At 48.9% G+C, this 70,246-nt stretch overlaps 2 protein-coding genes and 1 long non-coding RNA gene across 3 annotated transcripts; 2 read left to right on the top strand and 1 right to left on the bottom strand.

The window, feature by feature from the left end:
• Positions 1-11,220: 11,220 nt before the first annotated feature.
• On the bottom strand, positions 11,221-17,559 carry LOC132331753 (uncharacterized). The gene is made up of 2 exons (XR_009487676.1): positions 11,586-17,559; positions 11,221-11,488 (listed from the first exon to the last, which is right to left on the bottom strand). It is a non-coding gene; the product is annotated as an uncharacterized LOC132331753 (long non-coding RNA).
• A 74-nt stretch (positions 17,560-17,633) lies between these two features.
• BCL6 (BCL6 transcription repressor) lies at positions 17,634-36,020 on the top strand. The gene is made up of 10 exons (XM_059855518.1): positions 17,634-17,746; positions 26,350-26,388; positions 27,392-27,559; positions 28,642-28,863; positions 29,014-29,997; positions 30,606-30,787; positions 31,862-32,029; positions 33,104-33,234; positions 33,659-33,796; positions 34,689-36,020. The coding sequence occupies exons 3-10, from the start codon at positions 27,399-27,401 to the stop codon at positions 34,830-34,832; spliced, it is 2,130 nt and encodes a 709-aa protein (XP_059711501.1). The 5' UTR covers positions 17,634-17,746; positions 26,350-26,388; positions 27,392-27,398; the 3' UTR covers positions 34,833-36,020.
• An 8,806-nt stretch (positions 36,021-44,826) lies between these two features.
• On the top strand, positions 44,827-46,390 carry SST (somatostatin). The gene is made up of 2 exons (XM_059854890.1): positions 44,827-45,028; positions 45,885-46,390. Exons 1-2 carry the CDS (start codon positions 44,891-44,893, stop codon positions 46,095-46,097), a joined length of 351 nt encoding a protein of 116 aa, XP_059710873.1. The 5' UTR covers positions 44,827-44,890; the 3' UTR covers positions 46,098-46,390.
• The last annotated feature ends 23,856 nt before the right edge of the window (positions 46,391-70,246 follow it).

Genomic DNA, 70,246 nt, shown 5'->3' on the forward strand with positions numbered 1-70,246 from the left:
TGTAAACGGGCCCTGCAAGAACCCAGCTCTCCTGGGCAACATTTCAGAGTGCATGGGCTGAAAAAGGCCTGAACTATGCAGGCAGCCCTGGGGAACAGGTCAGAGGTTAAGTGTTCAACTGTTGAGCAGCTCCAGCCCCAAAATTCAAGGCCGAGAGGAAGGGATGGAGCAAGGGAGCCTGGGCCCATCTTGGATCATCTTGCTCAGGACCTTTCTCACTCAGTCAAGGTGTCCAGCACAACCTGGCAAGACAAGACTGAACCTTCCCAAGAAAACAGGTGTTGATCTGGGCTCCAGATGACAACAACATGAGAGAAACTCCCCCAGCCTTCCTTCTTCCTTACTCCTCCTCCTCCTTCTTCTCTTCCTCTTCTCCAGCCCTGACAGCACATCTCTGCAACGGCCATGTAACAACAGCACCCTGGCTCTTGCCCAGCAGGGCTCCCACTGCATCTGGCATTTCTGGGCATGGCCCTCCCGAGTACACCCATCTTAACTGACCCACATCTTTGCACAGGCTGTTTCTGGGGCAGCGTGAGCGTGTTTTGCTACTGCAGCTTCTATTGCCCCTGCCCTGATAGGGCAGTTTTCCAGGCAGGGCAAACATTTCATCATCACCTCCTTCATGTTTCTTTTTCTTTCTCATTTCCCTTTTTTCCACCCCCATGTTTTTTTCCTTCAATATTGCCTAAGCTCCTCCTGGGTGCAGGCGGTGGGGTGAGCTCACTGTGCGGAGCCCTGCCAGCCCCAGGGCCATGCAGAGCCAGCCTCCTCCACCCTCTGGGAGACATAGGGACTCTGGTGGGAGGCACGAGGCCTGGGAAGTCCACATTGAGCCACTCCACCCAGGGACACAACCCTCAGCTGTCCTGCTGCACATCCCAGCATGGCATTGGCTGGAGGGAGCTTGGCTGTTTCCATCAGCATCCCTGACGAGGAGACACAGCTCAGCAGAGAGCAGAGAAAAGCATCAGCCCCACCACTGTCCTCCACTTTACTGTGGGAAACCAAACCTTGCACTTTCCTGGGGGTGTGGGAGGCACACAACTGCCAGGGTGAGCTGCTGCCTTCCTGCACCTTCTCAGCCCATACCTCCCAAGAGACACAGTGGGAGCTCTGGTGGCAGACCTCACCAGGAAACGGGGCTTTCTGCAGGAAAAGCTTCTTCTTTTTCATTATTTTCTGTTTCTGCTCTTCTTATTTTTGGAGGGGGGAGGGGAATTGAGCTGGGGGATTTCTCTAAAACTATATATTACAGGGGAAGAAATATCCATTTTCTGTCTAATCACAAGAATTTTCTTGATGCAGACAAATATCACTTCCCAGAGGGCTGAATTGCTGCGGCTTCCAGTTGCTGAGAACTACACTTTGTTAGATGGGAGTTTGATGAAAACCTTAAGTGGTGGCAAAAATGGAAATTTTGCAGAGATAGCTGCTGGAACCCTCTGAAAGGTCATGCTTTGGTGATGAAAAAGAATTTAAAACCTTTTTTTACACCAGCTCTTTCAGCAGCATGGCTTTGCAAGGGGAGACGTGAGTTAGGAAAACAGGATGACACCACTTTCCTAGGGACAGACAGAATGAGGAAAGGTGGGGAAGGAATGAATGTTGCCCAGTGCTAGACACAGACAGGAAGAGAGACCTGGGACTGGTGGCTAGGAGCATGACTGGGGTTTTGCTTGGGGACTTTTAGTCTTCTAATTCTAGATTCAGTACCAGTAAGTTGCATTTTTCCCAAAAAAATATTGGTAGAGTAATTCAGAGTGCTACAAAGGTGCTATGCAAATTTCTGGTGGGAAATACAGCTGTCTCAAAACATTGATAGCCTGTGGTTTCATTTATGTGGTGGATGTTAATGTGTCTAATGATTCTGAGGAGAGATGTCTGAAAAAATGAATTTGGAGTTGTTTTGTTTCATGAGTAGTTCTGAAAAGTCAGGAAGGAGGGAATTAGTTCAGATTGCAACTAGGACTATTAATTTAAATTACAGAAAATGTGAAAGGTGAGGAGAAAATGCTGTGCTTTGATTTGGAGCTATTTACAAGTAAAATGGAGGGGAATTTTAAACTGAAATAAACATTGCAAATGTACTTTCTTGGAATTTTTTTTTTCTCAGGACAAACAATTTAGTTCAACCAGCAATAATGCTCAAAACTATTTGTCACCAAATTTGCATTTTTCACACAAGGGAAGTTTCAGGTGAAATAATTGCACCCATCCCCAGCTCTGAGCCTGGGAATTGAGGATATCTCCCAGCCCTTTGCCATTGTGTGAACTAACTCAACTGGACATTCATACCAAACCTCTCACTGCTGAGGATATATCTCCAGACCAGGCTTTCCATATTGTGTTTGGGCAGATCTGTCCTTTTAACATTTTGGCAAGGTTTCCCCTCAGTGTGGTGTCACATAGAGAGAGCTCAAGGGGCAGCTGGAGATCTTCCAGCTCTTGGCTGAGTTCATGTGGGTCCCTCTCCTTTCCACAATGGCAGAAGGGACAAGGCCATTCCCTAGGAAGGTCAGGGAACCCACCCCAAGTCATGATCCCACACTGAGACAACCTGTTCCAACCCCACAGCAACCATGGATCCAGAGACAAAAATGTCACTCCCAAACCCTCAACAAGAGGTCCCCATCTCCCAGGCATGGCTGCAGAAAACCAGCACTTCAGGCTTTGCACCCTGGTGAAATTCCTTTTCCTAGTGGGGGACACAGAGGGCACTTCCCAGCACCCAGGGCTGGAGGGGATGAGCTTCCTCCCAGGGGATGAAGGCAGATGGTCACACACCCCAGCCTGGCTGGACCTTGGCCAATCCTGTCTTTCTGAGGTCCCACTGAAAACAGTGGTCAATAAAAGAAGGTAGCCAAAATTAGGAGCAACATTTTTTAAGAGGTAAGTTAAATAAGAGGAAATGGTTTTTCATCCAAAATGACCTGAAAATCTGGTTTGTAGCCATGTACATTAACTCTTTAGTGGCAGCAAGGTTTGGAGACACCTCTAATGATTTTCATGAGCCTTTCAGAAGGGAATGGAACAAAGCAGCTTGGGAAATGGTTCCTATTTTCTGAAATGTCTCAAAAACCACATTAGAGTACCTTGAATTTCCCATGTTCCAGAAGCTAGGCAATGGAACGTTATTAAACCAGACATTATTTAATCTAACCTGCCATTTTTTCCCATCACTTTAATCATTCCCTGTGACCTTCTGCCCAAACAATGAAGCAGTGTGCAGGGACCTGAAAATCATTCATTAATGTTTACAAGACACTCAGATAGTAGAGGGAGAGAGGAATAGAGATAGCAAGTATGAATGAATGATAGCAATAATATGTTCAGTCTCTGAGATTACTCATGCTATAAAATCTGAGCAAGTGCATAAGTTTTTACAGGTTTAGGCCTTAGCTTGGTCCAAAGATTCTTTCAGGTCAGCCTGTTAGGTCCATGAATGAAGCACTCCCTGGATCCACTTGGCTGCTGTGGGTAGGAAGAGGGAAGCTGTCAGATATCAGGAATTTGGCAATACCACCATGCTACTTAAGTCATGCTAGTTAACTGGAGGAAGATCATTCACTAAAACACTGTGTTGATAAATACCACAGAAGTGAGGAGCTGAGGAGGTCCAGAGGAACAAAGATTGTTTAGATTTTACAGTGCAAATCACTCTAGGAACAGAAAAATGCCTTTCCATTTTTCCCGATCCCAGACATTCCTTGGAGCATAGACCATGGCTGCTTTATTTTTAAAATCAACAAGTTCTTCTGAAGAAAAAGCATTTCTTGATCTTGTGACTGCCACAGCAGAAAGCACCGTCCCCTCTCAGTCAGGCAATGTGCTTCCTGCCAGCTGGACTCACTGGCTGCCTAAACCCTGCCCCAGCGAGGCACGAGCTGCCTCTTATCTGCCAGCCTGGGCTGGAGCAATAGGATTGAGACATTGCAAGATATCATCTGGGAAAGCAAGATAAATCCAGCCGAGTTGATTTGTCAGTCTCTGCCAAGCACATGGCCCCGGCAGCTCCGTCTGTACTGAGCCCACCCAACCCTGTGCAGCCTCACCTGGGCACAGGGGCTGCCCTGCAAGGTCTGGGGGAGCCTTCAGCCTCACCAGGCTCTCATACTGCACACACAGCACCATGCCTGGGAAGCAGCAAGGCCACTCTTCCTAACAGTGTCCTCATTGCATCCTATAAGTAACCCCAAGGGTCTTATACCAACTGGATTAACCATAACAAAACTGGATTGTGCAAGAAAAGCAATTTATTTCCCCTCATCATGAAGTTGGTTACAATGTGAAGGAAACACCAGTACTACACATTTAACAAGGAAGAGTGTTTCACTCCAGAAAAATGCAAAACTGATACTCCTTCCATTCTCTGGCTGTGTTCTTGTTGCCCCTTATCTCAGTAACACATCACAGCATGCTGTGCCTGAAGGCTGTGCCCCGTCACCAGCCTGCACCAACACCTCATAGTTTCAACTTTCTCTGCGTTTTCAGTCTAGTTCTGTACTGGCTACTTTGTACCAGTTGAAACACCTTATCTCCTTGGCCAGACCAAGGTCTCCTCTGCGTGTGTTGCAGTTTAGCAGTCTGGCATGTAGAAATGGCAAGTTTCAGCTATCTCCAGCTGCTCCCTGTCTCTGTCCTCGACACACCGCGCTTCTCTCCAACAGGATTTCTTTACAGACTGGCTTAAACCTCACCTACCTGCAGCAGGGTATAAGCCCTTGCTTCCTACTAAGGATGTGTTCAAGCTGTTCAAGCCTTTGTCTCCCTGAATAGGCAACCAAGTGGGGAAATTCATCCTGACACATGGGGCTGGCAGCAGTGATGCTCTGAAAGCCCAAGGAGGCAGGAATCGCCAGAAGAAACGCAAACAGGGGGTGTGTGTGAACACCTGCAAGGCTGGTGCTCACACTTGAGGCAGCATCTGGGGGGTCTATAAAGGTACCTGCAGGGCATAGCCAGCCTGCCATGGACTGCTCCTTTAGTTGAAGGCCTTCTTTGGAGCATCTCTTTTTCTGCACCCATTACAAACACAGCAGAGTTATCCAGGCCCTGTCTAGGTGTTCTCACAGGGGTACCTGCCCAGGTCCACACTGCAGCCCAGTGACAGGTCCAGAGGAGAAACACCCCACACCATCCACCTGCCCCCTTCTTTGCAGCCACTCATCCCCTCACCAGCTCTCAGATAGCAGAGGCTGTCCAAGTTTCCAGACTGAAATTCTCAGTATTATCATTACTGTTATAGCTTCTAAAGAGGACCCAACCAAGAACAAAGGACTTGTTTTGCTGGATCCTACACATCTCATGTGCTTGAAGGAAGTTTCTCTGTCTGTGAACACACTCATCGAGTTCCTGGTCTTGCAAACTCTTACAGGCATTACCATAAAACCTCTGAGAAATTACATGGAAAGGAAAATGACCAGGCCCTGCAGAAACTGCCTGTTCCTGTCCTCAAGTTTAATTAATCTGTCCATCAGCTTAAGCTGTTCAGAAACACCTCCTGGAAGATGAAGGCAGGACAAGGAGAGCTCAGGAGGTGTAATGACCCACGGAGAGCAGTACTTAGCAGGCACAGGAGCTCTGCTTGTTGTGGTCCTGTGGAGCTCATGCTGTTCTGGAGGGTGTCCTCACACTGGCTTGTGTTTTCTGTGTGTTTGACTGTTCTCAGTCAAGGAACGAGTCTAAATGTCTCTGCTGAGAGACTCCTATCAAGGCTGGAGTTTCCTTGTTTTGCATTTCTGCTCATTTCACAAACATATTTACATTTCTTGAGCACTGTTTTCCATGGATCTCCATGCCTGTGTGCAACAGTTGCAGTGCTGACCCCTGCAAAGCCACATCTGCAGAGGGACTTGGAAGTCTGTGCGCTGCCTCCCTCCCAGGCAGCGCTGGGCTCTGCAGTGAGCTGCTGTGAGGCACCACGTCAGTGGTGCTGTGCCAGCACCTCCATGCTCTGAGCACTCTCCAGCCAGTTCTCTCTGTCTCAGAGCTAGACCTGATCTGTGTATCAGACCTGCTCCCTCCCAAGGGAAAGCCCTGCACTGTTGTCTTTTAGCCTTACCCAGACAGGCAGACCGATGAACCCTTGAGATACTGGGAACGCCAGCTACCAACAAGGTTGGCCAATGCCTGGGATGTCTGGGGGCTTCAGGCATCTTAGCTGAGCTCCTCCTGCTCAAGAGAAGGCTAATTAATCAGCTCTGCTGTTCTGGCATCACCCAAAAGTGAAAATACTTTCTGGCAGGGCAGCAGGCACAAAATTAGCTGCTGCATTAAACTGCCAAATCTCCTTTACTCCTTTATTAGTTGCATTTGGTGATGATGAGGAGTGAGGCATTAACCGGTCCCTGATGGATAAAGAAACTATTACTCTGCTTTCTCTTTGCAGCTGGGAAGAGGAAATAGGTTTTATTACCGAGATTTCCTTGAAGACATTCACTTGACTTTGTGGCATCAGAGACGGAAGAGAAATGAAGAACACAGGAATCTTGGCACAGCAGGACAGATTGTGCACGGATAATAACAGAGAGAAGCACCAGGTCAATTGGGAGCTGAAAATATACTTAGGTGATTGAATCCTTGTGTCAGGTTCAAGCTTTGATGATCTGCTGGGCTCAACTAATCTCAGCATTACAGCCAGAATCTCTGTGCTGGCACTGAGGGCCTAAGCCAGGGAACTTGCTGGGAAGACACATTCAGGATGGATGAGAATGGAACAGAAGAGAAAAAAATAGAATAGAAATGATGGATTATTAATTCTTTGTTGTTTGGTTTTGTTTGTTTTTTTTTTTTTACTCAAGATTAGACTTAGAGCTTACCCATCCTTGTTTTAGGCGTAGATCCCGGCTAACAGGACATGACCCTACTGGAGGAAGGTGCAGACTGGAAGAGCCCATGCAAATCACAATCCATGCCTTGAAATCTCAGAGGGCTCATTTTGGAATGACATACTGACTTTCCTAAGGGATAATCGCAAATTCTTGAATTTGCTACTCATTTGTTACCAAGACAAACACAGATGTCCAAGAGATCTAGAGCAGAGCAGAGCAAAAGGGCAGAGCTGGTACAGAGCTGACCTAAGCATGGGGAGGGACCAATGGTCTGCAAACCAGCATTGGGAGGAAACTGGAACACCCTAACCATGTGGGGAAAGAGGTCTTGTGACAGGCAAGCAGAGGCAAAAAGCCAACCTGGCCAAAGAGGATGTGGTAACCCAGGCCTGTGGGGACCAGGCTCCAAAGCCCAGCAGGTCCCTCCTGTTCTTGGTTATTGAGGGACCCTCCTCATCTCATGGGCATGTGGAGCCCAGTCAGGAGGAGGGTTGGGAAGAGGAACTACATGAAACCCTCTTGTCCCATCACTTCTGACAGTGAGGGGAGATGACATGGGCAGGTGGGTCAGGTGGCCAAAGGATATCCTCCTGGACAGGGTGTATTTGAACCTCCTAGGAGGAAAAGTTCAGGCTTCTGGCTCAGGAGCTGGCCCAAATATCAGCACGGCATAGTGAGATGAGCTTGTCTCTCAGAACAGGTCAACCAAGAGGCTGGCACAGACCTGAGCTTTACTTCTGATAGCTCTTCCTGGCTGCTGCTCAGGGCACCGCCCCCTAACTCTGCCGTACCTCGAATCCTCTCACCTCCCTCTACCTCACTTTCCACATCTACAAAGTGGAGCTACAGCTAATTACAGCCCCTAGAATAGAGCTGCATCCATTGGCTTTTACCAGTGTTTCAAAAGCACCCAGACATGAAAGGTGCTTGAAAAAGCAGAGTATTGTTATTACTAATAATTACAAAAATTAACCAAATATTTGTCTAGCAGCATCCATCCCCACTGCTGCTTCTTACATAAAACACATACATGCTCTGACTGCCAAGCCAAAGCCCCAGAATCACTACATCAGCCCTACGGTATCGAGAAGGGGGGCAAAGTGCCTTGGGTCTAAAAAGGGTTGTCTGTTCCAGCAATTAATTTAATTGTCCTAAATATAACCCAGGTATAGTGCAGATCCAGATTGCTGGCTGACAACAAACCCAAACAGGGCCCAGAGGCTGTGAGGCAGCAGGTTAAACTCTGCCTCTGAAGCTGCTGGGCTGATCCTGGCACACAAGTATATTTTCTCTTGGTATTCGCCACCGCTTGCTGCTGTGGAGTTGAATTCTCGTAAAGTGTTTATCAATGCCTGGGCATCTTCCAAGCCAAGAAAGGGTGCGTGAGAAGTGTCCCCTTGCAGTCAGCAGAGACTGGATTTCATCACTTGTTTTAATTCCCGTCTTCATAATTTTATTGCTTTTTTTTCTCCTGTTTTCTAATAAGCTCTTCTAACACCTAATGAAATCAGTTCTTTTTTCCTTCTACTTACCTCCCCCTGCTGCCATCGCGATTACCTAGACTAGAAAAATACAGAGCACGGGGTCCTGCAGGCTGAGGTTTTAGTGACAGATTTCAACTGACGTGAGCAGAATCGGCAATGAACTTCAATGTCATGGAATTTTGATTCCTCCCTCTTCCGTATTGCATGAAATATCTGAAGGGGACAAATGCCAAGGAGTGAGAAGAATTCTTTTGGGTTGTACAACCAAAAATGAAACTAAGAAAGGAGCCATTTCCAGAGGGGGAGATGCAGTCAGCTGTGCAATCGTTATCTGTAATAGATGGCATCTCTCACTGACGTGATCTCTATTATCCTCCTATCTCAGCATCTCACAGGCTTTAATGGATTCTTCCCTCCAGCATTTCTTCAAGACTCTGCCATTGTCCCACACACATTTTACTAACCAGGACCAGAAGTACCAAAAGGCCAAGACCCCGCTTCCCTAACCTATGCTGGCACTCAAGTTCCTGTTGGTCACTGTCTAAAAACCCATCTGTAATCTGAGCACTACGTTATTTAACAGGAAATTCATTTGCAAAGGTAAAAAAAGTGCTCTGTGACCACAGAGAGGCAAACAAATCTCATAAAATCCAAGTTTGTTATTTCCTGCTCTGCTTTCAAAACAAAACACAATAATTTTAGCAGACAATTAAACTCTCTGATTTCCAAGGGAGGCGGGCACACAAATACTTTTGAGGATCTGAGCCCACATGATTATATAAGGAATTAGTAGGAGGGAATTAACCCAATCGCTGGAGCATCCTTGTGAAGAGAATATCATCCACACTCAGGGCTGCCATATGGGAACATGTCAGAGCAAAATGTAAAACTCAGAAATACTTAAAATTTAAATCTGCAGCAAAGTGCCAAAAAATGTCACAGCATTGCTCCATGTCAGGACAATATCTAGCCTGTCCCCTTTCTACCTCCTGCTTCACCACCGTGCTGTCTGTACTCCAAAAAGCCAGGAAAGAAAAGCCCAGCATTGCACGTACTGCTTCCAAGCACACGGGACTTCCATGCGGGGCAGTTGCCCGTGGACTGGTTGTCTGTGCATTACCCTCTGTGTGTGGACACAGGCTCTGTGTCAGCGCAAACAGTCCCTGGGCACCCATGAGACATTTGGCAGGAGGACTAGGGGTGCTCCATGCCGAGCAGATGTGGGGATATGGGGACAAGGCAGCAGCGGGGCAGGATTTCCACCACCCGGCAAGGATCTCGCATTTCTCCCTCCACCCTGGGGCTCTCATTAAATATACTGTGATATTAAACCAAAACTACTTTCTTAAAAACATAAAAATAAGTAGGAGCGAGCAGGATTTGGGGAAGGAATGGGGAAGGTTGTGGACTCTTCCTCAGGACATGGTAATGAGGAGCATTGGGTGAAGGCAGTTCCAAGGTGGGCTCCTTGATTCCAGCCTGAATGGGACATAAAGGAGATCTGGCTCCTTTCCCATATTTTAATGCTGTCACAGTCGAATTTATCACTCTGAAACCGGTGGAGTTGTTTCAGGAGTGAGGGCTGGGGCAGCAGCAGACCTGGGAATGCAGAACGCAGACACTGGGAACTGCACCCCCCTGCCCGGGATGGACACAGCTCCCAGCACGGCTCTGACGATAAAAGCAAACCTTCCCGGGCAGGCAAAGGCTGCTTCGACTGTCACTTTAATTGAAACCTTCTGCAGTCGTATACTTCACCTTACGTTTAATGATTCACCTCTTAAGCAGCCCACTTGTACCTTTGTAATCTTTGGGAAGGTTAACTTGTTGATCCTCGAAACTTGTCTGGAGGGAGAGAGGCAGTTCGCAGGGAGGCTCGGAAGGAAAAAAGTATCAAGTTTTCTGATGAAAAGTGTTTTTATTGAGGGAGAAGGAATGAGAAATTAACTGCAAAATTCAGAAGAGCCGATGAGACTTTGGAAAGAAAAAAGAAAAGAAGAAGGAAAAAAAAAAAAGATTTAAAAAGTCAATAAAAAAATAGGAGGGGTGGGGGAGAGCAGTTGGGTTTAGTTCCCAGTTCCTGGGAGATGGTTTATTTCTGCTTTATAGGAATCAAAAATATATTTGTCATTTACCAAATTAAATAAAAATAATCCTAGCATTAAATTATTTTTAGTACATTAAGAGTTACATTCTTATGGGCAATAATCTATTTGTAACACTGTAATGGAGTAACTGGCAATTTCATACAGCTTCAGGATCGATTTTTTCCTATTTGCCATGTACCTATGCAAATAAATATCCCATTTGATTCATGTCCATATCGTAGAATCTGCCTGCTTCTTTCTTACTCCTTTAATATTTAATTATTTAAAATAAGGAGAAATCTCATGGGAATTTTTGTCTCAAAAAATAGCTGACTTTTTCTTGTCATTCGAGAATAACAGAAAAAAGATGTGAAAATCTAATTCTTTTAAAGTCCTAGAACTGAAACTCAAATAAGGACGAGGAGAAAAAAAATCTTAAACCCCAGAAACCAAACTTCCTCCCCTCTCTTTTTACATGAATATTCTGAGTTTTTACTGTAGCTATTCATAGTCATACCTAAATGTAGCCTATAAATCTACTAATATATTATTTAACACTCTAACTACTGGTATAAAAATTATAAAATATTCTGTTGGCAATACATTTAATTGAATTCTTTTTAGAGACAGCTTGTTACTGCCAGACATGCTTTTAGAGATAGTACGGAGAAATAAAAGAATTCCAGAAGGCAGTAAAACAAATAATCACCATTTTCACCATTACTTCCAGATACCCTCCTTTCCAGTCACTAAATCCTTTAAGTCTAAATCAAAGAGTTTCCGTGAACAAAATTGCACAGATCATTTCAAAGAATATAAAAATTACGTTGATGTTTTATTTGAAGAGAGAAATTGAAATTCACACAGTTCTCTACTGGCTGAGAGTCCGGGGAGTTATTAAAGGAAAAAAAAAAAATAAACGAGGCTAGTTTAGCCTGAACTTTAGAGGCCTGTTTCAAAACGATCCGGGTCAATGCAAATCCCTCTCTTAATTACAATGTGCTTGTGTCTTTAAAAGTTTGAGACGTTGTCCTTCTTCTTAGTCTCTCTGCTGATTTTTAATATCAGGTATCTGCAAGATTCTCTGAGATGTAAGAGTAAAAAATAATATTATAAACCATTCAAAGCAAGCACTGCTTTTTATTCCTTTTATTAGTTTTTTCTCCAACAAAGCAACTTACACATTGGGTTTGAACCACCTCAGCACAACTCCTAATCAGAGAAGTATCTGTACGGGTTAGTGAGGTTTTTTCATTGTAACCTCTGAACGCAGACATATCTGCTGAAAAGAAAAGAGGTCAGTAGTGCTGCTCAGCCACAGGCCAGGGATTTTCAGCTTCCACTGGTCTCACACTTCAGTTTGGTGTGTGTGAAGATGACAAGATTTGAGGACAAGCAAGGGATAGAGCTGGGGATGCTGATCAGGTGAAGGCTCCCCCACCACATCCCCTGCCAGGAGGCTCCTTACCCAGCACAGCCCCACTGAGGCACGGACAGGCTTTGGTCCATAACTGGTTAAAAATCGACTGGGTCCAGGGTGGGGTGGGAGGTAATCTTTTTTTTAATCTGCAGCTTGAAAACTTTAGGATGAAGTTGCCCTTTTAAATCTAAGATGGGGCAGAACTGATGTGTGGCTGTGAGTGCTCCGTGGAACGGGGACAGTCCTTACCCACCTTCCGAGAAGTGCTGTTTATGCTCAGCCGGTTTGGGAGATCAGGCAGGAGACAGGAAGATATCTTGCTCCTATGTGGCAAGAAAGTAATTTTTGACAGGCAAGTCTACACTGTCTCCTGGCAGCAAGCAGATATGCCAGTTATTTGGGCAATTTTGCCAGAATATTATCCTGGGGGTTGATGTGCACACAGCGTGGATGTACACCCCTCCATCATCAGAGCAGCTCTTCTTGCAGAGTATTCATCCGAGAGTGATTCAGTACCCCAAACAGGACGTCTGGACATGGCACGGGGGTTAAAACGTTTTCCCAGGCCGTGTGGGGAGCCATGGCATGGCATGGAGGCACTGAGGGCCAGCCAGTCTCACACCCCTCCACAGCCCCTGGCTGTCCCTCCCTCCCTCCAGACCTCATCCCTCTGGTCCTGCCCTCCAGGGCACCCTGTGCTTCCCCTTCCCAGTACCCACACAGATGCCAGCAGATGCCAAGTGGTATCTGCAGCCACCTAAAGCTTCAGCAAAGGGAATAACACAGATTGGGCCGGGGGCTTGTGGCCGGTGGGCTCAGCGAAAGCCAGGCCAGGCGAGGGAGAGGTACAGTCAGGTGTGCCCAGGACGTGCTGGGACAGCCAGGTTTTACCACAACATTCAAGTTTTTCCACTTCCAGCCCTTTCCCTTGCAGTAAAGACCGAGTTCGAACACAAATGCTCAAATTTACAACAAGAAAAAAATAAAAAAGAAAGCAAGAGAAAGGAGCCCCGATGAGCATTGCAGCACCCCACTGCCTGCCATTCCCATAGGCCCAGCTCCTGCTCCCTCTTCTCCTCCCAGTCGGAGCCCATGCCTCTTCCGATACCCAGGAAAACATTTTGTTCTGCGTTAAAGGCTAAAGCTAACACATGACCAGCGAGAGGCAGCAGTTTGTTTAGCTCTTGGAGTTTATTTTAATTGCGGCCTTGTTTTGTAATGAGGACGGCTGCAGCAGGGGGAGCCTGCTGGGATCCGGGGGGCTGTTCCAGAGGAGTTTCCTTATCAATAAAAAGAAGTCTCAACTATTTAAATTAACAACAACTGCATGGCATGCATGCTCAGCTGCTTTGTTTTCTGGGAAGTTAAACTGTACATATTTGCTTATTAAGGATTTCAGTGGCTGGCTGGGATCACAAGTCCCTTCCAAGCACCACCTTTTACATCCCCAACCTCCACTGGGGAGGAATGAAGACGAGAGAAACGGGCCCCGTATTCATGCTGACAGATATAAAACAGCCTGGTAAGCCTTAGTAGTTTGTTATGATGATGCATGAAAAAAAAGGAGGAAAAAAAGTTAAATCATGTGATTTTTATGCAAATCAGATGAATTGGACGGTTTAAAAAAACCTTAAATGTCAGGTAGATAAGATCACATACACCTAGAGCAGTGTCATGATGTTCTCTGTACATTACATTCATACTGGAAACCAAAACGTGTTACAGAAATCAGACACCCACAAAAAGCTCTGAGATTGCACTGAGAACAGGTTCCTGCAAAGCACCGGCCTCTGACAAAAAAAAAAAAAAAAAAAAAAAAAGGCAAAAGAAAAAAAGTAGGTTAGATTAGAAAACAAGATAGCTGAATTCAGGCAGGGACTCGGCTGTCCCTGCGCAGCCTGGCCTCGCTGCATTCGCATTAATATGCACAAAACTCCTTTTAAGTAACGTTCATGCGGTGGCACCCAGCTCCAAAACAGGCAGGCTGTTCCTGAAACCCATCCTCATGCAGTGGCACCCAGCCTCAAAACGGGCAGGCTGTTCCTGAAACCCATCCTCGAGGGCTACGGGGAAGGAGAGAGGTTCACAGGCTCTCTCCTGTCAGGTTAAACTTTTCTCTCTTAGACACAGTTTTTTTTTTCCCCTTTAAAAGTCCTGGCAGTTATTTTTGTGTGAAGATGGGGAAGCCTTATGGCCTGAAGGAGTTAATTTCAAAAGAAAAAATTATAGTGGGGTACTGTTTATTTAAGCAGTGTTTTGTAGAAGACAAGGCATTTCTTTCCAAGGGTGTGGTTCACCTGGGAAAAATACGCACTGGCCTCAGTATACCATAAAAACCTTCTCTGTGTCCCCTGGAGGGAAACGACCCCAAGCCCAGGGACTCCCCTCACTGCCAACTAGCACCTCCAGCTCCGAGGCCCTTCAGCACCCAACTGCAGCTCCCAGGGATGGCTGAATAATTTCACACTGCTCTGTGCCCTGCACGCCAGCACACAGGCAGAGGGGTTGTTTTTCATCCCAGGAGCTTTGCCAGGGGAGGACATGAAGAAGCTGGAGAGGGACAGTCCGTGGGAGGGTGTGAGGCACCTGTGGCAATGCCCAGCACTGCTCCTGCCTCTGTTCCTGCTCCTGGGGGCTGCTCCAGCACCACCAGAAATACCCCTGCCAACTCCAAGAGGGACCATTTCCCAGCAGCATCACCCCTGTTCCGGCACTGCCACCACTTTGAGGGGTGGCACTCAGGGCTTCAAAGCCTTGCCTGGGTGAGGAGCTCTCTGCAGCATAGAGGGTGTTTTTGAGAGGAGGGTGCGTGGGGCTGACCCCCCCAGCAGGGTTGCCACAGCCTCCCACAGGCAGGGCCGAGCTGCTGCTCCTCCACGTGCCACACAGGCACCTCGTGGGTGTGCAGGAGCCACGTCGAGCCCGGGGCCGCTGAGAAATGTCCCACAGCCAACGTGGGGCTGCCGGTGGCTTTGCACACTTCCCACCGCGGGGCCGCCGTTGTCCCCCAAAGAAAAGACACTTGCTGCCGCTTGCAGAGGCAGGGGAAGCTGTCCCACCGAGACACTGCCACCCTGGCAGCCACCACCGCTGCCAGCAGCTGCCATGCAGGTCCCCAGAGCTGGGACAGGCAAAGGAAGAGGGTACCAAGGCCGCACTCAGCAAAGATCCCTCTGGGCAATTGTGGGAGAGGGTTCCCAGGAAAATTACTCCATCCTCAGCTCCCTGAAGTCCTCAGCAAGGCAGCACAGGGACCACTGCTGCTTTTGGGGCAGCAAGAAGCAGTGGGGAGCAGAGGTGGGTGGCAAGAGCCCGTGGGTAGCTGCAGCCGGGCCCTGAGTGACAGCGAGGGAGTAGAAGGTTGACACCAGAGCAGAAAGGCCAAAAACTCAGCAAAGGCACCCAGGCCGCTCAGCTCCCAGTTCGAAAGGGATGCTGCTGGCTGCTCCCTATGTCCCCGCAACGAGGCGGGTTAGGATGGAAACTCTGATGCAAGCCCGGCTTGGCTATGGCCAGGCAGAGTGAGAAATCTCCCCCGTAAGAGTGCTACTTGAACGGAAGCTGTGCTCGACCTCGGGTCTCCACCAAAAATCCCCCAAGCGGCAGCCCTCTCGCTGCTGCTCCGGAGCGTCCCGCGGGCGCCGGGCTCGCTGGGCTCCGGCTAAAGCGAAAGCGTCACACACTGCAGAGAAATGACAAACAGAACTGATCTGTCGCTCCCAACAACCCCCTTCCTTTGGGTTTCATTGCTGGGGAAGAAGGAAAAAAAAAAAATAAATCAGAACCCCGGAACAGAGTTGCTACTCTTGGGTCCGTCCCTCCTTCGGTCACTTGCAGAGCCGGGAGCCCCCTCCCTGCCCCGGGCCGGGATCGGAGTCGCACAAGTCACACGGCTCCAGCTGCACTCACTCCCTGGGAATCCCATATTGCATTTTAACTACAGGGAAGCCGTCTCTCCAGCATATCTGTACCACCCCAAGTGTCTCGGGAGTACCATCCCTGTCTTGCCACCGGGCTATTTTTAATGACGAGTCCTATTAGCAGAAGGGCTTTCTTCCTAATTTGTTACCCCCCCCCCCCCCCGCCCTCGCCGCCCAACCTCCTTGCTTTAAAATGTTTCGGTTCAAGAGCTCAGCTGAGAAATCAAAATAAAGGCAGCACCCGGGCACTTTGCGTCCAAGACGGCCGCTCCGTGGGCTCGCCAGTGCTGGAATCAGTAGCTCCGAGCAACTGCACCAGTGGACCGAGGGCACCGTGACCTGCGGTGGTTATTCTCGTAAACAAATTTCTATTAATCACCAGGGCCCGGGAATGCCTTCACAGCCCAGAGCGTGCCTTCCCCCGCTCCCCACCACCCCGACCGGCAGCTCGCAGCCCAAAAACCCGTCCGGGAAAGCAAAATGAGCGATCTGAACCACCCCTAAACCCAAGCCTTGCTGCAGGCCCCCAGGAAATAAAAACGGGAGGCTGGGGGACAGGAGCAGACATCTCCAGAGATTTACATCTGCAGAGGGGAGCGGGGAAGGTTGGGGTGAAAGGTCCCCTCCTCTGCACCCCCTGCGACACCCACCCGAGACACCGATTGCAAGGCTTTGCATCATTCCCCCCCTCCCACCTCCCAGCAAAGGCCTTTGCCCAGCAAGACGCAAAAAGTGCAGAAATAAAATCCCTTTCCAGAAAAGCCAAAGCGATTTTGCATCCCCAGCACAATACAACAATTCCATACAAGCAGAATATTTATAGACTTACAGGTTATTTTGCAACAATAACAAAACAGCTACACAGAATTAACCCACCACTTGAGTGTCCTGGAAAGGAAAAGAGAACACGGATGGAAAAAAAAAAAAATAAAACAAAAAATCATCAAAATGGTTTGTTTTTTTTTTTTTTTTCTGGAGAATTCTGGTAAAGAAATAAAAAAGAAAAAAATTTGAAATAAAACCAAAAGTGCATATTGGGAGTTCATGGGGAACTGTCTTTAAGGAAAAAGCTTCCTTCCCCAAGAGTGAATCCCACTCGAGGCCCTGAGCCGAATGTGGCTGTTTGCAAAAAAATTATTCTAAAAAAAAAGCTGAATGAGGGAAAAAAACAGTTAAAGAAAAAAAGTAAAAATCCAGAACAATGCAGCTGGCTCCTGGCTTTGCTCGCTGGGTTGTTTGGTTGGTTTGGGATATTTTTTTTGGGGGGAGGGTGTTTTAGAAACGCGAAAGTGGCCCCCCGCCCCAAAATAAATAAATTAAAAATAAACAAAGATAAATTACAATTAAAAATACATATATATATATACATATATATATGTATATAAAAAAATAAAAGGCGCATTTTTTTTCCAAGATCTCTTCGCTCGTTTTCGGAAAGGTTTGGGAGGAAAAAAAAAAAAAAAAAAAAACAACAAAAAACCAGAAGCGGAGGCTGGTGGTGGCAGGGGGGTGTAATGTGTGTTTGCACCGCCCGGAGCTGTGCCCGGGACCCCCGTTTTCCTCTCCCGCCGCCGTCGCCGCCGCCGCCGCTGCTCAGTCCGCGCCGCGCGCGTTGCTCCGCGCCCGCGCGCCCCCCACGTCACCGACAGCACCCGCCGCCACGTGACCCGCCGGCCGGGCGCGACCACTGCTGGAAGGGGAGAGCGGGGAGGGGGAAGAACGGGGGGCGACACCGTGAGACCCCCGCCGCCGCCGCGACCCCCCCGAGATACGCGCCCCCACCTCGCCCACCCTGTAGGCGGCGTCCCCGGTGGGGCGCGCACACCAGGAGGGGCGCGGCGCCGGGGAAGGCGCGGAGGGGGGAGGTCCGTGGCCCTCCCCATGCCGAGCGCGATGGTAGAGTCCGCAGCTCAAATTCCGAGAATTGGGCTCTGTTGATTCTTAGAACTGGGGTTCTTAGAAGTGGTGATGCAAGGAGTTTCTAGGAAAGCCCGGAGACCAGGTGATTGCTGCTTCTATTGCCGCGGCCGATTTTACCCTTTAATTCTCTCGCTCGCTTTTTTTTTTTTTTTTTTTCTCTCCATTTTTTTTCCCTCCTCTTTCCCTCCCTGCCCCGCTCCGACGCTTGGCGCGGAGCCGCCTCTATATATTTCTACCCATTTTTTTTTCCTCTCCCTCCTCATTCCTTCCCCCCCCCCCCTTTCCCGCTGCAGGTGCCCTTTATTTTTTTTTTTAATACTATTATTATTATCATCTCAATTTAATTTTTTTCCTGCTTTATTTATTTATTTATTTCACATACACATCCCTCCCTTTTCCCTTTCCCGCTGTCAGGCGAGAAAAAATAGGGAAATTGGGGTGCCTGCATGTCTTCAACGCTGGGAGCGTGTATAAGGGGAGGGGAGCGGGGTGGGTGGGAGTGTCTCCCCTCGCCGTCCTCTCCCGGGGATTATCGGTTATCTGGGATTATTGGCTTTCCCGCACGCGTGACGGCCGGGTGGGGACGGGGGGGACGGCGGCGGCTCCTCTCTGCACCTGCAGCCGCTCCGCGGGCGCAGGACGGCGGCGAGCGCAGGCGGCCGCCGGGCTTGTGGCGTGACTCGGGGTCCGCTCTCAATGGCTGAATCTTTCGGTCGGGGTGTGTTATTTTTCTTTGCCCTTTTTTTTATTATTTTTATTTTTTCTCTTTTTTTTCTTTTTTTTTTTTTCTTTTTTTTTTTTTTTTTTGGTGTGTGCGTGTTGTGTCGCTGTTGTCGTTTCGCCGCCGCACGAAGCCGCCGCGGAGCGGGGCTGGCGGCGGCGCGGGGGCTCGGCAGCACCGGGCACCGGCCTTTCCGCGCCAGCCCCCATTTCTCTCTGTTTCTGTTATTAAAGCATTTTTATTGTTATTCTATCCCCGGCGCAACCGCGAAAGGGCCGGTGCGTTTTGCAACCTGTGGCGGGGCTGCGCCGTGATCTGTCAAGCCCCGGGCTAAGAGCGGGCGGTGATGGAGAAGACTTGCGGCATTTCCCTGCCCGGGGAAGGGGGGAGCCCGCGGGGAGGCTCGGCCGCCGCCGGCCGCCGGCCCCGGAGCACTGCGGAGCGCCGGTCCGGCGCGGCGGGGACCGCGCTCGCTTCGACGGTGCGTGCGGGGCGGTTGCCGGCCGGGAACCCAACCGCGATGCAAAATTCGCGAAGGGGCAAAAGTGTATGAAGCGACTCTGCGTATCACACGCAGGGCTGAAAATAATAATAATAATAACAACAACAACACCCGTGGGGAGGAGCGGGCGTCCCTCGCCGGGGGAGGGAGGAAGGCGGCGGGCGGGGGGAAGCGGAGAGCAGCCGTGCGAGGGATGCGAGGGACGGGGTCCGGGGCGCGATGCGTGCGGAGCCCCCCGCTGCCCCCAGCGCAGCCCTTCCCCTGTGTTTACTACCGCGGCGGACTTGGCGCGGGGACAGGCGCTCGTAAATCTGCCGCCGGCAGCCGCGGGGCTGGCCCCCGGCCACACGCTATTCCTGGAGCGAACGGCCGCGGGGAGCCGCGCAACCCCAGCGCCGCTGCGGCCCCGAAACCGCCGAGAGCGGGCGGGGAAGACAGAGCGCTGTTTGTTTTGGTTTGTTGGGGTTTTTTAATGGTTTTTATTAGGTGCGTGATCTTGTGGGCGCATATTTTTTTTTTTTATTTTTTTTTAACCTCCCCCTCCCCCCCTTTAAAAATAAAAGGCAAAACAAAACCGAAAAAGCCCAACTTTGTTATGAAAACTTTCGTGGTCGGACGGCAGCGACCTCTCCCGGCCGCCCCCCCCCCCCCCCACCCCCCGCTGTTCCCCCCGCCTGTAGTTTGCAAAGTCACAATATGAAATGTTATGAAATCGCCTCTTGGGAAGGAGGGAAACAGAAAGCAAGGCATTTGCTTAGAAAAATCCGCGGCAGCCTCTCAGATGTGCCTAAAAAGCTGCCTTTAACCCCCCTGTTGCATTTCCAGGGAAAAGGCAAATCTGGGCTTAAAATCATGAGTCAAAATCAACAAAAACAAACCCATCCCAGGTTAGTTTTTTCCACTGACTTCAGAAGGCGCGGGATCAGTGCGAAGGGAGGCTGGGGACAGACGACTGAGGCTCAGTGAGAAGCTGCTACGTTGGTCCGACATCTCTGTCTTGGGCCAAATTGCTACTTGTGCCAATGGAAGTGTCAGCAGGGCCGGGTTTGGGATCTGACCCTTATTCGATCTGGGAATCTTATTGATTCCTCTCCCGAGCGTTTAAATGCTTTAAAAATTATTATTTGCCATACTGTTTCAAGAATTTAAAGGATAAGAGCTTTAGGAGCAAATGCAGGCTCCTTCCTCCGGTCCTTGAGTGGGTTACAGTTCAAAAATTGCTCTAAAAATATTTTAAGGGAATCCTCTCTTTATATATGTACAGAGAAGGAGAACCAAAGATTTTATTTTCTCTTAAGGGTAGGATTGCTGGTTTAAAAACTTGCATTATTGATGGCAAACGTTTTGCCCCATGAAACATATCATCAAGCCATTAAAATATTCAAAGGGTATCTAGAAATTTTCCAGAAGAATGGATTATTATTTTGTTCCAGTAAGAAAAGAGTTCATCTCTTGGTGTTCAATTTTGATTGGCAAAACAGATCAAAGATCTCTTGAGATGCATTTCAATTCCAATTTCCAATCCCCCTCAGTTCTGTCTGAGTCAATATTGGGAGAGGAAGTGGAGGTTAACTGGTTAGTTATTATTGCGAAGGAAGAAGTTGGAATGAGAAGTGATTCTTACTAATCCCACCCCAAAAACAAAGCAAAAAAAAAAAAATCTGTCAAAAGGCTTTGTGACACTTTTTAGACATCCCTGTTTGCAGTGCAGGGAGGATTCAGCCGGCTGTTGGATGGTACAAAAATAAACCTAACAGAAACATTAAGTTTTTCAAAACAAGGCTGGAAAAGCTCATAAAAATAATGTTGCTCAGATGCGTTTTAAGAGAAACAGAATTACATCGACAAAATTATATGTTTTCCAGGTTTGGTTGGGGTGTTTTATTTTCCAAGGGGAAAAATTGCTCCTGCAGCAAAGCGAACTGGTGCCATCTAGTGTCACCTCCCGCCGCTCCGCGCGGGGCTGGCGAGCCCGCCAGCCTCGGGAGAGTGGGAACATGTTTATTAACTGCTCGTTAAAAAAAGAAAAAAAAATGCTTGCCAGCTTGGAGGAAGGTGGCAGAGGAAACTCTGGATGCCACTGAACTTACTTAAGGAGCCTAATTGGAAACAACCGAGTGCTTATTAAAGTCACTGACATTTCCATATGGAGTTCTCTTTGGGTCTGGTCATGAAATCACATGTGAAAATCTTTCCGAGTTGTGGTGTTAATCTGCCCTTGAATTTTTGCCTAATTTAGGATATATTGTAAAGCCATGCTTTTTTTCTGTTTTCTTTTTTTTTTCCTTGGGCTGGGAAAACTCTCAGTGTCGAACTGCAGCAGGCCAATATGAATTTGTAGGAATAGTATTTGGATTTGGAGCACATTTTTTTTCTTAGTAAACAGTAATGTTATCCTCAAAACCCCATACAAATACAGGTGGTAGAACTTTGTGTGCCAGTCCTATGTGGTAGGACTGTCCTCTCACTTTATTTTTCCATGAAAAATAAAACCTTTTTTCAAAGTCTATAGATGAATAAAATTAAGCTCTAATCAGTAGATGCATTTCTCAGTGTGCAATTTATGTACCTTCATATATTTATGATGTTAAGGTTGAAGAACTGCTTCATGCCTGGTTTAGTCTGCATTCTGTAATACCTGGGCTGGGAACTTCACTCAGAGAGCTTTTACTGGTTCAGCTGGAGCCTGAAATGTTGTTTTCATTTTTCTGAGAAGTTGGTAAAATCTAAATTTGGTGGAAGGTTGCTTGTGTGCTCATAACCTCTTGCTCCATTTTATAGTAGCCTGGGAGTCTATAAACGGGAGCCTGTATGCCAAGTGCCTGTATTCTTCTCTAGATCTATTTTTAAACCATTCTTCTGTTTGGCAAAAAGTGACACTTGGTTTCCATGTTTACAGCAGGCATTGGCAAACCTCAGGAGTTCACAGTTTGCAGTTTGGTTAGATCAGTATCCAAAAGTCAGCATCTGACCAGTGAGCTCCTTCAGACTGCAAATTTAGACTGCAAATGTAGTCCTCCTTTTTCCTTTTTTTTCTTTTTTTCTTTTTAAAATCCAAGCTAGATTGTATGTGTTAGCATCACTGCAGGATGCTGGCAGCCAAAAGACACACACCCCTAAATTGGAGCAAGTGACTGGTCTTTAGAACTGCTTTAAAACCCCAGTAATCTCAGTGGAGCGTCCCATCTGAACCAGAGACAGAACTAGGGGCATTTGGGAGAGGGGCAGGAAGTTTTTGATCTATATTGTTTTCCTTTCCCCTTTCTCCTGGTCACTTGCTGCCTTTGGGCTGTATGCTGGGTACCCATGGGGAATGTGGGACCCCTTTTTATGGAGGAGAGAGCTTGAGACAAGCGCACTGCAAGACAGGGGGCTCTGAATGGCTCCTGAAGAAGGTGTCCTGTAGGACTAGATACTCTTTGAAATTCACCTCCTTAAATCTGTTTGGCTAAATATAGGGGCAAGGGGGTATCTCTCCCTGGCCAAGGCACCCCAAACTGTGCATGTGTCTCATCCCATCCAGGCGGGATGCCAGAGCAGTTCCTTGCTGCCAGGAGGAGCTGTGCCACCCTCAGCCCCAGGAGTACAGAGTCAGGGAGGATCAGGTGCCAGCTGATAATTTTCTGTCCCAGAGCAGGGTAGGAGCAGGGTAGGTCCTTGGAGCCCAGCAGGGCCAGGGACCCAGCTCAGCTGCTGGGGACACCCGGCTCCAGCTACATACTGGAGCTGTCGGGTCAGCATCTCAGTGCAGGGCACAGTGTTGGCAGGGTACGGAGTCCATCTTCTGTTCTCTGGAGTAGCTCCCTAGATTTCAGCCAGGACACATGGTTCCTGCCTTCCCTTGAAAAATTAATGTGCCAGATTGCTTGGGGTCGTTTGAAATGCTGAGGAAGGCTCGACTCCTTGCTTCCCAAGGGCACGCACTGCCTCTGCCTCACAGCCAGAGCTTGGCTCTGTAGAGGGCAGGGGAGTCCTCTTTAGCAGGAAAACATTGGAGGCAGTTTTAGTGTGCTTACCCCCTCCCTCCTCTGCATTTTCTTCTGCAAAGACCAAAACAATGTGAGACTTGAGCTGGGCCAGCTTTCAAGGGCAATCCTTTAAACCCTCTTTTGAAGTATGAACTATAAAGTTCCCTGCGGCGCTCGAGAAAATATGCAGTTTTCCTGGTTCCAAATGCTGATAATAAACCCGTCCAGATAATGCATTGCATTTCCTAGAAACATTTGTTTGCTGGCAGGAAATTGGATCAGATTGAGACCGCTCGATAGAGCGAGTGCGATCCGCTCACGGAAGGGTACAGTGGAAAATACGACAGGGCTTGCGCTGGTGATGCTGCTTTTGATCTGTGCTGACGCTGTGGACTTCTCTCAGTCTCTTCTTGGGTTATTATTAACCCAGCCACGTTTTGGCCTAGACACTAACCACAAGCTACTAAACTAATAAAACTGCTGTGACAACTAAAGGACACTTAGTACGCCTGGATTGCGTGGTATCAGAAAGCTGAGCTGGGCACTCACACACCCACAGCCAAAAGCATCTTCTTCACCGTGGCAGCCACCCGTGGCTTTGCTGGGGCAGTCACCCACACCCCACCTCATTTTCTTGGTTGTCCCCCTGATCCCTGTTCAGGAGAAACCAGGCATTCCTTGGCAGGGTGGAGAGGCAACTGGCAGCATGCCCTGGCAGGCAGCGGGGATGTTCCCATGGGGCTGGGACCCTGCAGGGTGCAGGGACTGGGGAGGAGGAGGGCAGGATGGAGCTTCCCCTGGGCGGGCAGTTTCAGAACACTGTGTGGGATGAGGCTGTGGGGAAGGAAGACTTCACCCAGTCACCCCTCTAAGGTGATGTGAGTGAGTCGGCGCTGCAGGCTCTGGAGGGGTAGGAGATTGGGGCCCAGGGAGGGGGAGTGTTTGATGCCCTCCTCCCCTGCCTATGCGATCGGGGGTGGGAGAAGGGCTAAGACCACGGGGTATCACCATGCAATGAAGGATAGGGGAGCAAGGAGTTCCCCCCTGTGCACAGAGTGGGAGGAGGATGAGTGAAGAGGGATTTCCTCTAACTGGGAGAGTAGATCAATAGAGAGGCATGGCAGAAAAATGGATTGGAAGTCCCTGGTTCTCCCCTCTGCCATAGGGTAATTGAGCAAAGAGGGTCTCCCCTTTGCCTGGGGTTGAGCTGAAAGAGGTTCCCCCACACGAAGGTACACCTTCCCTGTGCTCACAGAGCTGCAGGGAAGGCAGGGCCAGCTCTGGGCTCCTTTCCAGGAATGGGTTTTCTCGGGGAGGTGCCGGCAGGGAAGGGCTGTTCCCTGAACCGCTGGGGCAGACCCATTGCCTTCCTGGAAGGCAACAGCAGTGACTGTCCCGTGTGGCCACCCCCAAAATGGGCCCTGTGCCCATTCCAGACCTTCCTCTATGGGCACAGCCTGCCCTGGCACACAGCCTCGAGCACTGCCAGAGAGCCCACACCTGCAAGGTACTGGTCAGGAAAACTGGAGGGGGGTGTGGGGTGTGGGATGATGCTTTGGCCCCAGCTGAGCCTGGAGGACCCTCATGGGATTTGAGGGGGGGTTTAGATGGCGAAGACCATGCTTGGCTGCAGTGGTTTTTTCTGCTCCCCATCAATGGTCTCTGGTCCTTGTTTGCTATCCTGTTCTCTCTGGTCTGAGTATCCTCCCGTGCTGGGGTACAGTGCTGTGTGAGGACTGGAAGGGGCAGGGTTAACCCAGCTCAGCACAGCAAGAGGAAGGAAAGTCCCTTTCCCTTTGCATGCCCACATCATGCAGCCAGGAGCTGCTTGGGATGCACCTGCCCAGCTCTTGGGGCTGTGGACGTTGCAGCAGCACTGTGCTGGGAAGGATAATTTGGAAGGGTGGGGAGGGGGCTGTGCTGGGGTCCAGCTCTGGGAGAGAAGCTGGGTGTCTCCCTGGCAGTGCTGTGCTCTCACTGTGGATGAGGGGATTTGGCGACAGCAGCAGCTTCTCACATGATGCTCTGGGGTACAGAGTTCATCTGGCTGTTTGTAACTTCGCTGGTTTACAAGTGGGTCAGCTTCTCACCTCTGTGACACTGAGGTGACTCCCCAGAGCCTGGCAGAGTCTGTCTGCCACTGTGGCTGAGGTTGGGGTGCCAGCCAGCTGCCCCAAGCACACACATCTGCTCATGTGGGCACAGGGATGTGCGTTGGGCTCCTTGCAGAACACTGTGAGTCCCTTGGCTTGCAATTGCCAATAGAGAGTGGCTGGCAGTGAGCATGCACAGAAAGGTCAGAGTCTGCAGTATTTGGGAAATGAGTCACTTTTTGTATGTGCATAAAGTTTTAAGCTGGCCGGGCTCAGAGTGGCTCTGAAGATTTGTGTTTGATGGCTGGAATAAAGCTGTAAGACATCCTCTGGGTTTTGTGTGTGATACCTTGCCTTAAATCTCATCTCTTCATCCCAGCGGCTCTGGGGATGGGAGGGGAGCTTGGGCTCCAGTCCTGCACATCTTCTGCAAGGAAGAGGGGAGGCAGCACTTGACAATCCCTTGTCTCACAGGGATTATTGGGCTTCCTGCAGTCTTAACAGTCTAGGGCTTGGTCCTCAAAATGGTGTGATGAAGGTCTTGGGGTTTGTTAGCTCACTTATTTATTGTGCTTCTACCTGCTGAGGCAACTCTCTGAGGACATTCTTCCTGCATTGGTGCCAAGTCAATTTGGTTTGGTTTAAGTAAATTTTGGAGGATTAGTATGAGTTCTGCCAGGCAATTAACTCCTGGGTTTCCTTGCTGTTCTGTCCCAGCTACATTGCTCGGTGAAGCCAGTGCCTGGAGACAAAGCTTGTGGTTTAAGGGAAGGCTTTGGCAGCAGCAAGAGGAAGGGACATTTGTTCTGCATCCTTATTGTCTCCACCACTGGCTTCCTATGCAGTCCTTGCCAAGTCACATGTGTACTTGACACCTATATCCTCCCAAATCTGTTGAGCAATCCCATTCCAGGGCGTTTTCACCAATGGTTGGAACATGTGGGTTTCGTAGGAGAGTGGCAGCAGATGTTTGTGTGTCATACCTGTTAACAAGGTGCTGGGAGTATGGCATGGCTTGAATGTGGCACTGGACAGGAATTCAGTTTTGGCAGGGGAAGAGTTATCTCCCAAAGAAGTGGTGAGAAAATTCTCGCTTGACTTCCTTTCCCCACCTGCCTTTAAGTTCCTGAGTCATGGAAATGAAAATCTCCTTGGCATCCGCCCATGGTTTGGGCTGGAGGGTGTGGAAGAAGCTATGATTGGATTCTCAAAGCCTGTGATTGTGATAAGAACGTACTGTACCGGAAGAAACAAATGTTAACCTTACTGGAGAGTAGAAGGTTTGTTATCTCTAGCTTTTATCCAACTGATACTTGAGCGAAATAGCAGCCTTGTGACCTGCCATGCCAATTCATAATTACCAGCTAATGTGGTGTTTGTTTTCTTGTGATTTATTTGTAGGTTTGAAAGAAACTTTTGGACTGTGAATTGAGGCATTGGGTATGTAAATTTAAATTTTGTGTTTTCCCTCTTAATCTGTCTCCCTCTTTCCTTAATGCAATGTTTCATTAGACCCAGCTGGAATTTGTTTTTGGGAGAGCAGCTGCTCTGTAGAAACTACTATACCTTCATGTGCCACTGGGGAAGGAGGAGTCAGGATTATGGGAAGGGGTTGATCATCAAAGAATTTTAACACCAAAGATGCACATTCCAGCCCAAACTTCAGGGAGACACGGGCCATCCTGGGCGCTGCTTGGGAGGACACCTCCTAGATGTGTCAGCAGGTGTTGTGTTGGGAGAAGGCTTCATATTCCTCGACTAACCCAAAGCTTGCTCATGAGCCATGGTGTGGGTAGCAGCCCAGCAGGTTAGATGAGTTCTACTCCTCACCAGTTAATTGGGAAACTGTGGACAGGTCTTCTCCAGAGTGACCACCACCTGGGAGCAGGAAAGTAGTTTCCTGGGTGAGGGCTGGTATTCCACTGTGGGCTGCATTTTCCACATGATGAAATCATTCAACTTCAGTTGGGACCTTAAGGCTTGTTTTGATTCCTGTGGCTGGATTTCCAGCCAGACATCACACAGGTGAGGAGGATGGCTCCTGAGGGAGTTTGGAAGGCTAGAAGCTTCTAATGTTGGAAACATTATGGAGATGAACCTGAGTGGGTGGAGTGGACTGGGGTGGGGCTGCCATGGGTGAGGCAGGGAGAAAGAGGAGATGGTTGGCTAATCATCAGGAGGGTCTGATTGCCTTCACCCACCAGCTTGATGAGACGTGCCAGATCTCACTATTGGGAGACCAGGGACCTCACTAGGCAGCCTGGCAAAAGCTTGGTGTGGTGCAGCACTGTTTGCCTTGGGACCAAGGAGCTGGTACTGCCCCTACCAGGAGCAACTGGCCATCTGAGCATGTCCCAGAGCAGCAGCCATCTCTTCCCTGAGTTTAAGATACTTGCCTGGTTGTTCTCCATTCTCATCTTCCTCTGATGCTTCTGTCTCCCAGACTCAAGATGGCCTCGCCGGCAGACAGCTGCATCCAGTTCACCCGCCACGCGAGCGACGTCCTCCTCAATCTCAACCGCCTTAGAAGCCGGGACATCTTGACCGATGTTGTCATCATCGTGAACCGGGAGCAGTTTAGAGCCCACAAAACAGTTCTGATGGCCTGCAGGTGAGAACAGGCTTCTTCCCTGGCTCCCTCCTTGCTTCCTCAGCCTTTGGCCTCCAGAAGCACTGCTGCAGTCCTGTGGGGGCTCGTGGGATTCACAGGGAATCCAAGAGAAACAGAACTGAAAGGGGCCGCCAAGAAATTTGTACCTGTAATGGGATTAGAGCTGAGACCGCTTCCCTCCAGTGTGCTGCCCTCACCTCTCTTCTTGTGTACCCACATCTGCCCACACACAGCCCATGGAGACCAGCAGGAGCACAGCAGCTGTGAGGCACATCCCTGAAGGCAAAGCACAAATGTGCCACAGGGACAGGATAGGAGAGGAGAGGGAGGGCTGGATGTTCACTGGGGTGAGGGAGTCTTCTGTGACCGAGGTGTCCCCTGCCACTGCTATTTTTAGAGCTATTCCTCTCTGGCTCCCAGACTGCTGGCTGCACCCATCTTAGTTGATTAATTTTTTTATTTTTATATTATTTTATTTTTAAAGCCTCATAGGGTCTAAAATCCCTTTCCAGCTCCTAAGATTGCTGGATTTGCTTCCCAATGAATGCTGATTAATATCCCACCATTGCTCAGTTGAATTACAGCAAATGCCTTTCAGGTTCTCTTGCTGACATGGGGTAAAGATTTCAAAAAGCCAAGCTTTGACTATTAAAATGTCTGAAAAATGTTTTGCCAACATTTCTCCTTTTTTTACTTTTCTGGTTTAAAACTGTGTGGATGCCCCAAGAGGCGTCTGAAAGAAATGAGTCATAGTGGAAGGGGGATGGTGGTAAGAACAACAATGGAAAAAAACCAAAAAAGCTGGGGAATTACTAAATGGAGGCTGTAGGGAGTTGATGATCAGGTGAGACCTAAAAGCAGGCTGTTCCAGTTGGGAAAAGTGCAGTGCAGAAGACGCTTACTAAGCTGAGAAACCAAGCCTGATAATAAGGGTGAAGCTCAGGGAATTCAGTAATTGCCTCCTTCTCCTCCTCTCCTCCCATTCACAAACCCCCTCTGTACTCAGAGATTTCGTACAAATTCTCCTTTTCTTCCTTTGAATTGTCATAACACTGGTCCTCTCTACTGTCTCCCCTCTGTAGTGGCCTCTTCTACAGCATCTTCACTGACCAGCTCAAGTGCAACTTGAATGTTATCAACCTGGATCCTGAAATTAACCCTGAGGGGTTTTGCATCCTCTTGGACTTCATGTACACCTCCCGCCTGAACTTGAGGGAGAACAATATCATGGCTGTGATGGCCACAGCACTCTACCTGCAGATGGAGCACGTGGTTGACACCTGCCGAAGGTTTGTCAAGTCTAGGTGAGTGCAGTTGGTGAGCTTTGAAGAGCTGGGAACTGTGTGTTTGGGTGGGCCGGGGAGGAACTGACAAACTATCTGCAAATATATCTTTAACAGCTGAAAATGACTTTGTCTCCCTCCTAAACAACTACTTTGTTTTCCCTATTCCAGTGAAGCAGAGATGGTGTCTGCTGTGAAGACCCCAAGGGAAGAGTTTTTGGCTGGACGGATGCTGGGCCACCCAGAGGTGATGGCTTATCGGAGCAGAGATGTCTCAGAGAACAGCATGCCTCTTCAAAACGGGTCCCTCTGCAATGGGAGGGCCTTTGCACCTGGCTTGATCAACAGTTTGTCTGGATCCCCCATTTCCTACCATGGATACAGCCCTCTCCCTCTAAATAGCTTCCTGGTGGATGATGAGTTGCGGGAGATGAGGATGCCTCTCTCTGAACTCTCAAGGGCAGGTGCCTTCCCCAAGGAGAGGATCCTGCCGTGCGACAGCTCCAGGACAATCCCCACTGAGTACGTGAGAACCATTACCGACATCTCTGCCAACATGTGCCACGCTACCATCTATGCTCCAAAAGAAGGTGCTGCTGAAGAAGCCAGGGGTGACATGCACTACAGCGTGGCTTCTGGGCCCAAACCTGTCATCCCTTCAGTCCGGAACAATCCCTACTTCCCCTGTGATAAAGTGGCCAAAGAGGAGGAGCGGACCTCTTCAGAGGACGAGATCAGCCAGCACTTTGAGCCCACCAACACACCCCTGGACCGCAAGGGGCTCATCAGCCCTCAGAGCCCACAGAAGTCAGACTGCCAGCCCAACTCACCAACTGAGTCCAGCAGCAGCAAGAATGCCCGTATCAGCCAGAACTCCAGCTCCCTCTTCACCAAAAGCCCCACAGACCCCAAAGCCTGCAACTGGAAGAAGTACAAGTTCATTGTCCTCAACTCTCTCAACCAGAACACCAAGCAAGACAGCGCTGACCAGAATGAGATGGGAACCCTCTCTCCTCGCACCTATGTGCCCATGTCCACTTGCCAGCAGTCCATGGAGCCGGAGCATCTCAATGTGCAATCCCCCACCAAGATAAGCGTGAATGGTGAAGACTCTACAATCCCACAAGCGAGCAGACTCAACAATATTGTTAACAGGTGAGAAGATTTCTACCCCCCATGCCCCTCCCCTCTGAGAAACAGGACTTCCTGCATTGTTGGTGAGGGTTTGGAAGTGTGAAATATCTGTAGCATTGGGCTGGGAAGTCCAGTCATGAGCAGATGGAATCCCCTGCTTTTGGTGGAGGGCTGCCAGTGACATTGAGTGCCACCATCCCCACTGTAGTGGTGCCAGCCAGGGCTGGCAAAGGAGCTGGGAATGTTGGGTTGTGAATCCCTGGGTAACTTTGGCAACTCTGGATGATTTCTGGAGCCTGGGTTTGCCTAGCCTGTGTTTCCACCAGACTCCCTATGCCTCAAGTTTTTTGTTGGCTGTAAGCATTGGAATAGCCAAAGTATCAGGGAACAATATGCTATCTTCTGGACCTGGATGTTCCTAAAGACATATGATGTCATTTGGTGATGGACATCTGAAGGTTTGAAGCTTAAGGATCTGTTGTTGATCAGGGCTATGCTGTGCAGCTCACCACAAAGATGTCCCCATAAAACATGGCTGTCCCTTGTGTTGGGAGGGGTGCAAACACCCTTGGTATCTCGAGCACAGCACGGGCCATCTCACAGCTGTGTACGTTCCTCTCCTTCCATAGGTCCCGGGATGGGTCCCCTCGGAGCAGCGAAGGGCAGTCCCCACTGTACATGCATTCATCGAAGTGCAGCTCCTGTGGCTGCCAGTCCCCACAACATACTGAGATGTGCCTTCATACCCCTGGCTCAAACTTTGGAGAAGAGATGGGGGAAACCCAGTCTGAATACTCTGACTCCAGCTGCGGTGAGTCTTGCATCCTCGGTCGTCTTTTTCAAACAGCAGTGGGGGGGGGCTGTGCAGTGTAGTGACCCATCACTGAGTGCCCTGTGATCAAACACACAGTCAGGCCTGTCCCAGATGCTGGTGGATCCCACAGTGCTTTATGGCCCCCTCTTAACAGCTGTGTGCATGCATATGAGGGACACACGCATATGGGAATTACTGCCTTCCGCCCATTCCCCAACACCATCCAGATACCTTGTGCAGGGAGGTAGTCACCTGCTGCAAACCTGGCAGATAAGGACAGGAAACAAGTGCACCCCACCCCACCAGAACCACAGGAGAATGAGCCTGACAGATGTAATGACCCGTAATGGGGATTGGGCAAGCTGGCATGTCTCATGCATCCGTCATGATATCTTTATTATCAGGGAGCCCAGTGTGCACATCTGGGGAAGAGCAGATAATGAGGCTTGCAATCTTGTTACAAAACCCCACAAGTCCAAAGACAGGTATCTGTGCACTCATCTGCCTGTAGATCAGGGAGCGGGAATGCAGCATTGCCACCTGTAGTGTGGGCAGAGATCCAAGGAGGGAGCCTCAACACAACATTTAAGAGTTGGGCATCCTCCTACTGGGGGAGCCTGCCTTGTGATTTGGTTGATGATCATCTTCCCAAGCTCAAGGCAGACCTCTGTACCTGTAAAGGTTAAAAGACCTCTGAAGGTGCAGGAATTGCTCCAGAGCTGAGCATCCTTCAGAGGATGCCTGATCTCTTGAGTGCTTTCATGAACCTCTCTTGAAGTTGTCCAGCTTACAGGCTGAAAGCAGCCTGTGTGTCACTAAAGGAGAGAGAAAGCTCTAAACTAGAGCTCATGGTGACTTTGCTCTCAAGCCATGCATGTTGTTACTGTGTGCACAAGGCCAGGAGGTAGCAGCACAATGCAAGCACAACTGAATGTAAACACCTACACTTGGCTGCTTGTTCCAGCACTTGCTCTGGCTGCCCCTCTCCTCCGTCCCAAATCCATCCCATAGCCTTCCAAGAAGGTGACCCATGCACTGTCCTTCTGATTGCTCCTCTCTCTGCCCTCCCAGAGAACGGAGCCTTCTTCTGCAATGAGTGCGACTGCCGGTTCTCCGAGGAGGCCTCTCTCAAGAGACATTCTCTGCAAGTCCACAGTGACAAGCCCTACAAGTGTGACCGCTGCCAGGCCTCCTTTCGCTACAAGGGGAACCTCGCCAGCCACAAAACCGTCCACACAGGTGAAGTGCTGGCTGTGGGGACAGCTTTGGGGAGGCTGTGGGTTGGTGAGCTCGTGGGTGCTTATGGCTGGGTTTGTGCCTGCTGCAGCATCCTCTCCTCTGTCTCACAAGCTGTCCCTGATGGGAAGAGCAAGGTGCTTTACTTGGCCAGGGAGCCCTTGGGCAGAGCACCAAACCTGGGAATGGGGGAAGATACCTGTCCTTGCAGCAGGGGTGGAACTCAACCTCCTTTGCTGTAAAGCACTGGGCACCAGTATTTTTAAAGGTGTCGTGCAAAATTCATAACTGGGAGCAAATGCGTGGCCTCCAGGTAACTTTGTGGTAGACTTAAGCAAAAAAAAAAAAAAATTAAAAATAGTAGAAAGAACATTTAGGGAGAAGTCTGAAATTTATTTTTACATCCTAGAAATCCAGGTCACATCTAGCTTGGCATAAACTGTGCTGATGGGAAAATCTGTGAATGGATGGACTCTGTGAATCAGCACAATGAAAGCTGAGAAAGGAATAGGATATTAAGGGTTTAGTCATTTGCTGACAAACCTAGGGCTTATTTTATTTCATGCTTTTAATGCTTAACATGTCAACAGCCAGTTCACAAGCTGCGGAAGGGAAGTCTGGGCTGATGACTCTGTGCTGCTGTACTGAATTAGACCCAAATTCCCACAGTCTCAGCTGAGCTCCCGGAGGGCTGAGACAACACAAGTACCAGGGCAGTGTTCAAGGGTGCTTACTGACAGCTCTAGGGAGATGTAGGTGCCAGCTGGTGTCCCAGAGTCAAGAGGAACAATGCTGTTAATCCTTGCTGGCAGAGCTGCCTGACTTCCTCTCTTGCCCTGAAGGCTGCAGCTCCCAATCCAAAAGAGAAAATCTGCCTCCTGAGCTCACCCTGCCCTGCAGACACACTGCCCAATGCTGCTTGTCCACAGCCATCTCCAAAAGGGACAGGAGTCAGGGCTAGTGTTTCATGCCATGGGGTCTGGCACCTGAAAGGACTGAACTCTGGGGAGCACCATGGATTCTGGGTGCTGAGCACACCTGTAGCTAATCCCTCACCCTTTCTTTTGGGCTCTGCAGGAGAGAAGCCGTACCGCTGCAACATCTGTGGGGCACAGTTCAACCGACCAGCCAACCTGAAAACCCACACACGCATCCACTCTGGGGAGAAACCCTACAAGTGTGAGACTTGTGGGGCCAGATTTGTCCAGGTGCGTGTGGCCTCTGGGACCTGCCTGGGGAGGTGGGATATGGTTGGATGTTCTGCCCAAGACTGGCAGACCTTCACCACCAAGACTGGTGATGCCTCATGGCAGAGAGGAGGGTGATGATGACCCAGCTTGCTACCTTGGGCAGCTCTTCCCATGGTGTTGTAGGATAAATATGGATCTTGAGGTCCGAGGGGGACAGTTTGGCTTAGTAAGGAAGCCTGACTGCTGGTTGTAGCTATTCTGCTCCATTTTGTCTTAAGGACTGGAGGTACCAGAGCTCAGACACAAGGTCCTGACTCCCAGCTATAACCCAGTAGACCAAAAAAGCCGTCTGGGCAGAACCCCATTCCCACAGGGATACCCTTGCTCCCAGTGGGATGCCATCCTCCCTGGGGCTGTTCTGACCCAGAGCTGCTCTCTGCAGGTGGCCCACCTCCGTGCTCACGTGCTCATTCACACCGGGGAGAAGCCGTACCCCTGTGAGATCTGCGGCACACGCTTCCGGCACCTGCAGACCCTCAAAAGTCACCTTCGAATCCACACAGGAGAGAAACCCTATCATGTGAGTGGCCCTGCTTTTTGGTGGTGGGGAATCTCAGCTTGGGCTGGGGGACAATGCTGCCAAGCCTGAGGGGCTGTGAAGACACAAGGGCATTTGCACAGGCCGGTTGCAGCATCCTAACGCCCTTTGCCAGCCCCATGAGGCCCCGCACGAAGGTCACATCCCTGCTTCTCGTGCCCCATTTCCCTCCCGGGCATTAGCTGATGCTGATGTGGTATTTTTTCAGGCGTGGCTGTGTTGGAAACACTGACATGCAGCCCAAGCTGGGTACATCTTAGTTGCTCTTTTCTTCCACCCCATCTGGAAGAAGGTCACACTTCTTCAAATAGCTGTGGCCTAAATTACAGCTGCCTGTGGTGTGTGGGGATAGGCGAAAGGAGCAGACAGCCTGGCCTGAGCTCCCCTCTGATGGTGATAACCACACCCAGCAAGCAATATGCTCTGCCTTGCCTGCAGCCCTGCGAGCTTCCAGCTTTTTGCTGGGGCTTTCCTGGCTTTCACCATCTGTTAAAAAGGGAATCCAAGAAGGGGTTGACATCCAAACATCCTGGAGCCATTCAGCTCAGCAGAGGCCAAAAGCAGCTCCAGAAATAGCCCTGTAGCTGGTTTGATCACCTAGATATGGAGCTTGGTGCAATGTCTGTCAGGGCCAGAGTCATCTCCTGAGGGACTTTTTGCCCTTTGTGCATCCCATAAACCAATATATACTGCTGAAAGCCTGGGATGGGGTGCCCGCAGGTGCTGCTCCTCCCACCATGTTCCCACTTTTCCCCTCGTCCGCCTGTATAGTGGGTGCAGTGTCCTGGGGCCCCTGGTGGAGCGTGCCCTGAGGGGAGGACGTGTCCCCTGCCACGGCGTTTGACACCCTCTCTCTTTGCCTGTCGCCCCGCAGTGTGAGAAGTGCAACCTGCATTTCCGCCACAAAAGCCAGCTGCGGCTCCACCTGCGGCAGAAGCACGGGGCCATCACCAACACCAAGGTGCAGTACCGCATCTCGGCCAGCGAGGTGCCCCCGGAGCTCCCCAAGGCCTGCTGAAGGCACAGGATTGCCCTCGAGGAGGTCGTCCTGGGCGGCATGGCGGGGAGAAGCTGTCCAAAGGATACTTGCAACACTTTAAAAGAGAAAAAAAAAAAAAAAAGAAAAGAGAGAGAAAAAATATTCATCACATGATGGAGTGCCTCTAAACCCATAGTACAGATAGGTGGAAAAACATTAGAAATTTAAAAAAAAAATTACAAATACACGGGTTTTATTTTTCCCAGTTATGTGAAACAAAAAGAAAAAATAAAATTATTCAGATCTTACTGTATATAAAACATAAAAAAATTTAAAATAGTCATTTTAAATGTCTGTGCAGTGGAGTGTTGATAAACTCTGGAGTCTAACCTTCACAGCCTTTGCCGTTTGAAGATGAGGAATGTAATGTTGATTTATGGGAACAGATTTTTTTTCTTTTGTATGCAAAATGTGTGTTCTTTTAAAGAGAAAGTATGCTATTAAAGAGAGGGCTTTAACTTTTTTAACCAAAGGTGAAGGAATCTATGGCAGAGTTGTAAATATATATAGATATAAATATATAAATATATATATAAAATAAATATATATAGACCTTTAAAAAAGCTATATTAAAAATATATAAAATGCATTAAAGGCTCAGTTGGACTCTGCAGGCAGAAGCCACTCTGAGAATCTTTATTATGATAGAGCACTTAAGGAGATATTTTAAAGTATTGCATCTGTACAAGTAAGAAAATATTTTGTCTAAATGCATCAGTGTATTTGTATTTTTTTGCAAGTGAAGGTTTACAATTTACAAAAAAGTGTGTATTAAACCAACAAAGCTGCAGAAGGAATTTAAAATAATAATAAAGTGTAATTTTTTTGTTCTAGTTCTCAGTCTGTATATATGTAAAATGTGGTTTCGCACGGTGCCTTTCTTTTCAATGGAAGTTTTCAGTGTATGGACTATATTGAGCTCAGTTTCTTCAAGGTACAGCCTGATGTTGCAAAAGGAGTTTTGGTGGAACTCTTAAGTGGGGGAATGTTTGGGTTGTTTTGTTTTTATTTTTGTTGTTGTTTTGGATTTTTTTTTGGTCTTATTTTACATGCTTGTGTTATAAACAATCTCGGGAGACAGGGTTTGGGCTGTGTCTAAACTGCATTACTGCGTTCTGTAAAATATAGCTGTACAAATAAAAGAATAAAATGAAGAAAAGTGATGTATGATGGAGTGAGAGGTCTGTTCTTACCTGTCCTTCTCCTTAAGAACCTTGAAGCCTGGCTGGTGCCTGGGGAAGGGGCTGAGCATCCCGAACCCTGGTGTGAGCCCTTGGCTTGGATGGCAGGGCCACTTTCAGCCTTGAGTGAGGGTGTTCTCTGGCAGGAGCAAGACTCAGGTTTGCTCTGGATCTTGGTGGGGACTGTGCCACCCCCTTGGTGCTTTCTGCATTGGCACCGAGTAGCCAGCAGGAACAGGGCAGAGCCTGGGAGAAACCTTTACTAACCAGCCCAGGGACAGCTCCAGATGGCTGAGTAGTTATTTATATTTCCTGGAATCCAGTGCACTTGCCAGAATTGCTCAGGGAAGATGACTGCCTGCTGCTCCTCTCTTCTCAGAGCCTGGGATGGGGGGGCCTGCTGTTCTGCCTGCCTTGTGGGATGATTCAGGGAAGCAGGGTCTCTAACCCCATCCAGGACCTCCCTGGCCAAGAGCATCTCTGTTTCCAGCCATTGCACGCTGGCTTTGGGCCAGAGCTGAGACAGCCCAGCCTGAGGGAGTCCCTGGGCTGGCCCTGGTGGGGAGAGGAGCTGCTTTGCTGTGTTTGGATGGCTGTGGTGTGCTTGGAGAAGCTCTGAGTGCCCGGGCCCTGAGCTCTGTGCTGCTCCGCTGGTTTCAGAAAACCAAAGAGCCTCAGGCAAAAAGTTTCTCTGAATTACACAGACAGGACTGGCTGGAACCAGCACTGGTGTGGAGCCCGGCCACAGCCCAGGACGGCCCAGGGTGGGGTCTGAGTTTCATTTTGAGTTTAGTTAATTCATGGATAACTTTTTCTCGGGGCTTGCCAAATGATTCACAGTGGGGGGACTTGGAAGCACCAGCAAGAAGGGGAGGGCCTGGCAGTTTGCAGGGTCAGGAGGGGCTGCACTTAGGAGGAGCTGGAGATGAAGAAAAGGATGTGTTTTTCAACACACCATGAGACAGAGGTGGATGTGAGATAACCAAAGCAGCTTTGCATGGGAAGAAAATGCCAAGAAGAGGGGGAGCCAATTTGCTGTTTTGCAGCATCCTTGCTGCTCTTACTTGGCCTTCTGATGGTCACAGCAGGCTGAGAAAACTACTGCTGACATCATCTGAATGTTTTTAGGACCAGGAGCTATGAAGATGCTTTTGGGCCCCATAAGTGGGGTCATGATGACTGATAACAGCAATGCTATTCTTAAAGAAGTTTCACCTGAAGAATTGTCTTGCTTAGCATAGCCTCTGGATCTGGACAGGCAGCTGAGCTGAATAGAGTGGCTGGTCCTCATCTTTGTGAGCTTGGCTTTTAGGTCTGCTGTTCTTCCTTATAACATCTTCGAGCTGTTGCTTTTTGTGCTCATCTAAAGACAATGCAGTTGCCTTTTCCTGTTTGCCTCTAAATAAACACATTGTTTCAGGCTGAAAGTTAAAGTTTTTAACTTCTACTCTGGTCTTGCAAGGCCCCTCCCTGAGTACTGTGTCCAGCTCTGCAAGGCCCCCAGCACAAGGAAGACCCATTGCAATGAGTCCAGAGGAGAGCCACTAAACTGGCTGCAGGATTGGAACATGTCTCAATGAAGATAGGCTGAGAAAACTGGTGCTGTTCAGCTTGGAGAAGGTTCCAGGGAGACCTTAGAGCACTTTACAGTACCTAAAGGGAGCCCACAAGAGAGTTGGAGAGGGACTTTTCACAAGGACATGTAGTGGGGGCACAAGGGGGAATGGCCCTAAGCTGAAGGAAGGCATATTTAGATTAGCTATTAGGAGAACATTCTTACCCATGATGGTGGTGAGGCACTGGAACGGGTTGCCCAGAGAGGCTGTGGATGTCAAATCCATGAAGTGTTTAAGGCCAGGCTGGATGAGGCCTTGAGTAACCGTAACCAGTGGAAGGTGTCTCTGCCATGGCAGGGGGTTGTAACAAGATGATCTTTAACATCCCATCCAACACAAGCCATCCTATATTTTTGTGATCCCCCCCAGCTCCTCTGGCTTGTCTCCCAGCAGCCCAGACCTGCTGGCATGTGAAGAAACCCCACAAAAAGGCAAGAGCTGAGCAATGAGCTGGAGCCAGCCTCTCTCCTCCTGTTTGGTTTGGCCAGGCAGGACAGCTGCCTGGCAGCCTGCAGCAAGCGCCTGCCTGCTGTGGGGCAGGCATTTCATGAAGTGAGGTCTTCCCAAGCATCCTTCTGGGCAAGAGCCTATTTTTTACCCTGAAGGCTGAGGCCAGCATGAGCCCTCACCAACTTGCTCGTGTTAGACACAGGGTGGTGGAAAAATGACCACAAATGCATCCTTGCCTTAGTGTTAACAATAGCAAAATCTTGCTTTCCCACCTTAATCCCTCACTTGCTTTCTCTTTCTACCTTTCTCAGGCGGGTTTTTAATGTTTAGTAAAGCTGGCTGTCCTCACAGCAGGGTTTTGACACACTGCTCTCATTTGACAGACATATTTAGGTTTGTCCCCTCCCTGTCAGGACCTGCTTGCCTTTGAGCTCTCCGCCTCTCTGGTTACTGCAGTTGTCACTTTTGGAAGCGGCTGGGCTGGACTGACAGCTCCGCTTGCCCCAGAAAAGCAGCTGTGCAGCCACGACCTCTATTTCCTATTGACTTGCTCAGCTGCACTTGCAAAATAAATTCTGTATTTTCCCTGAGCATGGTTTCCTCCTCCTGACGGATTTTACTTTTTTTTTAAACAGTGATGTCATGGCTTTTCCGGGCAGTTCAGCTGAAGTGATAGCAATGCTCGGTCACAGGCCTGCAGGCATCTGGCACGGATGGTGTTTGGAGAGGCGAGGGAGCCCTCACACACAGAGCTGCCCTACACCCGCTTTATGCCTGCTTTATACGCACCAGCGCTGAACTGCCCGGCCCTGCCCGTGTCCGTGCTGCTGGCTTGTTCGCCCTTGGAAAACCCGGCTTCAGAGACAGGCCGGCATTCAGAGGGAAGGTCACCACCGAGCCTATGGAATGGCTGGTTGCCAGGAAGGCCCAGCATGGAAATAGGGATTCAAACTCCAGGGGAGTGAGCAGGGCGAGGGGAGGGGATGCTCTATTTCTTTTGGCAGCGCTGATGGACGACCCCCGGGCCGGGGCCGGGGCCGGGGCCGGGGCCGGGGCCGGGGCCGGGGCCGGGGCCGGGGCGCTCCGCTGCATTCTGCCGAGTCTCCACAAGAGGGCAGTGGAAGACGGAGTTTAAGCACGCAATCCTGGAATTATGGAGCAGTTTGGGTAGGAAGGGACTTAAAAGGTCATCCAATTCCAACCGGGGACAGGGATACTTTCCACAAGATCGGCTTCCTCAAAGTCTCATCCATGCCGCTTTTCCAGGTGTGGAGCATCCTCAGCTTCTCTAGGTTACCCATTCCTCACCACCCTCGCAGTAAAGAGTGACTTCCTTATATCTAACCTAAATTGTCCCTATTTCAGTTTAAAGCCATTCCCCTTTGTCCTGTCCCTGCACATCCTTGTAAAAAGTCCTTCGCCGACTTTCTATAATCCTGTTTAGGTACTGGAAGGTGCTATAAGGTCTCCCCAGAGCCTTTTCCAGGCTGAACAGAAATGGTGATAATAGAGGAGAGTTATATACAGAGATAAAGCAGAGATAATTATTTCTTGATTTTATGTGCTCATCCATCTGTACTCATCATCTCTTTCCTTGCGCTAATAATTTGTCACAGCTCAGGCCAGCATCTCTTTGTATGGTCCCAAACACAGCCCTGACTCCTGTCAGCCACTGCAGTAGTACAGGTATTTAACTCCCATACTATACCTGGTATATAACTCTTAGGTCAGCCTGTTCAGCTTTGTTTCTGCACATGTTTGTGTTGGTCTTTACCTTGTCTTTACCATGTCTTTCCCTTCCCCTTTCTCTTCCCTCTCCCTTTCCCCTTTCCCTTCAAGGCAGCTGCTATCAGCCCGATGGATGCCATGGGAGTATCCTAGATGGCTGAGACTGGGAATAAATCTCAGGTAGCAGCATCAGAAATCCTAAACTCAACTCAGGCTCTTAGACAGAGACATTTCAAAAATTAGGTACTAGAATTCCAGCTCTGTGAACCTCCACAGCCTGACTGCCTTTCTTCTTTGCTACTGGAGCAGAAATCCCAGAGGCTTGTAATTGATGGAGAGGCAAATTCTTTTGGATCTGTGCCCAAGTTTTACTATAAAAACAGAAACCTCTCAGGGCTGTTGTAAGTCTGCGTACAAGCTCAACATTGCTGCTGTCTCTGTGCCCCATTCCAGCGGTACATGGTACCATTCAGCCAGAGGCTCTCTCCCTTATTGAGCTCTTGGTTTTTATTATCACTCTGGCAATGACTGACTACCCTTTCTCCCCTCATCTGGATCTCCCGGGGCAGGAACCTGCTCTATTAGATTTCCAGCAAGTTGCTAGAGCTGTAGCAGCTTCCTCACTGCCCCACAGCACGAGCTGCAAGTCCAGAGGCAGTGTGGGGAATGCCCCCGCCCTGGCTCCCAGATCACCGCTCAGCCCTATCAGCCTGAGCGCTAGAATATAAAGAAAAGCGGTATTCCCTGCTGGCAGGGTAGTGATCCAGGGCAGAGCTGTCCTGCTCGTGGAAGCAGAGCTGAGAGTGTGGAGATTGTTCCGTAGGTGACAGCGAGGGAGATAAGGTGCGATGGGAGCCGGGCTGGCGGCTGCGGTGACAGCAGAGGGCACGCTTCGCTGCCGAGTGCACAGCCTGGGCACCCAGACCCGGGCACTGCTGGACTGCTCTGGGTCCCTGGAGCAAGCTGCAAGCGTGGGGGTAAGGAAGCAGTCATAGGAATTCAGAGCAATTCAATCGTCTGCAAAGCCACATGCCCTGCAGCGCTGCGGCAGAAAGAAAGGAACAGAATTGCCTTCGCCACAGCCGAGCTGATGATGGATTTATCTGGCTGGAGAATGAATGCAAAAATATTCCGAGCACACTGATCCCATAGAGGAGCTGGGGGAAGGGAAACTGATAAATCAATCTGCAACTCACTTGCTGATCCATGACTGCACCAGTCATGAGAACATCCAGAGGTCTGCCCTTACCCCTTCTCCAGGAGTCCTCTACGGGAGACAGTCCAATCTTGTATGGAGCAGATGGACTTCCTTCCTCCACTCCCATGTTGCTGGTTCCTTCAGGTCAGAACAAGGTGGCTTTCTGAACCAAAGCACATGGTCTTTTTTCTTTAGATTTTCCTTGAAAAGAAACAAAATTTTTTCAGAAGGAGAACATCAGAGGGATTCTCACAAATATTACCTGAGAACTTTAGTCCATTCAACACTGTATCTGTCAACAAGGCTCAGATCCCATGGGAGTTCAGTTTCTCTCCTTTAAACAGGCTGAGATATTTCTAGGGGAACAGTCCCATCAAAGCTTTGTCTCTGGTCTTGCCTCACCAGCCTCACAACCTCAGCTGAATCCCAAAAAGGTAAAATCCCAATAAGGTGGATATCAGAGCCTTTCTGAGGCTGCTCTGGCTCAGGAGCTTAGTCATGTCCTGATGGAGGGCATGACCATAGAGAAGAAACCAACCACACTTTCCTCAGGTGAGCTTCTGAAATTCAATAGGACAAATCCAAGACACTTCCATGTGGTCACCATTCCCCTGTTGCTGGGGAACACTGATGGAATTCCTCCAGCCACCCTCAGGCAGAGGGGGGAAGAGAGGGATGGCCATCCAGCTCCAGTGCTGCACAGAGAGATGGGGTCAGAACCAACCTCATCTTCTAAGTCTTGTCCCCATGTGCCTGGAAAAGCCATAGTAGCCAGTGAACATCCAAGCCAGGAATTCCCAGTGCATCAGTCAGATGGTCTGTGCTAACCTGGAACTGGACTGTCAGGAGCAAAACTCTAACAAAATTTCTCCAACCCAAAGTCCCATAGGGCAGTATTGCTCTGTGGCTCGATGCCCTGCACTGCCAGGTGGTCAGGGAGGTTGGCAGGGCAGGACTGAGCTGGGTAAATGCAAAAATATAAAACAAGATGTGGGTGAAGACAGGGAAGGAATAGTTCTGGTCTGAACATCTTTAATAGAGCTGCGCTCATGCACACAGAGGTTCTGTGGGTACCTGGGGAAGAGCAAGGTGCCAAGCAGCCTGGTTTTGGGCAGGACATCAAGAATGGCCTCTCAAAACCCCTTAGGAATCAAGTCTGGTATTTTCCCCCATTTGATGGCAGCAGGACCATACCAACTTCCTGAAACCATCCCTGCCAGCCCACATGGGCCCCATCCATCTCCAGCTGAGCTATGCAACTCTGCACAATCCCATTAGGTGTGTCTAAGTCCTGCTGGCCCCACAGGAAGTAATCAGGAAATGAGAAGAAGGGGAACTCATCAATGAGGTTGTTCCTGCACTGCGCCAGCTCCTACAGCACTCATCTCCATGTTGGTGTCCAGGTGGGTCCAAAGGGTGATGAAATGTGGCAGAGCTCTCCACCCTATGCAGCAGTCCAAGGCTGCACTCCAGACCATTGCAGTACCCTAAGAAGTACAGATGTTGAACCGATCCCTCTGGTACTTCAGGGCAGATCCATCACTGTGGAAGCCAAAGGAGGATGGTAGCTCTGGAGTGAGGGGAGCTCCCAGTGTCCCCATCCCCTTGGGGTGACATACTGAATGACAGAAGGGGTGCCAGCCCTGAGAGCTGCCTGCTTTTCATTGGCAGGGGATGTTAGGTAACAGCTTCCAGTAAGCCGCAGGGGAGTCTGAAATAACCCAGTGTTGTCTCCCATTCCCATCTCTGCTCCTCTCCAATGTGGAACCCATGCAGGCTGCACTGCCCCGGGCTGTGGGAGCTGGGATGAGCTGGTGCAGAGTTGGAGCCTTCTGCAAAGCTAGCCCAGGCTTGCACTGCAGTGTGGCACAGCTGGGCTGGGCTGTGCCAAGCAGGAGAGCCTGGGGGGTACAATTCTCAGTGCAGGTAGAATAGGAGAGCCGAGCTTGCTGCTACTGACACATCTAGAAAAGTGGCAAAATTATAGTTGCTGAGAAAATCCTTTCCCAGGAAACCTCTCTTGAAGGCAGGCAAGAGATCCAGGATAGGTTTGGTGCCCTGGCATCTGCTGCCTTGGCCATTTGCCACGCCCAAGACTGGCTCTGCTTTGCCCACAGGAGGAGAGAGATGCTGGTCCAGCTGCTAACACAGGATCTTGGTGGAGAGAAAAGCTCTGACAGTCACAGCCCTTAGGGACAGTCTGCTCTTTTGGGTCCAATCACTTCCCTTGGCCTTGGTAGGAGGCTGTGTCCTGTGCCCAAAACAAGGGAATTTGTCTAAGCCAGAGCAGGGGATAATTCTTCTCTATCCATTTCCCCATAGCAAGACCAATGCTAGAAGACAGACAGGGTCCCAGGAGCACAGAGCTTGGCCTGTCCACATCAGGCAGATGGGGAAAAACTGGCTATAAATGCAGCACAAGTAAACCCAACCCTCAGGGTCTCATGGGCTACAAATGAAGGCTTATTCTCTCATGATTTTCATTAATTTTGCTCCACAATTTGGGAAAGATGAAGAGGATGAAAGCTATGTGAGGCTGCAGAGCAGCACTGCACAAAGGAATGGAAGCACCATCCAGAGAGGGCAGTCGCCGTGCAGTCCAAAGTTCTGCCTGGTCTGGAAGCAGCAACCAGCACCAATCCATCATGTTGGACTGTGAAACAGAGCAGGAACACTTTGTTTCACGTTTCACACTCCCTGGTCAGCTTCAACAAACCCAGACAGCAGCAGGGTTGAAAGTGGGGCAGGGGATGCACATTAATTCATCATGAAAACAAAATGTCATTTTGAAGGCTTCTGGAGACCTTTTCACAGTACTTGAATTCTTGTCCCCTCAAGTCTTTGACTTTTCTCAGCTGGAAATTGAGATAGGAGAGATTCTGATACTCCTTTTTTAACAACAGAGGCCCTTTCCAGCACATCCTGCTCTGCTCCTGCCAGCTGGGAGACAGCTGAGGAGGCTGATCCTTCAAGGGGTTTGAAGCAGCTTTTCCCATTGTGGGCATCAGCCATCTCACAGGGGAGGCCGGAGGAGTGGGGAAGACTGTCCCACCATCCCAGTGGGACAGGTGTATGCCAAGGGACCAGCATGTCCAGCGACCCTGAGATGGAGACAAGGCTGTGCCAGGGACCAGCACGCCCCGACCCAGGCACAGATTTGTGACCTCTTCCCGGAGCGGCACAGCCACGGCAGGAGCCGGGGCACTGTCCCCGGAGGCTCCCGCTGCCCCCGGAGCTGCCCGCGGGAGGGAGCCTGGGAACGGACCGGTGTCGGAGAGACCCACAGGGGCAGGGGAGGCAAAAAGACCCCCAAGGGCACCTCAGCACTCCCACCCCCTGCAGGAGCCGGAGGCAATCGCCCTTCAGGGGACCCTTTGCGGCTCCCCGGATTCTGGAGCCGTTTCTCACCGACGGGGCGGGACCCGGCTCCAGGGCGAGGGGCTTCACCCTCCGGCGCTGGGTCAGAGCCGCGGGTGGGCGGTGACCGCCGGGACCCCCCACCGCCGCTCCGGTGGGCTTGAGACCGGGCAGGAGGGAGCAGACGAGCAGGGTCGGGAGCTCTGAAAGAGCGGTGATTTGGGGACGGGGACTCGGGGCGGCCAGAGGGGAGGGGAGCTCAGGGGGAACCGTGGAGGCTTGGCCGGCGCCGGGCAGAGCGGAGCATCCCCGATCCCGTTCCCCCCCCCCCCGTCCCAGAGACCCACCCCCGGCGGCGTGGGGCGAGGGGGGCGCCCCCGCCTTGACGTCAGGAGAAGGGTTTATAAAGGCGGCGGGCGGCGAGGAGATCCCCAACGCCGGAGCCGAGCCGCAGCGGAGTCGTCAGCGCCTCCCGCCGCCGCCTCCCGCCCCCGACCCGCCAGCGAGATGCTGTCGTGCCGCCTCCAGTGCGCCCTGGCCCTGCTCTCCATCGCCCTGGCCCTCGGTACCGTCTCGGCCGCCCCGTCGGACCCGCGGCTCCGGCAGTTCCTGCAGAAGTCGCTGGCCGCCGCCGCCGGGAAGCAGGTGAGAGCCCCGCGACGGGGCGGACACCGCGGGTACCCCTCGGGCGCCCCGACGGCCGCGCTGCAGGCTCCCGCTTCTACAGAGACCCGATTCCCCTCTGCAGAGCCTCCGCTCCCTGTCACAGCCCCCGGCACCCCTGCTGCAGATCCCTCCCGTTCCTCGCCAGACTTCCCCAATGTCCCTGTTTCAGACGGCCGGTTCCTGGCTGCAGACCCCTCTTTCCCCGCAGATCCCCCGGTTCCCCGCCGGGGCTGAGCCATCGACAGGTTGGGCAGCTGGTGCTGGGAGGTGAGACAGTCCAGCTGGGTGCTGGTGGTCAGTAAGAAGCAGGCACTGCTGGAGCACAGGGCAGAGCTCCTGGTAAAGCTCCCAAGGGTTTCTCTGGGTCGCAGAATGAAGGCAGCTTTCCCAGAGCACAGAACAATGGTCTTATCCACGCTGGGTGACAGCCGAGGCTTGGAGGGACTAGAAGAAAAAGAAGTCCTAGCGATATGGTGACCAATTCAACCTCCCCTGCCAGCTCACCCAAAGACTTTTCCCATGTCACTTTAGCAGCAGGCTCATGGCATCCTTGCTGAGTGCTGGAGCCATGGGAAGAGAAGGTAAAGTCCATTCCCTGTCATGGACAGAACAGCAGTTTGTTCCCCACACCAGGTAGATGTCTTAGACACAACTGCTGCATAGCAGCTGCCGGGCTGGGCTCTTTAGAAAGCCAGGGCTCCTCTTGTCCTCCTGCATCCTGAATGTCTCTAACCTGGCCACAGAGAAGTCTTAGAGGAACGGAGTGGTGAGCCCCCAGAAATCAAGGAGTAATTGTGGTCTATCTCTGTTTCCCTTTCTGTCTTTTGTCCCCAAGGAACTGGCCAAGTACTTTTTGGCAGAACTGCTTTCAGAGCCAAGTCAGACAGAAAATGAAGCCCTGGAGTCTGAGGACTTGTCCCGAGGGGCTGAGCAGGATGAAGTGAGACTGGAGCTGGAGCGCTCGGCTAACTCAAATCCCGCTCTGGCACCCCGGGAACGCAAAGCAGGCTGCAAGAACTTCTTCTGGAAAACTTTCACATCCTGTTAGCTTTTGAAACCCACCTCTCCTCCCCATCCATCCCTGCCCTGCCCTGAGCAGAACCTTCACCACAAGAGGCGAAGACTGTAAATACACAATCCACAGTTATGGTGAAATTAAACAAACAAGAAAAATTTGAGTTTGATTTCCACTTGTTTTAATAAAACTTTCTGTTCCAATTGTACATGATTTGCTTGAGTTGTGATTTCTGACTAGTTCTTTGATGACATGCACTCTGCAACTCTTTCAAATGTACTATTTTTAATTCTCTGTTGCAATAAAATTTATGTTTCAAACGGTGATGCTGAGGCTCGGTGGTCAATGAGAAAACTGAGGTTACCTCTCAGGCTGCTCATCTTCAGAACGCTGCCTGTCTCAGGGGAGCCAACCCCATCCACATCCACACGTATGCACACACACAGTGTATCATAATGGGATCTTTTTTCTGTGGTCTTACTACAAGAACTAGAGCCACAGTGATATTTTAGATATCAAATCCACAGCGCTTGGTGCTTCAAGTCGGTCTGGAGGATTTACACCCATCACCAGAGGGATCAGTAAAAATCTCGGCTGTGTATTTCGAGTGATGGGGATACTAAAAGTAGTTCATGGTACAAGTTTACACCACACATTTCATTCCCTCCTCAGACACAGGCACTAAAAGGTTTCCCTACCTGGCATATTTTACACCTTGCAGCATTCCTGATAAACTCTGTTCCTGGGATTCCTTCGGAAAGTTTTTCTTTGTTCTGCCGTGCAGGGGGCGGTTTCCCATCCCTGTAAAGCTGAGATGTTAACCCCATGACACCAGCCCCTCTCCATCTAATGAACTGGTCAAAGCAGTTTTTCTACCCACTTCATCATCTTGAAAGGCATATTGAAGTGTTCAGGAGTGTAGGAGATAGCATTGTGAGAAAAACGTTATTTTCTCAATGAAAGGCAAATTTTTCATGCTTTTGCACAGTCTCAGCTTTCTGGCTGTGATGGTTTGTGCCACACACAGGTGAATTGGAGCCGTAGAGCAAACATTCTGCACAGGGGACAGGTGGCACTTTGATGAGAAATTCATCATTCAGGATTAAAAGTAAGTATTTTGTAGCCATCACATGTGAAAGAAGGATGAAAAATGGGGAATTTTAGAGATGTTCATGTGTGGAGGGTTCAGCATGACTCCAGTGAAGGTGGATTCCCCAGCTGAAGGCTTGTTAAGTTGCCTCTGGTCTGTGCTGAGTGTTGCTCTCTGTGGAGCATCATTCTTGATGGCTCATGGACCATTGCTTTCATTCTTGGTCTGTGCCGCCTTTCCCTGTTGGCAGGGGGCTGTTGGATATGGGCTGAGGGGAAGGTGAATCCCTTGTTGCCAAGTGTGAAATCCCAGCCCTGCTACAGAGCTCACTGGGCTCCTCTATAAACAAAGGCAGCAGGGCAACAGGCAAAGGCAGCAGGGACATGCCCAGGTAGGGGAGCTGCTGGTATCAGCCCTTCTGAGGGGGCCAGAGACAGGGCTGGATTCTGCCTTGCCTCCCTGGAGCAGGGCAGTCGTGGCTTAGCCTGTGCTGCAGGCAGGGCTAAGGACTGCTGCTGGCCCAGCTGGATCCTGCACCTGCTGGAGAAGCCTTGCTGTGACATGATCCTGTGTCTCCCCAGCTCCTGGGAGCTTCCCTCCTCCTTCTCTGGAAGTGGGATAGGTTTTGTGGTGTGATCTGGGGCAATGCTTGCTCCACATGCAGTGCCTCGGGGTTAGGGGCTCTGCCCTCTTTACCATAGCTGGGTGCAGTGCAGACTGGGCAGGGCACAGTGGTCCTCACAGCACTTTGTGGGGACAGGGAGAGAGCCTTACCCTCTCTGAGCCCTGGATTTCTGCAGCTGGTGCAGCTGTGGAGGGTGCAGGATTAACTCACTGTTGTGGGATGGACAGGGCTGCACTGCAGGGAAAAGATATTTGAGAAGTGGCAGTAATTTAGATCAGTAATCAGCCTCAAAAAGCAGGCGAGGTAAGAATAGGAGCCTGCTTGAAAATGTGGAGACAGACTCTGTGAGGAGACAGTAATTGTCCCGGCTCACATCTGATTCCTTCACTGCTGTGTAGCATCAACAGAGCAGATTTTAGGGGATTCAGTAAAGCAGAGACCTCCCCATCCCTGGCTGTTCACTCTTGTGTTGACTGATGTTCCTTTTAGCTTTCAAGAAGAAACTAATTTTTCAGTGCTGAAACAGCCTCAAAAGAGCAGCTAGAGGAACAGGAGGGGGGTGGAGGGGCCAGGGACTTGAATATTCTCATGCACAGAGTCCATCTTTCAAGGGATATAAATAGACCACTACTCATCTGAGGCTTTTCCCCTTGTTCATAATGCTCAACCCATGCTTCTGAAGGAGTTTAATCTTGCCAATTGCTGGAGTAAAACTCATCCCAAAAAGGGATCTGGATGATCCCCAGTCTCAAGCAGGAATTAAAGACAGTGATTCATAAGCTACACCAGCCTGTTTCAATACAGCTGATGGCATGCCATGGTGGCTTCTGGGAAGCTTAATGAAGATGTACTGGTGAAGGCAAGTCCCCAGTTCAGAGACAGAAAGACAAACTGCTCCTTGTGTCAGCTCAGGAATTCCTGGAGTCTGGGGAGCTGGCTTCCAAGGCATTAAATGCAGAATCACCACATGTAATTGCACTGTGGCAGTGCCAGCAATGCCAGGTACTGGGAGCTGTACAAACACAGTGAGGAGATGGTCTTGCCATGCTGAGCTAAAAAGACTAGAAAGAAAAAGAAAGATTTCTTTTTCCTTTTGACATGTGGGAGTTATGGGCTAAAGAGACTAAATAAGTATATTTAATCCCTAGACACGGAGCCATGGAACAGTGCTCCACGCTGGGAACACTCCTGCTGGGCAAGGCTGAGTCTGGATGGGCACACAGGTACAGCACACAGGCTAGAGCTGCCCAAGAGCAGAGCAGTTTCTGGGAGAGGTTCTCAAGCCGCATTCTCTGCAGGTCAGAGAGGAGGCTCCATGGAGGGATAGCCTCAGCATGGGGCTGGGGGAGGTTAGGGGCTGTGGTGATCCACACTCAGATGATTCATCTCCCCTCTTGCACTTGGTGCCACGGGCAGACCCAAGTAATGCCCCTCCAGCAGGCACCTTCATCAGCAGGTGATTCATCTGAGGCAATGCAGAGAAATATCTGTAAGGAGCAACATAAAAGGGCTTGAAACTGCTGCCTGAAGAGTTGCCCTTAATGAAAACCAGAAAAATTGTATAAGGCCTGGAAACACACATGACCTGTGGGAAGTCAGTGAGGAGCTTCTCAGCCACCCCCAAAGGCAAAGTCTCCAATGATGCCAAGGGATGTCTCTTGATCTAGCAAGCAGGCCAAGATTATTTTTTAGGTGCAGTTCTAACTGGTAAAAAAGAGAAGTCTGCTTTGGTCCAGAAGGCTCACTGTGGACAAATAGCTTGAAGTGATCCTAGCTGTGCTGGGAGGAAGTACCTGTGGGACCCAGATTTCATATCCTGAGTCCACTCTGGCACCATCTAACTCCTTTTGGCTCTGCAAAAAATGCCATGAACCTGGACCTATGGGCACAAGTTCCCGACCCCGAGAAGAGCCCTTAAGAAGCTCTGTGGTGTCTTTGCCTTTACTCTGACTCTGGGGCTCCTCACAAGAATTGCACCAACTGATTGCAGCTACTGGAAGCATGTCTGATTCCCAGACCTCTGCTTGCATCACAGGAAATTTCTCTTTCATCCCACCCAACTCCTAGCATCTCTGAGGAGTGCCAGAGCTGCCCCAGCCCCCACATGGGTGAGCATCAGGTGCTTGAAGAGAAGCACTCACTGCTACAACAGAGTCCTAATTCTCAGCAAGCAAAGCAGCAGGATGGTTATTGAGCAGGGCAAGAGAAGATATACCTAGGCAATAAAAGTTACTATGATAAAGGAACAGACTGTACTCTTTGTTTACTGAACACCTGACTCTTTGTCAGCTTATCAACAGAATAATGCAATAAAAAACACTTTTATTCCTTTTTTCTTCACCTTTGTCTTTATTTTATTAGGGAGTTATTTGTTTAGGTTTTTTTCCCAAAACCCAATTACATTTCTGAGAATAGCTGTTTGGCCAGATACTGGGTATCTCAGGAAAATTTTGTATCCCAGTCTTAGAACACTTACACCATAAACAACTTGTAGAATACAAGAAAAAATTAATAAAATCTCAAAAAAAACCCCACATGTTCAGTTTTCTTCATATGTATAGTAAAAATGCCAGTTTGTGCCATGAACAATTACTTCCAGCATCATCTGATAAAGATACACACCTGGTCATTCAATTAACAAAATTAATTTAACAAAGGTCCCTAGTATTTTCTACAAAGATATTCCCTTAGAAAACATGCAATAATGCAAACCCAGGCTTTGTTTATCACCTAGACTGACTGCTGGAGAAGAGAAAGTGACTTGGTCTCGCATGCAATAACAGAGCATCTCTCCTGATGCTCTCCACTGCTTGCCTCCCCCTCCCTTGCAGCTGGCTCTTGCAGGCAGCAGCCTGCTGTGTTCGGTGGTGCAGAAGGATAAAACTCTTCTGGCCTCCAGCCCTGGAAAAGCATTCCCATGAGGAGAGCTCAGAGATGCTCCGGGCCCTCCATACTCATCCACAACCCCTGTTAGGAGATGTCCCAGAGCCTAAGACAGTGATTCCCTCCCAGCCCAGCAATCAGCCTGGTGCTGCTCTGCCTGAGGTAGATCATTTGCTCCCTTACACAGAGCTCTGTACTCTGCCTTCAAGGAAAACCTCTCCTTCTGCTCATGACTGAGGAGGAAAAGGATCCCTCTGGAAATCGGCTGTCACATTTGCAAAGCTCTTTTGTAATTCTTTCCTGGCAGCTCTTTTTTCCTGCTGTACTTCTTGTGCCTGGCAGGGTTTGTGATTCTTCCTAGAGGCTCAAACACGATATTCCTCACCCAGTGTGCCTGGCCCCCAGAGCAGCCTGCCCCCAGAGGGTGTCACTGGGGGGACAGTGCACAAGCCCAGGACGGGGGGGCTCTGCAGCCAGCAGAGAGAGCCAAAGAGCACAGAGAGCCCCGCTCGAGGTCCGTGCGTGCCCACATGCTGAGGATGGGGGTCCTCTGAGCCAGGAGCTGTTCCACCTCTGGCTACAACCTCACCTCAGGCAGATGGGCTGCAGTCAGAGGTCCTGCAAAGAGGGGTTTTCCATGGAGCAGCACTTTTGAGGGCCAGAGCTGTGTCAGGATGCAGGCAGTGCTATTGCACTGACAAGGATTTTTTTTTTTCCCAAACTAAGTGCCTGCTTCTCATTTCTAAAGGACATTTCTCATGTCACAGTTGCCAGTTTTTAATGTGCCAGAATAAAGTTAAATAACATGATAATAACGTAAGTGTTCTAGCTAGGATAAAAAGCAGTAGGTTTTGTCCTAATGACAAATTTCAAGAAACTGCTTCCATGTAAATCTTCCCTTGGCATTTTTTGTTTTTCATCCTCTCCTTATTCACTCAGATCTTCTGAAACATCACAGTCTAAGCAGCAGTGGCAGGGGCAGAGGAAGGAATTACCCTATTCAAAACAGCTGGGGATCTTCCTGAAGAATATTTGAGGATGCTGGGTCATGTTGCAAAACAGGAACCTGGCAGGTCAAGAGTTTCTTCAACAATGTGTTGCAAAGAGAAACCTCAGCATGGTTCAAACACAAGATGTGAAGCCTCTTGTCAGCATTCAGAGATATACCCTTGAAGCCAGAGCCCACCTGCTCTCAAGGAGGAAATTTCAGTTGTGGATATGGATATGGCTCCCCAGACATTGCCTCCACATGCAAGTAAGCAAGTAAGCAGGCTGGTTTGCAGAAAACACAATCTCTTTAGACTGAAAGATATAATCCAGTTAGATATGAACCCTGAATTCCAAACCCTGCTTATCTCCTCAGACAGTGATGACACATGTCATAACGTCACCTCCACCATCAATTCCCTTATTTGTCACATTAGCAGTGGTGATACTGACACCAGCAACAAGGCAAAGAAAAAAATTTAGGAGATCCTGAGACAGAGGAACAAAGTAGAAGCCATGTCTGGGCACATTAATGAGTTCCTTGTAGCCAGCTTTCAATCAATCAAGTTTATCAACCAGCAGCAGGAAGAAGATAAGAAATGAGGGAAGGAACAAATCATTCTGTGATGTAATTGTGTCATCCTGCAACACTGTCTTCCAGGAGAAGAAACTAGCTCAGGAGACCTTGGGGGAAGTGCTTAAGGATGGAATGAACAACCTCTTTACCCTAGTGCTAGAATTCCTGAATGGATACATAGGGGAAAATCAGAAACTACCACAGCCATTAATGTCCTCATGAAGGGAGTGCTGGAAAAATCTGACCACATGCTGATCTTTTGTGCTCCAAAGCAGCCTGACTGCTGAGGGCAAGCCAGATAAGTCTTCTGAGCTGATGGCCAAGTGGCTGTGAAAGATCACATGGCCTCTGCCAGGTATCATCAGCAGCAACCTGGATGCAATCCTGCTGGATTGCATGCCCACACGCTCATGAGGACTTTCCAAAGGAAACACTGAGGCAGCACACGAACAAACTTCCACTGCAGACCCTGAAAACTGTTGCATAACTTGTGCAAGCTGACAAAAGTGAGGATGCTGGACCACCTCACCCTGACTCAGGATGCAGCTGGCTCTGAGGTGGAAGCTTCCCTCCTAAGACAGACAGTCCTACTGCCAAGCACAGGGCAACTGAAACAACTGTAGGAGCAGGAGAGGAGGTGGCCAAGGCAGCTCACAGGATTGCAAAGCATAAAGCAGGTGATATTTCAAAAATAATTTTCTACAAAATTTTCTTCAAATAGAGTTTGAAGGTCTAGAGGAGTTATATATATGAATGTAAGAAAAAGTGGCCTGGGAGAAGTTGGAGTTTTTCATAGAAAACCTCTCCCTGTTCTTGCAGAGCTGTGTGAAGCAAAGCCTGGCCATCATCCAGACAGAACAGGACACCAGAGAAGCTTCTTCCTTCTCCTCCCTTGGGGAATACCCTGAGGTGGAAACATCTCCTCTTAGATCCATAGAGACCACAGGAGGGTCCATGAAGGGGAAGGAGTTGATGCCATCCTGCCACCTGGAAGATGGCAACAGCCATTACCCTGCAGAAGCAACACAGCCCTGCAAGCTGAACAGCCCACAAGAGATTCCCTGCCAGTCAGGACCCCTCAAAGGATGCCAATATCATGGTTCTCCCTGGGGTGATGCCCCTGGGGGCAGAAAGAGCCACCAGCAGGAAAAGCACTGGCACCTCAGAATTGTCCAAGTCTCCCCCACCCACATATCAGTGGGCAGATGGTGAGAACCACAAACCAATAAAGAATAAACTCCAGCACGAATAACCATGTGAGTTCTCTCTTTTTGCCATTTAAAAAAAGGAAGGTGGGTGACATTGATACCTCGGGTCAAAACTGAGCAGCACAGAGCACACAAATCTGGCCAGGGCAGAGAACCAGCTGTGTGCTGACCCTTCCTGGACAGCCTTCATAGGAGCCCTGCCGTGGGATTTTCCAGCATTCTAATATTCATAGTTAGCAAAGTATCAGACCAACCGTGCCCTGGTTCCCAGATGAGGGAGAGATCAGAGCATCCAAACAGTTTCTCTGCCTTCCTGAACACTGACCACCAGCTGCCCAGGGAGCCTGCCAGAGACAGAGGTTGCAAGAGGAAGCTCATAGGAGAAAGCGATTTGTAAAAGTTGTGGGTTTCTCTTAGGTAAAATCAATACATCGACTTTCAAACCCACTTTCACTTGTCAGACTGAAAGAGTTTGAGAGAGCAGAGCTGCTATGGACGACTGCAGAATGCCAATGCCTCACCCTGCTCATCCATCAGCTCCACTTTTCCGAATACACTGCTGTTCTCATGTAAAATCGCCTTAATTTGTCTTTAACACCCTTCTTGTCTCTAAGTTCTTTAGGTGGGAGTCCTTAGCTTTGTGTCAGGTATAACAGTAAGCACTTCAATGATGCTCACTAAATTACACGGCTTTTTTACTAATAGACAATTCAGTCAATTACAAAATGCTATTAAGCATTTGTGCTCGGGCGGAGCGAGCTAGGTGCCTGGTGAACATGGCAAACCAATATTTTTAATTAAAATAAGAAAAAAGGAACACACAGGCTGATTACCAGCCAACAAGAAAATTACCTCCCAGAGATCTCAAAGTGTAATTACCCTTTCTGAATGACCAAAATGACTGGTTTGCTGCAGACTATAATTCTCTCTAATGCTGCTACAAAATCATGGCCACCCTCTCACCTATCCCATTCATCTAGTGCTGTACCTGCCCAAGGCTGCTCATGAAATCATGCTTTGGTGCTCATGTGTGTTTTCTGCCTAACTTTCTGGCTGTGTAGCTGGAGGATTCACAATGAGGACATGGCTGATGCCTGCAGAGGTTCTGTTCTTTCGTTCCTTGCTGGTCTGTCCTTGTGACACCCCCTGTTTTCATGCTAAAGGACATACCTGGAGTGGAGCTGTGTCACTTACATGCAACATAATTGGCTGCCCTGTATGTGGCCCTCTAAGAGCAAATTCATATCCGTGTTGAACTCTCGGGTCAGGCAACTAGATGTGCTGTTCCAGGCAGCTTCCTCCAGTGCTGTGCTCCCTTTTTCCTAGTAGCAAGTTCCCCATGAGCATTCATTCCTGGAAATGCTCTCTACAGATGCCCAAACACCATTCCAGTATAGTTACCTGATAAGTCTGTCCATCCACTGCCTTGCGACTCAGTCCACACCGAAATTTGCCCAGTAAGAATGGTCCCTTTGCAAAAGCCTCCCTGGCCATGGGCTCTCACCAGGCTTCCCCCTGCCCCACACAGCAGCTGCAGTGCTGCATCTGGCTCACTGCTCAAGGAAAAGCCATTAAACAGCTGACAGAACTAATATGGTGAAGCCACACACTGTGTGTATTCAGGGGGCATGTGCAGACCCCTTTTCTATTATGCTGAAGGCCTGATCCATTCCTTAAGGGTTCCAGAGACTGTAGGAAACACGGGAAAGTGAAGTGTTTGGAAGCTTTGCAATATTTGCCTGGCAGGTAAACAATGCATTCATGACATCAGAGTGCCTCAGAGCCTTTGCCAGCCAACAGAAGCCTCCTGTAGTGGGTGCAGAACAAAGTCAGAGCAAGTGACAGTCCCTGTCCTGCAGATACTGCATGTGATGGCAGATAAACACATCAGCAGAGATGCCCTGGAGTCCTACAGGAGCAAGCAGCCTCCCAAATATTCTCAGCAGCAGTGCTCTCTCAGGTGCCCCACAGCACAGCCCCAGAGTGGCTCTCAGGAGTGCCCTAAGCATCCAGATCATAATCTCTGCAAGTCATTCTTCCTTGCAGCTCCTTGCCCCTGGCAGACAGCAACATGCAATGGGGTATCATGGGTCTAAGTGCTTATTCTGGAACTTACACCACAGGAGCAGGTTCCTGCCTGAGAAGCAATGGTTAAGGAATGGGTCCTAACCAATGGATCCTTCCTAACACAGAGGATGATGCTCTTGCCAGCTACACAGGCTGAGGTTTGCTGGATAACAATTCAATTTTCCCCTCTCCTGCCTCACAGCCAGACAGTCCTCCAGGCTGTTCACCTTCCCCCACAGCCCTGGGGAAGAAAAAAGAGCAGTAGAGCACCTGGGTCACGAGACAAAGAAGGAGAGCTACAAAGATCTCATAAGGGAAAGCTGACCTGGTACCTTTTGCTCTTTCCTGGTTCACTCCTCTTCCATTTGCTGGAATCGCAATCAAACCGTGTTCTCAGGAGGTAGCAGGGTCAGGGAGATCAAGGAATTATAAATAAATACAGTATAAACAAATCAATCAGAGGGATAAAAACATTCGACAGAGACACAGTAATTAAAAATATAATAATCCAGATAGTGGACATTTATTTAAAATGGTGCAATTACAGCTTTTAATCATCCCAGTTTAAATTAACAGCAGCAGTGAAGTGGCTGCGCAAATGTGTTCTCTGTAATGAACTGATATTAGAAAGCCAGCCTGGTGATCTCTCTCTCTCTCGGGCTAATTCTCCCTCCTCTCATTGTAAAATAACCTTTTGGTGTCATTTTCTTGTAGAGTCTTGAAGATGAAGACACAATATTGGAGCTAAATTAAATCCCCTTCATATATTTCTCTTCTTTCAAGCTGTAAAAATTGCTGGTATCAGTCATTCAATCTCTAGTGCTGACGCAACCACACTTGAGGAGAACATCTGGGGGCCCCAAGAGTCATTATAGGGAAAATAAAATCCTATATTACAATCAGTCAGCAATTAAAAGGCAGGATGCAGGAGGGCAAATCCTGCAAGATGCTGAGCAGGCTTGATGGGGAAATCAAATGTTAGACCTGTGATGCTCTGGGGCTCTTTTCTTCTCAACTAAATCATTTGAGAGGAGGTTAGAAAATTTCTACATCTGCTCCCGCCCAGCACTAATGGTCTTGGAAATAGCTTGTGTTAATCTGAGTCAGTACTGATCCAGAGGCCACAGGTTTCTGCAGGGCTGTGGGGCCAATCTTGCCTGGCTTGGCAGGTCCCAGCCAGGCTTGGGACTCAAACAGCCATGGTGTGATGAACGCAACACTCAGCTTGCCATGTGAAGCCCACATGGTTACAGTGGGCTCAACTCAGGCACAGGCAAGTCAGAGACAGGAAAGCTCTCTGCCCCTGGTATGGTTCTGACTTAGGAACATGAAGGGTCTGATCTGCCTGGGCAGCTGTCATGACCTTTCTCCCGCACGTGGATCTCCACTCCCCTGTTGATGCACCTTGCCTGCAGAAAGCCCTGTGTCCACCAGACAGGATGCTGAGGAGCTCACTGCAGTGGTGGAAGGGAGCAGAATTACAGACATGTGGCAAGTAAAACTGTTGGGGGAGAATCCTTCAGACATGGCTGTCCTGAAATGGATTCAAACTCACAGCCAAGAAGAGACAATTCTCCAGTGCCTGCTAAAGCTCTGCTGCTGTGCAACCCCTGCTCTGCCAGCCAGCAAGAGCAGCTCTGCCCTGACCCTGCCTTCACTCTGGCCCTGTGTCATCCTCTGCACAGGTAGAGTCACAGGAAGCCAGAATCCAACCCAAAAGTTCCTGAACTCAAGACTCAGCTCCCAGCAATGTCCCACAGCTCCTGCTGGTGACAGCGCAGTGCTGGTCCTGCTCACAGTGTTTGGATGCTTCACACCTCAGCTGGATTTGCTTCAAGACTGCAAGAAAAGGGACAAGAATTAAAAAAAAACAACACTACAAAATCAATTTTGGAGGTATGGAAGGATTTCTGTGTGGGAAATGGCTACCATGCAGGAGAGTAGATGTGTGACCCTGCGTGTGTAAGCCACAGCTTCTCCCAGAGACGCTCACCCCCTCCTGGATTCTGGCCATGGTCACCAAACACAATTACCTTCCTGCATTCCTAGTCCTCAGCACATGAGTTAAATCAGGAGCCCTTTGGAAAGAGAATTTCATCTCATTAGCACCAAACCTTCCTCTCCTTCCTGTTTACCCGAAGGGTGTGCAAACATACAGCGAGAGAGCAAGAGTCACACAGCCCTCACTGCTGTGGTGGGCACTGCAATTACCTGGCATGCACATTAAGATTAATAAATATTAACTTTACTTATGTTTATACTGTCCACTTAAAATGGAAACAACACGCTTTACTACTTAATCAAATTAGAGCTATAAAATTATTTCCCTTTTAAAAGGTTCATTTCTGTTTGGTTGGCAATTAATGTTGATGATTTGAGTTCCATCTTCAAAGCATTTTGAAATACAGAAAAATGGCAGAAGTGCAACAGGGCTTTAATGGAGTCATAGCACATCAGGTAGTAAAGCATAACAGACCATTTACTTTGAGTACTCTAATTATTTGAGAGCTTTTTTAAAAACAGAAAATCGACATGTGAAAACTGTAATTTCACTTGAATTAATTTTTTAAAAGAAGCTGGAAAAACCAAACAAATCAAAAAACAGAAAACCTGTTTTTAAAATGTTTCTTTCCCCCTGCAGCCAGGCCAAGTCCCAAGCTGACACCTAGGAGCAAATTTTCCCTTTTGTTTTTCTCTAGCTTTTCTCTCTTCAGGGTGTGCAGGACAGGGATGACCAGTTGCACACTGGGTCCTCACACAACCGCTCCTGCACCATCTCTGAAAACATCTCAAGGAATCAATGCACCTTCTTGTGGGTGAAGGGGCATTGTCCCACCCCTCTCTGAGCTGCAGGGGACAAAGTCACTGTCATTGCCTCAGCTGAGATGCAAAAAATCCCTTCAAGACGTTTAGCACAACCAACAAAGTATTTATAGCTGTACCTCAGTCTGGGACACAGCTCTCTGGTGAGGCAGAGTGCATCTCCCACAGCTTTCTTGCCTCTGCAGAACTAGCAAGGTTTAATTCCTCTTGTTTTCAAACCAGCACCAAAGCAGCAGCACAACTGAGGCAGGATGGGACCTCTGGAGGTCTCTGGCTCTCCCCCCCTGCAGAAAGGGTCCAGCTTTGCAGTTAGATTGTGTTGCTCTGGCTTTGTCATGCTGAGTTTTTACATCTCCAGAGACAGAGATTTTCACAGGCACCATTTGACTACAGCCACAGAGAAGACAAAATTACATGGAAGACAAAATTACAGGAAGAAAGGCTGGCTCCAGCAAGAAGAAGCAAGACCACACAAAGAAGAGGGAGGAGCAGAATCAGGCCCCAGATCTGGTGGCCTGGTTTCCTGAAGCACAGCTGTTCCCCCATTGCAGTACATGGCTTGCTTCACAACTAAATCTATTTGCAAGGCAGTACAAGCCAAGACAAATTTGCCCCCAAAGTAATAACTTTTCAATTACCTTCGTTATGCCTTGCTCAACACAACAGCACAGCACCTCTTGAGGGAGCAGCTGAGTATTTCTCTCCAGGGTGCACATTTATTATTTTAAGAATCATTTAATTTTCCATCTGAACAAAAGGGGCAAATGTAGGTCCTGAATGACTCCAGGGCCCTGTTCAATACATTGCTGTGTTATCCATCACAGCAATTACATGTGGTAATTCGTCTCTGAGAAACTTCAGTGTGCAGATCTGAGAGCATTTGACATATCTGGCATGCCTCAAAAGTCTGGGAGCCCATCGGAAAAAGGAATCATGACTGGGAAAAGTTTCAGTACTGGGACTTCTGGCACACCAGCAGCCTGCAACCTGGCTCCCAGTACCATTCCCAAACTCTGGCTTCCCATAGCACACACTCATTCCTGCAAGCCCCATTGCTGGAGCCAATGGGATTTACAGTATTTGTGTGGTGATGCTCCTCACAACAGGTTTCCTCTTGGCTCTGACAGTGAGAGAAATGTGACTAAACACCACCACAGCAAACAGCCCATCAGAGACATCATTTACTCTCTGAGGTCTGTGTGTCTGTTACTCTCTGTGTCCATAATTCACTGTCTTCATCAGTGACCTGCAGGGCTTGAACCAAAACACACCAAGGGACAAATAGAAAGTTACAATTTCTATACCTAAAGGAATTACCAAGACAGTTTTGATCTTATAGCTGAGATCTCTCCATGCTTCCAACCACCCTCTGCCATCTTTATTTGCTTCCCAGTATCCATTTAGAAAAGGCTGCCTGGGACAGAGATGCTACTGTGGGCTGTGGGCTTGTCTTTGGCACAGATGTAGCCAGGATCAGATATTCAGGATATTCTCCAGATTCTCCTTACCTGGCTGCCTGTCAGTGGTGAGACAACAGTCCTGGTCTGTAAGTCTGGGCCCTGAGCACTGCACACAACTTCAGGGTGCTTATTCAGAAACTCTCTCTGCCAGCTGGGAGTGGGTGGGCTCCTGCCAGCTCCTCAGAAGCAGAAGGAACACTCTCAGGGGGAGTAACAGAGCTGTGGCCAGACTCAGAAAATAATGAGAACCTCAGCTTGCTTCAAAATGCTTCAGCTACAGGTACATGCCTCATGCTGGGAGGCCACTCTGCATGACTATGTCAAGTGCTGTTGACTGAGGACAGGAATCCCCAGACATTCCCTTCAGTGCTGCTGCCACTCTGTCAGCACTCAGCAGTGATGAAAACAGACTGCAAACTGGGCACACGAGTGGTGTCCTGACTCTGTGATCAGGAATAGCCCCTCTCCAGAGCCCTGAGCCCACCACACAGGCTGGGGTCACCTGCCACCAGGAGCAAGAAATGGCTGCTTCATTGGAAAGTTAAATGTTAGCAGTAATTTCCATTGGGTCCCATTTGCCTCTTTATGGGTATTCGTTTTCCTGTCCTGCCCAGGCAGGTCAGCAGAGTGAGCATCCTCACAGATCCCAAGGAAGGGGTGGCTTGACTTCCTTAGTAAAGGAAAAGGTCAAAGTCAGCCCCTGGGATTCTACTTCCCTGAGTCCCAGGAAGATTAAAGGTAGTGAGTAGAAAGTCTGGTTGCATGTTGGTCTTTGGTCAGGGAAAGCCAAACAACAGAGAAGCAGTGGATTTTAGTAAAATCTTAAGTTTAGAAATATTAATTTGACCCTTTATTTTTATATTGTGGATATTTGTGGACTACACAGTTCAGAAAGCTCCACCCAGATAACCAATGAGCACTCCTGACTGAATGGACCATATATTTTCAGGAAGGTATCCCATCAGTGTTCAAGCTGTTGAACACCTGCAAACCTGAAAAGTCCTGGCACTGCTGCAATTTCTATTATGATTCATAACAGCCTGTATGGAGACTTCAATCCCCTGAGCCAGGGTACTTTGGCAGACACAGAATGCCCTGCAGGCTGTATTGGAAAAGCCACATGAAGGCCTCTGAGATGCAGACTCAGAGAAGAAAATACATTAAATAAGCTGGTACTCACAGCCCAGGTGTGCTCAAAGGAAGATCCACCCATGAGGCTGTGGCAATTTGCATCCATCAGCAAGGAACTGTTGCTCTGAGGCAGTGGGTTTGCTTCATTTTCACCTGGACAGCCAGGTCTCTCTAGTTCTGCAGGAGCTGATGGAGTTCAGTGGGTGCTTGGGGACCAGCAGATCCTCTCCCTGAGCCCAACCCTTTTGCTACAGATGTCCCTGGGACTGGCATTGATCCAGTAGCATTTGCAGGAGTCCAACACTCAGGACAAACCCCAGAGAGAGCAGCAGATCTCCCTTTGCCTTCATTTCTTCTTCATTGCTACAACTGTTGTGAAGCAGATCTCTGGCATTTTCCTGGATACAGAATATATCCAGGTATGAACCTGTTCCTGACTCTCCTAGTTTTTGAAGAGCAGAAATCAAGGTGAATGGAACGGGTAGATATGACAAACAGATCTGCATAATGTGTTGGTAAGTTCTCCACAGAGCTCACGTGAGGTGACCTGGAAGTTTGGCTAACTGGAAAATCCTCTCTGCCAAGTAAAGGGCTGCTCCTGAATTACCATTTCTCAGAGTATCACTACTAGCAGGGGAGCAGAGAACAGATACCTCAAGTGTTTGCATTCCTGGTTCCTTCCTTTCTCTATCCAGCTGGTAAACAATTTATTTCTTCTCAATTCCCCAAATTATCACGAGTCTGGAAATGCCTGGCTGCTGTGTCATTTAGCAAACAGTCCCTCACAGTGCCAGTAAAGCATGTGTCACTTGGCTCAGTGAGGAGAGAAGCATGGCAATGCTCAGATGTTGTTATAATTCCCAGTATCATGCCCTATCAAATTGTCCAAGGAATGTGGCTTTTCCACAGCCCACCCGGGGTGGCACTGCTTTTGCTGGACTTGTGTGCAACTGGGAGCCATCTCCTCTGCCTGCAGGAACAGGAGCAATCCCCTGCTGCTGCTTGCTGCCTGGTGTGACATTGTGTTTGTGGCCAGAAGGGCAAGAACAGGTCTGAAAACGAGTTTAATTTGTACTGTGCACCTTTTCTGCCAATGATGAGGTCCCACATCCTCTGAAAGTGCCACGTACCAAGTAACTGATGTCCAGTATGCACAGCTCCTCCCACTGCTGAAGGTTTTGCTCTGTGTGCCAAAATATTTGGCTGGGGTTTTTAAGCCAACAATTTGTTGTCTAATACAAACCAGGTTATCACATTCAGATGAAGGTTTCCTAAACTCTTTTTAGGTTTACAAGTGGATTTCTTCTCCTCTTACCACCTTGGTGCACTTCTGCCACAATTCATCAATGGCTCAGTGAAGCAGAGTCGGGACACAAGGGCCTTTGCCAACAGGGTCCTTCAGAGTGGCCATAAGAGCCTCTTTGCTGCTCTACTTAATCCTCTGCAAGGGCTAAATCAGGACGAGTGCAAATACAAAACATGAGGCATGTGTAGCTCTCATCTGCCTCCATCTCCCTCTTGAAAAACAAAGCACTTAAGTCTAATTGTGTGGACTGGCTGTCAGCTACAGGGATGGCAGCAGGGTGAGTTGCAGAGCAAGGAGCTTAGCAGATTTTTTTAGCAGTGTGGGTAGGCTTTATCCAAGAATATCAGAGCATGTGAGAACTGCCAGACACATGAAATAGGGAGAACCACTGTATTTTGTTAGCACTGTCAGACCAAGGAGCTGAGTAGAGATGCTGATCTCGCAGAGTCTTGCACAGATCAAGATGTGATAGAGTGAACTTTCTTCCAGCATCATGTTTAGAGGATGCTCTTTGTTTCCTTTTGCTGATGATTGGAGTATAGCCACTATAAACATTTGATACCATGCAGGGTACACAGAAATAACAAGAAAATAACATGCCTAATTAGCCGGTGGATTATTTTAACCAGCTCCCTCTGGAATACCCTCATTGAACAGGGTTAGGTTTCTTCCCTTCCCCCTACAACAGATCCTCACATTTAATTAAACTGGAAACCTGGCTGTGCCTGGCTCAGATGGAGTGTTTTACCACTTACATCGTCTTTGCAGACAAGAGACACTGCTGCTATTGCACAAGTGGAGATGTGGCTGCTTTGTACATTTCCTCTGGGAGGCTGCAGCTCCAGCCACCTCAGACAGTGGGAGATGAAGGCAGAAATCCAAGATTAGAAGCACTTATTTCCACTTCTATAGGCAAAACAATGCTGGCATTGATCCTTGATCTGTTCACCTAATTGGAGGAGCTAAAAAAATAAATAAATGTCAGGTGCATGGGACAGAAGAGATGGGTCCAAGCTCAGATCTCACAAGGATAGTGAGCTTCTCCAATAGCTTGTTCCAAGAATGATGTCAGGCAGTGTTTGGAGGAAACAGGATGGCTATCCCTTCCAGACAAGGGTATTCCAGGCAATGAAATCAATATAATTAACAGCCAAGGTGAAATTGCACTATCCAAGATCCTCTCTCCCATTGCCTGATCAACACATTTTCAAAGAACACACCATCAAGTCCCTCCAGATTGGAAGGGATCATCCCATGAATAAGACAAGATACTGGACTGGAAACTCAGCATTTCATCTGGACTAGTCCCTTATAAGACCTTAAAATGGGAACAGCATAATTTTTTTCCCAAAATATTTATTTAGATCATAAATTCTTTAATGTCCAGACCTTGACCTTATCCTTATTTCCATGCTGTCCCCATTTGTCACCATTGTATGCTGTGTCCACCCACAGCCGGAGACTGTCTGCCCCAATACAAACCTTGCAGAGGGCTGAGTGGCATCCTGGAGTTCTTTCTGCTGCAGTTGGATTTGGTTTCCATGTTAGACTAGCAAGAATTATGTTTGAATCCCATAACTGTACAAAATTTTTGCCTTCTCAAAAGTAATTTTCTTCTGACAGGCTGAATTCCTCCCCTGCATCTCTTCTTACACTAATGTGGAGCTTTTCAGACAAAGACTTCAAACTAATTGTGAACAGCAGCAGGTTAATGTGATCAAAGGAGCTAATAGGCTTTCATATGTATTTACATGATTTAAGCTCCTAGATTCAAAGACTGGATCAAGAGATTTGAGATAAATTGCATGAGGATTATTTGTCTCCCTGTTGTGCAGCAGAGAACTTGTTTCTGCTCTGCTGGAAAAGTCAATGGAATATTTGCCTGGGCTGGGAAATTGAAGTTTTCAATAACACCACCCAACTTTCCTCATCCATCATAAACACAGGGAAAGCTGGCTAGTGGCATTACCCTGACCAAGGTCCTTGTGCAACAGAAAAGAGAAACAACCTCAGCTGTGGCCAGGCTTTGAAATGTTGGGAAGGTGCTCACAGGCAGAGCCTTTCTGCTGAGCAAGGAACACTGAGGGAAACACAACAGGAGAAATGAGCAGAGGCTGGAGACATGCCAGGAAATGTGAGGGTTTTTAATTGGAGGACTGGGCAATTTTTACCTAATGGCTTCTTCTGGCTGTTTAAAATTAGTCAAGCCAAGGAAGAGGAAAACACCTTGATGGAGGGATGCTGCTCTAAGCAGGGTCCAGGCAAAGCCTAACAGGTCTGTTCTATTTATCTTGTAGAAAAGTGAAACAATTTGAATAGGACAAAATGAGAGAAGCCCATGACAGAAAAATAAAGCAGTCTTAAGGGTTTTTTTTTTAATATAAGAGGCATCCAAATCTCCAAAGTATGCATGTGAGGGATGTGAACTCTGGTTTTCTTCTTCCATCATGCCAGTAGAAGAGCAGTGTGAGAACCCCATATTTTTTTCATTGAAATTCCACAAATCCTTCTCTTCCTTTTTTTTTCCCAGTTCTGAAATAGAAAACCATGATGTTTTAAACTCTTCCAACATTCTCAGCTTGTAAAAACTGTTTTAATTGTAGTGTCTAGTTTTACTAAATTCAAGCTGCCTTTTGGTTTGACCTTTAAAGCTATATGAGAGGTATACACATTATAAACTGTGAATTTGTTTTTGAATCAAAACAGATGAAAAATGAAAATCATCCAATGCCAGCATATGAATACAGGATAATTTGAGCCTCTTTTCCCTAGACAATATTGTGCTGAAATTGATATGTTTTGAAAAAGATTTTCATTTAAATCAAAATAGCCTTTTTTTCATCCAAAACTGTAAAGCTTTTCTGGCCATCTCTATTAGGGGCACAGCTGATTATCATCTCCCTTCTCTGGATATGACTTTATGGAACACAGTGGAACCCACACCTGCAGCTGGGATGTGACAGGGAGCTGTGCCTTTCAGCAATGCTGGTGCAGCAAAGGGGGACAGTAGGATTGAGGAGGGGGGAAAGTGTCCAAGTGCCAGCAGTGTGGCTCTGTAATCTCCCTTCATGCCCCCTGTGTCTCAGTTTTTGAGCAGTTTCTATGTACCAGTAACAGTACACTGTTACTATTGTGACCTTCTGGAACTGCAGAGCTTTGCAAAGCTCTGCAAGATGTCCCCAGGAAATATGCTGCTTAACAAAGCCTTTGCATGGCCTTTTTATTTCACCAGCAGATTTGTGCTTTGGTTCCAGAATAGCACTGTCTCAAATGAGAAAAATAGTCTGAAATTTGTCATCTGCTTTCAAAAGAGAGAGAAGAAGAAAAGAGAGAAGGAGAGGAAGATGTGCTTTTCTGATATCCACACTGCATGGAGCACAGTGCTCCACAGTCCATCCCCAAGACTCCCCAGCATCCTGCATGGGCAGAGGGCATTAGGCAATGAATTCCTCTTCTAACATAATTGTAATTTCCTCATAGAGATACACAACCTTCGGAGATGAAAGCCCATTTCCTGGGAGCACATTAAACGTGCTGATCCTTTCTGGGGAAAGAGACAGAAGGGACATGTCCTGGGAGATAGGGACGAGGCCAAAGCCAGTGAGATGGGAGCCTTGGTGTCAAACAGTGTCTAAAATTTCCTACTTGCATCATATTGGTTCTTTAATTGTCACCAACCACGGAGGAACTGATTGAGCCCAGCAAGGGTCCAGAAAAATAGATAATTTCTCGCAGGCATCTAAAATTCATGAACGCGGTGGTGGTCCTGTCACGCCATTGCCATGTTGTTCCACGGCCCAGAGTCTCCCTTGAAGGGCAAAAATATCCAGGGTAATTTTTTTTCCCTGAGAGTGGAATACATTTGGGTTGTTAATGCAGGGCTCACACTTCAGGCAGATCTCAGTGAAGGGCCGAGAGCTCGCCCGAACCGCGTGTCGTAAATTAACTCTTAATGTGATGAATGCATTAAGGGGCTGTAAGGCCTGAAGGATGTGCTCGGAAACCCGACGTCCTGATTAAGGCCTTGATTCATGAACGCTTTACGCACCATTTGCGCAGGTTTCCTCATTGGAATTGTTACTTGGAAAGAGCTCTTGAGTGGCTCCTTCCCAGAGAAAGGAGGTCAGGAGTCCGGACACGTGGGCTCACACGTGTGCTCGCAGGCACGTGCACCTGCAGGGGCAAGGACAAGGAGTGGACACGTGCAGAGACCCACAGGCACTTGTCACGCACTCCTGTCACATGGGCTGCTGGCCCTGAGCTTTGTGGAGTGGCCCATGGTCCTGCTCCAGACTCAGAGCCAGGCACTGCTCAGCCCACAGCCCCGGTCCTGCTCAGGGATGTGTCTGTGCATGCATGGCTGCTGCAGCTGTGCCTGGCCCAGAGACTCCCCAGCCACAGGGCTGCCTTCTCTGCTGGGCCCTGGGCACAGAGCTCCCCTGGTGCTCAGGCCTTGGGGCAGCAAATCCTGCTGGCCTGGGGTAGAGTTAACTCTCTTCACGGTGGTTGGTCTGGGGCTGTGCTTTGGATTTGCATTGGACACAGGGCTGAAAATACAGAGATGTTTTTGTTATCGCTGGGCAGGACTTAAACAGAGCCAAGGCCTTTTCTGCTTTTTGTACTGCCACGATGAAGAGGAGGATGGGCATGGGGGAGAGGCTGGGAGGAGACGCAGCCAGGCCAGCTGAGACAAACTGACCAAAGGGGCATTCCAGACAGTATGGCATCATGTTCAATATATAAAACTGTGAGAAGAAGGAGGAAGAGGAGGATATTTGGAGTGATGGTATAACGTGTGATGAGGCCCTGCTCTTCTTGGATGGCTGAACACCTGCCAGCCCATGGGCAGCAGTGAATTAAGTCCTTGTTTTGCTTTGCTTCTTTGATCATTTTTGCTTTCCCTATTGAACTGGTTTTGTCTCCACCCATGAGTTTCCTGGCTTTTATCCTTCTGATTCTCCCCTTGATCCGGCTGGTGGGGGAATGAGTGAATGGCTGTGAGGGCCTTGATGCTTTGCTTATTCCTCATCTATACAAATTTGGGGACTTCATGTTTACAAAAAGTTTCAGGCATCTCATGATGCAAGAACTGCACTGGGGCCTCCCTGGCAGGATTTTATCTCTTTCCTCTCTTTTCCTGGCAGGAAAGAGAGGTGGAAGCCATCTGCACTGGTGCAGGGGTGCTACCTGAGCTGTGGGGCACAATCAGCATGTGTCCCCAAGGGCCTGTGACCAAGGCTGTGTCTCTGAAACCAGAAGGGACAAAGCAGCCTGCCAAATCTGCTACCTGGGCTCCTGCTTGGGAAATCTGTCCCTTGAGGAGGTAAGATGTTTAATTTCCACACTGGCTGGATGAAAGGAGCTGTATGGCATTTTCTATATCTCACAGATCTATAGAGAGGAGCAGTCAGAAAATTGCTGGAGGAAAAAAGATAATTCATATTAAACATGTCATTCCAGGGGGATCTGGATGAATCAGGTTTTAAGTGACACCCCACGCTGATCATGACAAACATCCCACATGCAAAGCAGCCTCAGGAATTGTACAGCCTTTACTTGAATATCTTACACTGGAAAACAAGGAGAGTTTGCTGAGCTCTGAGCAGTGGGGCAGTGCTGTGCTCCTTGCTGCTTCTGCCCCGTGCTGTGGATTGAAGGACAGCCTCAATAACACCTGCTCTTGCACCAGCCCTGCTGACACTGTCAGAGTCCACAATCTCCAGGCAGCATGTTCAGGACATGTTCTGCCTCTGTGCAAGTCCTTGCCACCTTCAACCTGGTTTAGACTGGTGTCCTGCTAGTTTCAGTGAGGATGCTGTGGGGTGCAGTTAACAAGTGACCTTACCTAAAACCTTCATGATTACATCCTTCTCCAGCCTTCTCCTCTCCCCGCTAAGAATCCCAGCTTTTTTATTGTCTCTTCCTATGGCAGAGACATAGGAAGCACTGTGGCAGGAAGAGCACCTCTCCCATCTCCTCCACTAGTTCAGTCTTCTCTGTAACTCCTCTAAATATTCCCCATCAGCTCCAAGACCAGGGCTGCCCACAATGCTCCAGTACATTGCCAAATCCACAGCAGGGATTGGACTCAGGGTCTCAGCCCCCAACTCCTGTGCCAGCTTTTTTTGAACCCGGGGCATGGCAGGTGTTATCATTAGTTTGGGCAATAGGAACAGACCTAGTCTAGTCCTTCTAGTTCTGAATTATTTTATGGTTTTATACCCTAAAATCCCTAATCCACCACTACAATGTGGTGAAGGGAAAGGAATTGGAGGAAGTTGCAGAATCTGTCCTCTGCATTTCACCCAACATGCCTGGATGTGCACAAAGCCAGAAGCTCTTTTCATCAAAATTTAGTGATGACATTTATCCTGATTTTAATTATAACGTGCTTCTATGAGTCTGCTGTTAGCAGGATAGAATAATGGCCTGTTCAATCCAAGCAGTCTGCTTGATCCCAGAGATGTTTAATCAGGCAGCAGCAACTGTACCTGAAACCATCACATTAGCTATATACCAACATCCCTCCTCTCAAGATGCTGCAATAATAAGTCCCTGTTCAACAGGAGGAGAGTTTTATTTGAAGGGCATAAGGAAAATGATGGATTTTTCTGGGTTTAATCTCAGTACTTTTTGTTATCAGCATCTGCCTCAGTCTCACAGCCAGTGTGTGCTCCAGAGCCCTGGCACAGCAAAGGGGCAGTGGTAGTGGCTCCTGTGCTGCACCCACTGCAGTCATGCCTGACCCCAAGTACCAACAAGTGAAAATGAAGAGGAAAATCCAGACAAAGGATAGGGGGAAAAAAGAGTGATTGCTCATTTATGACATTAAGGAGTGTCTAATTTTCAAATGTTGTCTCAGAAATTTGCTCAGCAGGCAAATACAGGGATGCAGCAGCCAGGAGTGGGGAATTGGCTGTGTCCGGGCTGTAATTCCATGTGCCAGGAAGGATAACCACACAGCCTTGCTATTCCTTAGCACCTTATCAGGTCTGCCCAAGGCAGCTCCCGTTTGGGGTACAGAGTGTCTGAGCAGCCAAGAGAGCAGGACTGAGCCAGCAGAGGGGTTTGTCTGGACAAGGAGTGATCCCCACATCTTTGTCCTGTGGGCTCAAGGTCCCTGTCTTGCTCTCCTCTGCCCAAGCAGCTCAGAGTCAAGCTGAAAAAATAAGAACCTGAACAATGGCAAAATGAAAAAGACAAATTAGTTTCCCAACATTGTTTGTAAAAACAACAATAAATTTATTTTTTTAAGTTAGTCTGGCAATTTTTACATAAACCTCAGAACTTTGAAGATGGAGGATTATGTTCACTTTGAGAAGGTACAAGTGAAGGTGATCAGCCCATACTGGAGGGCTTGTCCTGAGAGCTTGTTTACAAAGCTACTTTTTTCCATCTTTTTTCTTTTTTTTTCTGGCAGCATAAAGCAGTTTAATCACTGTTTGCCGAGGAACAGCCACAGGAAGCTCTGCTCCCAAGAGCAACAACCAGAGACATTCAATTTTGAAGCTGCCAGTCAACAAAAGGGCATGAAGTTATTAGCTCTGAAGGCTCCATTACCTGTCGGTTCAGACCCCAGATACCATCTTTCATAGATTTTTCTGGGGATTCCCATTTTGATTACAGCTAGAGGCCAGATTACCGCTAGGCAGTTTCCAAAATGTCTCTAGAGGGGAAGTAAACACAATTTAATGTTCAGAGTTAGTGCATTTTGATAAAAACAAGCATATTAACAAAGTAAATGTGCACAAGGATGTTTCCTTCCAGATATGTGAGTGCTTTTAGGACAAGCAGATGAAATGCATAATGATGGGAAATTTTGTGGGCAGATGGGGCTGTTTTGCTTCCTGTGTCCCCTGTGGTGCTCAGACATCCCCCAGAGCATCCCCTGCTCAGTCAGGGGATTCTCCTCAATTCCCAGGGAAGGTTGATGCCAGAAGTGCCCTTCAGCAGAGGATGGGTCTGCAGGGGCAGGACAAGCTACACCTCATAGGAACAGCAGGAAAAGTCTGATTTGAGCATTGA

This window comes from Haemorhous mexicanus, chromosome 10, assembly GCF_027477595.1.
Source record: "Haemorhous mexicanus isolate bHaeMex1 chromosome 10, bHaeMex1.pri, whole genome shotgun sequence".
Lineage (NCBI taxonomy): Eukaryota > Metazoa > Chordata > Aves > Passeriformes > Fringillidae > Haemorhous > Haemorhous mexicanus.

Excerpts from the sequence above, each read along its gene's own strand:
- BCL6 (XM_059855518.1), top strand. The coding sequence starts at position 27,399 with ATGGCCTCGCCGGCAGACAGCTGCATCCAGTTCACCCGCCACGCGAGC. Across the intron at positions 32,030-33,103 it reads CCACAAAACCGTCCACACAG|GAGAGAAGCCGTACCGCTGC; the intron begins GTGAAGTGCTGG and ends TGGGCTCTGCAG. Across the intron at positions 33,797-34,688 it reads CAGGAGAGAAACCCTATCAT|TGTGAGAAGTGCAACCTGCA; the intron begins GTGAGTGGCCCT and ends GTCGCCCCGCAG.
- SST (XM_059854890.1), top strand. The coding sequence starts at position 44,891 with ATGCTGTCGTGCCGCCTCCAGTGCGCCCTGGCCCTGCTCTCCATCGCC. Across the intron at positions 45,029-45,884 it reads CCGCCGCCGCCGGGAAGCAG|GAACTGGCCAAGTACTTTTT; the intron begins GTGAGAGCCCCG and ends TTTGTCCCCAAG.